The sequence below is a fragment of the Miscanthus floridulus genome, chromosome 6, assembly GCF_019320115.1.
Source record: "Miscanthus floridulus cultivar M001 chromosome 6, ASM1932011v1, whole genome shotgun sequence".
Taxonomy (NCBI): Eukaryota; Viridiplantae; Streptophyta; class Magnoliopsida; order Poales; family Poaceae; genus Miscanthus; species Miscanthus floridulus.
The window spans coordinates 117888761-117950392 of record NC_089585.1 but is presented as its reverse complement, the minus strand read 5'-3'; the positions used below and the strand labels follow the sequence as shown (position 1 = coordinate 117950392).

General features: G+C 47.8%; 5 protein-coding genes and 2 pseudogenes across 5 annotated transcripts in view; 5 read left to right on the top strand and 2 right to left on the bottom strand.

Annotated features, from left to right (window-relative positions):
- The first annotated feature begins 2534 nt into the window (after window positions 1-2534).
- On the top strand, window positions 2535-5556 carry LOC136459268 (protein GAMETE CELL DEFECTIVE 1, mitochondrial-like; annotated as a pseudogene).
- Window positions 5557-7122: 1566 nt separating this feature from the next.
- Window positions 7123-12947, top strand: LOC136459267 (probable glycerol-3-phosphate dehydrogenase [NAD(+)] 2, cytosolic). Its single transcript, XM_066459142.1, has 5 exons — window positions 7123-8256; window positions 8955-9176; window positions 9585-9832; window positions 12299-12438; window positions 12676-12947. The coding sequence occupies exons 1-5, from the start codon at window positions 7614-7616 to the stop codon at window positions 12812-12814; spliced, it is 1392 nt and encodes a 463-aa protein (XP_066315239.1). The 5' UTR covers window positions 7123-7613; the 3' UTR covers window positions 12815-12947.
- Window positions 12948-13921: 974 nt separating this feature from the next.
- LOC136459266 (putative glucan endo-1,3-beta-glucosidase GVI) lies at window positions 13922-16398 on the top strand (annotated as a pseudogene).
- Window positions 16399-27244: 10846 nt separating this feature from the next.
- Window positions 27245-30683, top strand: LOC136459265 (uncharacterized). Its single transcript, XM_066459140.1, has 2 exons — window positions 27245-27730; window positions 29249-30683. Exons 1-2 carry the CDS (start codon window positions 27667-27669, stop codon window positions 30211-30213), a joined length of 1029 nt encoding a protein of 342 aa, XP_066315237.1. The 5' UTR covers window positions 27245-27666; the 3' UTR covers window positions 30214-30683.
- Window positions 30684-35078: 4395 nt separating this feature from the next.
- LOC136461091 (jasmonate O-methyltransferase-like) lies at window positions 35079-35522 on the top strand. Its single transcript, XM_066460541.1, has 2 exons — window positions 35079-35204; window positions 35304-35522. The coding sequence occupies exons 1-2, from the start codon at window positions 35079-35081 to the stop codon at window positions 35520-35522; spliced, it is 345 nt and encodes a 114-aa protein (XP_066316638.1).
- A 1011-nt stretch (window positions 35523-36533) lies between these two features.
- LOC136461090 (DNA-(apurinic or apyrimidinic site) endonuclease, chloroplastic-like) lies at window positions 36534-43419 on the bottom strand. The gene is made up of 7 exons (XM_066460540.1): window positions 43278-43419; window positions 39218-39221; window positions 38870-39044; window positions 38724-38771; window positions 38449-38529; window positions 37222-37375; window positions 36534-36961 (listed from the first exon to the last, which is right to left on the bottom strand). The coding sequence occupies exons 1-7, from the start codon at window positions 43417-43419 to the stop codon at window positions 36840-36842; spliced, it is 726 nt and encodes a 241-aa protein (XP_066316637.1). The 3' UTR covers window positions 36534-36839.
- Window positions 43420-56043: 12624 nt separating this feature from the next.
- The window catches only part of LOC136456720 (DNA-(apurinic or apyrimidinic site) endonuclease, chloroplastic-like), a 15910-nt gene continuing 10321 nt past the window's right edge, over window positions 56044-61632 (bottom strand). Inside the window, exons 10-12 of the mRNA XM_066456663.1 lie at window positions 57503-57583; window positions 56723-56882; window positions 56044-56497 (exon numbers count right to left, since the gene is read on the bottom strand). Coding sequence (XP_066312760.1) covers window positions 56376-56497; window positions 56723-56882; window positions 57503-57583 — 363 coding nt within the window. The 3' untranslated portion in view covers window positions 56044-56375. The remainder of the gene's footprint in view (window positions 56498-56722; window positions 56883-57502; window positions 57584-61632) is intronic.

Genomic DNA, 61632 nt, shown 5'->3' with positions numbered 1-61632 from the left:
GTATGTAATGCGTATAGAAGGAGGCTATGAGAAACGATAGAGGCTATAAAATAAGCACATACAGTGAGGAAGTAGTGATCAGTATGAAGCCCCAAGAAACAATTATAGCAAGAAAAGTGAGAATCAATATATTAGAAAGTAGGATGGTCTGGTTTCTCTAGAGATAAGCTGCATGAGGAACATGTACGTAAAGTAAAAAAAGATCAGATGACAATGTCTGAGTATCAAGCAAAGTGGGCAATTATAGCAAAACTTTTTTAAGTTTGAAACATAAAGTCATCATGCAAAGTAGAAGGTGATAGTGGAGGCCAATTCTGTTTATGGCTGAGGTACGTGAGCATTCAGGTAAGAATGAGACAGATATAGTAAAGGATATTCATCTTCTTAGGCCTTGTTTAATTTCTTCTCCTAAAATTTAGTCCATATCCCATCGGATGTTTGACATATGTAGAATATTAAATATAGACTAAAAAATAATTAATTACACAGATTACGACTAATTTGCGTGATGAATTTTTTAAGCCTAATTAGTACATGATTTGGTAATGTGGTGTTACAGTAAAGCTACAGTACATGTGCTAATGATAGATTGATTAGGCTTAATAAATTCGTCTCGTGGAGTACTGAGAACTACTGTAATTTGTTTTATTGTAATTTGTTTTATTATTACTATTCGAACACTCCCATATGACACCCCGATGTGACACCCCTAAACTTTAGCCCATGAATTTAAACACCACCTTACTTGTGCAATATGCCTAGCGTAGTAGTGTATGCCTGTTATTTTAGCTCTGCATATGACAAATTTGGGAATAACACGGTACCAACAGGGGGCATGGGTTGAATGAATTGCAATGGAATTTCAAGTTCATTTGTAGTGATGGCGATAATGATGGTGGCATACCAGAGGCTTAGGTAGCTCAGAGATGGTGATCACCGCATTGAAAAGAAACTGAATCTTGACTATGAACTGGAGGCAACATTGAGGAATCGACACTGTGTTCATATTTAAGGCTGCGCACATATAGTTCTCAAAGACTTGGGATGCATAGAGTGCAAAAAAAAAATTAATTTCAGATCAGGTTATCATTTATATTTAGTACTATATATTTGGAAAGTAAAAATAACTTTTTAACACATTGTATGCACGTCTTGGCATATATGCTTTGGCATTTGGACTTGTAAAGGTGGATGATTCAGAGCATTCTATAATGGAAAAGGATCATTAACAACAAAAGCAATTTAGATCTAAGTAATTTAATATTGCAAGGGGCTAAATAAATTAGCAGCACAATTTTGCTGCGGGAAATTTTCAGTAAGGTTTTGTATTAAGATTTTCGTGGACAAAGTTTCCTTGTCAACATTAACATGAAATCTATTAAGCGAACAAAGGCAAAATTAAGAACCTCTATCTTGAAATTGTACGGACAAAAATGGAGGCATGACCATTACGTAGCGTTGTAGCGTGATTAGTAAATAGAACAGCCCAAGCTGAGAGCAAGTGCAAATATGCAATACTACATTCATTAGAACGTGAGGAAATCTTACCATTCCACGGGTATTCTAGGGGAGAATAAAATCCTCCGCTCACACCGCACTGGGACAAAATCTTTCATTCGCAAAGCTTGCTGTAAAAACTCTAGTCTGTCTTATCATACGGTTTTGTCAAAAGCTTCTTAAAAAAAAATCCTATGTTGCTTTTTACTATATGTAGTTTGTGTAAAGTGTCATGCAAAATGACAAGCGCCCTCCATAAAAATTCTCCCTGGCAGAAATGTTGTTTGGGACAGCTTAACAATGCGTCATGAAATTGTTAACAATTCGGTCAGTAGCTACTTTTGTAAAACCCAAATACTTCTTTCCGGCCGCGCACGCTCAAGCACACTAAATCTACGGTTGATTTCTTCAGAAACCTCCGTCGACCGTCCATCTACCATGAGCTCTTCGGTCTCCGTCCACACGGTGGGACCCGGCAGGTCTCCGTCCACACGGTGGGACCCGGCAGCCGCATGTGCGGCGGCGTCAGATGCCATAGGGATCATCGCTGCTCGCTGATGGCGTCATGTGCGGCGCGCGCGTACAGATACGAGCGGATGCTTGCGTTAGGACTTGGACGACCACAGGTTAATTAGGGGATGAGCAGTTAGCTTAATTGAGCTGCTTCTAGTTATGGTGTAACGGTAGCAACTTAGCTAAAAAAGGAAAGGAGCGGAAGCAGCTTACCAAAAAGGTAATGTGCAGTCAGGATCGTTCAAAACTGCACGCGCAGGCTGTAGTAAAATCCTTTGTAAAAAAAAATCTGAAACTAACGTTCGATAAACAAATTTACTACAGTCAGAGATAGGGACTTTAACATGAATTATTCCATAAATAGTGGGAGAAAGCATAGCTTGACTTTTCAGTTCTACAGCACCAAGCAATTTGATGTGGACCAAATTAACTGGGCCCCCCAGGCCAGGCCAGGCCAGGCCTCTGTATGATTCGCTCTGCCCAGGCAACTCGCCTACCATTGAAACCGGGATTACCCACTCGAGCCAGCGGAACCCCAAAATGCTCGTCCTCCGCAAAACCCTCCTCCATGGCCACCTCCCTGCGCCGCCGGCCGCCGCCGCGTCCGCGTCCTCTCGGATCTCCTCCCTCCTCCGCCTCCTCTCTTCGGCCTCCTTTTCCGGGGGCAGCGGAGGTGGGGACGAATGGGGCGCCTCCTCCTTCCCCGGAGGAGGCAGCGGCGAGGGCGGGGGCGGGGGTGGGGACGAATGGGGCTCCACCTGGTCCACCGGCCTCACCAAGGACCACTTCGACGGATCCTCGCCCTCCGTCGGCCGCCCAGTCCCTTCGCCCTCCGTCGGCCACCCGGTCCCTTCTCAGTCCGCGCCCGTCTCCCGTGAGCAGGCGGCCGTTCGCTCCATGGACGAGTGGGACGAGATGATCCGGGATCTGGAGCGTAGCAATGTCGAGGCGAAGGCGTTCGTGGATTCATGGGACGACCGGATGCGGGAGACCTGTGCGCTGCTGAAGCAGGTGCGAGAGCCGGGCGCTCGGGGCTCGTACCTCAAGGACTCGGAGAAGCAGGAGATGTACCGGCTGCACAAGGAGGACCCCGCGACTTACACCGTGGAGCGGCTCGCCAAGGACTTCCGCGTCATGCGACAGCGCGTGCACGCCATCCTCTGGCTCAAGGAGATGGAGGAGGAAGAGGAGAGGAAGAGGGGCCAGCCGCTCGACGACTCCATCGAAATCCTGCTCGACAGCTGCCCAGAGTACGTCAAATAGTTCGTTTGATTTGGTTTTCTGTTTTATATATATAGTCCAGTTCCTTATAGTTTAGGCCTGTTTAAGTAGGAACAACTGAAAGTGCTAAATAAGCTAGAAACATACATAACTAATGGGTATCGGTTAACGACACCAATTTGTTAGAAATGCAAAGAGAGTAAGGACACTGAGTTGTTGCACCATGCAAATTTCCATCGATGGAATTATCAACTGCTCCAAACCATAACCACACTTGCAATGCTTAGGTTAGAACTTAGAACTAAACGGTAAGGAAAACAAACCTGTAACTTCTTCAAAATGGACGCTGTAGTTTGGCACTCTGTCTTGAATATATGATTAGATGTGTAGTCAAAGAAATGAAGTGATTGACAATTCTTTTTCAGGGTATGAGGTGCACTCAGTTAGGTATTTGGCACATATAAAAACTTGATGCGTTCAATCTTGTCAAATTAATTTTTAAAATGTCTCTGTACAAACCTTACATATCTGATCATATTGTGGAGTTGTTAATGGAAGTATTGGATTTCTGCAGCGTTTCATTTGTCATGTGATGTGCATGTAAGTTTTGTCATTAGTGCTTGATAGACATTGTCATATCGACTTCTCCAATTTATTTATTCTTTGTATTTCTCTAATGAGAAGTGAAAGGCTATGTTGTTGTTGTTGTCTCTAATGAGAAGTGAAAGTCAATATATCATTGTGGAAGATAAATCTGTATTTTCTAACCGTAGTCATTTGAAATATTAAGATTGTGCAGAGGTAATTGCACGTGATTGATGTGCCACGAGTATCTTTCCTTGTATTTTTTATTCTAAATGATATCAACATATGCAATTAGGGTGCGTTTGGTTGCTGCCGTTCTGTGCCCTAAATTATCGGTTGGCTAGCCAAATTTAGGCGCCCGAATCATCGGCCCAGGAATTGGGTCCGCGTCGGCTGCAGAGTGAATTACACGTTGGCCATGCGGTGCTGAGCAAGCCAAAACGTGGCTGGGATCCAAACTCTTATCCAGCCTACGGTCAATGACCAATTTATGGCCAGGCATGCGAGGGCGTCTATCCACACGCGCCCTTAATGTGTACAGTATTGTTTGCCATACGTACAAATACATGTTTGACTTTGCACGATCTTCCATGGATATCTTTGACCGCTAATATCTTCTAGAATGTGTTCTTAAAATCCTCCAAATTTATGAGATTTTGGAAGTGTTTTTTCATACAAATATACACATATATCATGCATGTCTCCAAACTAAAAAAAATGAAGTTATTGGTGTTTGTTGTTTTTATGTTTAACTAAATCTTGTTCTAAACAACATATCTTTTGACCTGAGGAAGTAATAATTTTTCTGAATGTCAACAGTATGCAACATCTGAACCTTCTTTTCTTTTCTCCTGCAGGTTCTTCAATTCTCATGACAGGGAATTTCATGTAGCTACCCTTCCATATAAACCTGACTTCAAAGTGATGCCAGAGGGCTGGGATGGCACAACACGAGATCCTGATGAGGTTCTATATGAAATTTCAGTGAAGAAGATCAAATGTTGTATGAGGAATTTGTTCAGCGCTTGGAATTCAACAAGAAGAAGGTAAGCACTTTTTGATCTCCATCATGTATAGGACCAGCTTTACGTTTCTGATGAGCAATCTGATCTGTTATAGTTCAGTGCGAATGTGCGTTAAGTTACACACCTGGATCTTATTATTTATCTATGTCATGGCCACAAAAAACCATAGCTGAAACTGTCTCGACTGTTGTTGATTGCATATACGACTTCATAATTAAAATTTGAATGGTAAGATGAGACAAATCATATGTTGGACTGCAGGTGGCAGGGGAGGTTAAGTGCCACAAGTACAGCCGGCGCCGGCCAGACAATGGATGGAGCTACATGGTCGAAAAGCTTGGTTCTCAGGGAAAGCGTGGTGCAGGAGGGGGCTGGAAGTTCATCAGCTTGCCTGATGGATCAAGCCGGCCACTAAATGATATGGAGAAGATGTATGTTAAGCGGGAGACTCCAAAACGGCGAAGGAGGATAATTGCACCATACAAGTGACGTGGACAACCTCAGTTTGTCGAAATTCAAATTTTCTCAACTGTCTTTTGACATTCTCCAGGGAGGCTGAAGCTGAAACTGTGAAGTTGTTTGGAACCCCCAGAATTGGTCCTGTGTTTTCGCAGTACAGTAGATGGTTTGATGTTGCTGAGTATCGTATTTTGTAACATGGATGATTTTCCCACATTTAGGCAGCTGAATAATCATCTTTTGAACTGTTGGTGTTCCTCCCATCTGTATACATTGCCGAGCAACATTTCCAAGCCACGTGCTTCGTTGCCGGAGCTGCAAGGCAAAACACTTTGCATATAGACATTTTCTGATAAGCTGAAACTCGAGATTTATTTTCTCGTGCGCTCAGTGAATAGCTTGGTGTAAAATATTGTTCTGTGTCGTTTCAGCTTCACGGGCATACTCTCAGCTTAAATTTAATTTCATGTTTTTTTTGAAACATAAAATTAATTTCATGTTTGTTTAGAGTGGCAGATGCTCTTTGTAGTAATCAATTAAGCGGCAGGTGCTCTTTGTAGTAAACTGCTAACATGATTTAGTGAACGAAACTTTAACCGACTTGGGAAATTGGAAAATCTCTGGTTTTCTGAAACGGGTGAAACGGGACATCCAGTGTCTCTTGTGAGTAGTTGCAATGGAGTAAGTACAATCAGTATCAACCACTCTTGGAACTTGGTTCTTGGCTGTAGATTCACTCACATTGTCTTGACGAGCGAGGTTGGCGAGGGCTTCCCCAGCGTGGTGGCGGTGGCGGTGGCGGTGGCTCCAAAAGTAGCCCAAAATCCATGTAGTATCCGATGACATTTTGCACAAAAAAAGTAGGTGATGTAGAGTTATCATAGTTACTCGAGGTATGCTTAGGGAGAGAGAAGATGATCCATACAAGTAGAAGAGGGAGAGATAATAAAAACAACACATGATGGAAGAAGAATGCACTCTTGAGACCCTAAGAAATGATAGTTTGCATTGTGTAAATAATAGTCTCAATATTTCTTAGAGGACTACTTTATTTGTACTGAAACTATTAGGAGTGTTAACCTCCATTGCTCGTGCTCTAAATAGGCGTATGCCGCTCCTTGTATAAAAATTCAGCTTGTTCGGCGTAACTTATTTGCAGACAAAGAAACAGCCTGTCGTACAGTGCCAGCAGAGGGAAGCTACTGTTGCTGGTGCTGCAAATAAGCTGCAATGCTCGTACTGAAACTATTAGGAGTGTTTGGATCAAGTTCGTTCTGCATTTTTAATGCGGCTAATGGGCCCCGACCATATTGCCTCCAAATTCCTACTTGTACCTCTCCAGGGTGCAGTTGATTGAGTGTGGAAACAAACGCTGCCTGTTTTCGTGCAAGTTTCGCCTTTGTCTTTTTTTTTTTGGAAAAAGTTTCGCCTTTGTCGGATCGATGTTTACGCACAGCATTTCGTGGGGTTTTTTTTTATTTTTGGCGAGTGGATCGGTTTCTGTTTAGCTGACATGCAATTTCTTCACGAGAGAAAATCAGACTAGAATGACGTAAAAAAAACTGTTGCAGAAACATCATTTCCTGTGTCGTGATGGTCACACGCCACACGCCCGACGTGCCCGCGCCGAGCTGGGCAGCTGGCGGCGGTGCCTTGGCCTGGCAGAAGCTCCCAATCTGCCGCCGTCACCCACCATGGTGATGATCCATCATCATCATCAATCAATCAAAATTCAAAATCCTCGAACCGGTCTACCCCACCAACCCCCACCCGTGCCCCCGCCCCCTGCTCACCAATACCTTTGTACCTGCCACAATGACACCTCGCCCCCGTACCTCGCCGTAAAACCAACTCGCTTTCGCACGGCCGAGCCGTACCTCACTGTTCTCTGCCTCGTCCATCGTGGGCACTGGGCAGGCGCCGATCTGGCCGAGCCGAGAGCCCGAGGCGAAGGCGACGTGTACCGGCGCACGAACCCAACCGGCAACCGCGGCAGAGGCGGCCGAGCCGGCAGCAAAGCCCCGCCTCCCTCGGGCTCTCCGGCCGTCGCTTTGTTTCTGCCACCTCGCTGCGATTCGGCGGCCAAACCCACCCGAATTCGCGTCGATCCGAGCTCGTTTCTGCTAAAAGAAAAGCCGTCCGCTCCTTCCTCTCCCCGGATTTGTTGTTATAGCTCTGCTTTCGTCGCGTAATCCAGCCCTCCCCGTCTCTTCTGCCGAACGAGTCAGACCGGGCGGGTTAATGTAACCTGCCTTGCTTGCGGCGAGAGGCGAGACTGGAAGAGGCGGAGGAGGAGGTCAAGGGCTCAAGGCAATGGGCGGGGCGGAGGCGCTGGGCCAGCCGGACGGCCATGCGAACGGGGCCGTGGTGGAGGAGAAGCTGGACGCGCTGCGGCGGCAGCTGGGGAAGGCGGACGGCGACCCGCTCCGGATCGTCGGCGTCGGGGCGGGCGCCTGGGGCAGCGTCTTCTGCGCGCTGCTGCAGGACGCGTACGGCCACCTCCGCGACAAGGCGCAGGTCCGCATCTGGCGCCGCCCGGGCCGCGCCGTCGACCGCGCCACCGCCGAGCACCTCTTCGACGTCATCAACGCGCGCGAGGACGTCCTGCGCCGCCTGATCCGCCGCTGCGCCTACCTCAAGTATGTCGAGGCGCGCCTCGGCGACCGCACGCTCTACGCCGACGAGATACTCAGGGACGGCTTCTGCCTCAACATGATCGACACGCCGCTCTGCCCGCTCAAGGTCGTCACCAACCTGCAGGAGGCTGTCTGGGACGCCGACATTGTCGTCAACGGCGTGCCGTCCACCGACACCAGGGAGGTGTTCGGGGAGATTGGGAGGTACTGGAAGGAGAGGATCACTGCCCCCATCATCATCTCCCTCGCCAAGGGAATAGAGGCGTCGCTGGATCCACTGCCACGGATCATAACTCCCACGCAGATGATTAGCAATGCAAGTGAGGTTCCTCGACCTTTCGTCTAACTAACCATTAAACCGTGCTATTTCTTTATTGAATTCAAACCGGGCTCTGTTTTTATTTGTGACTCTCCTCGGTTATATCGAATTTGGATCTCTGCCCTTAGCTTCTTCAGTCTGGTACCTCAATATTCAATTGCGATTATAGGTCTTCGCTTCAAATTTCATTAGAACTAGTATTTCAGTTATGTTGTCAAAGACAACTCACATGTGAATGGAATTGTCTTCATTTGGTGTCTACCAGTAGAAAGTTGTAATTGCAACAATGGTTCCTGATAACCTCTACAGAGTGCTGTAGAATCATCATCTAGACATCTACATATTCATTTTATGGCTAGACTTCACATGATATTCTCGATAAGTTTCTTCAACAATTTGACAAAGACACTTGATTAACCATTTAACCTAATTGTTCATCCAATCATCCTGCATTGAGGTCCATTAAGTTTTCTATTGCGTTAGCGATCCTGTGAGCCAATTGATAGGGCTTCACCAGACGCTACCTGAATCATTTTCCAGTTTCCTGTTTTTGCATACAAAACATTGTAGTGTTTTCATACATATTTATCCATATCAAATCAGATACATATTTGTTTCATGCTTCCTTCTAATATCCAAGTATTTGTTTTCCCCTCTTTAACTTTGTCTGATTTATTATGGACTATTGGTATAATGCAGCTGGAGTTCCATTGGAGAACATTCTTTATCTTGGTGGACCTAATATTGCTTCTGAAATTTACAACAAAGAATATGCAAATGCACGTATTTGTGGAGCTGACAAATGGAGAAAACCTCTTGCAAAGTTTTTGAGGCAGCCTCATTTTATTGTGTGGGATAACAGTGATCTCATCACTCATGAAGTCATGGGTGGCTTAAAAAATGTCTATGCTATTGGTGCTGGTAATTTCTATTTGTCTTTTTCACTGTTTCCTTCTTTTCTCGAACACGGAGGAGAGCTGCGTATATCATTATATTAAGAAGAAAACGAGGGGTTAGAAACCCTTGCAACACCACACATGCCACCCCACCACATTCTTCATTGTTTCCTCCCAACTTGAATTAATGTTCTTGAATCAGTGCCTTGCTTCATAGAATTTTCTGATGCCCTGCTTCATATGAATGTGTTGTCTTAAAGGAAACTAAAAAAATGTTAGCCGTAGCATCTTATAAGAAAGATTCAGTAGACAATAAGTGATGAGAAATGCATGGTGCAGTGAACTTTATTCTATGCACATAGCACGGCGCTCAGTGACACCCCAAGTAGGCCTATGGTTTCATTAATTTGCTGAACATTCTTATATCTTGCAGGTATGGTAGCTGCACTAACAAACGAGAGTGCAACCAGCAAATCCGTTTACTTTGCACTTTGCACATCTGAGATGATCTACATCACACACCTTCTGGAAGAAGAACCTGAAAAACTTGCTGGACCCTTATTAGCTGACACTTATGTCACATTGTTGAAAGGTCGTAATGCATGGTATGGGCAGAAGTTAGCTAAAGGCGAATTGACATTAGAAATGGGTGACAGCATTAAAGGAAAAGGGACCATTCAGGTATGCCCTTTTAATTTGGGTTAATTGGATTAATGTCATTATAATTTTCGACGTTTGGAGAAACGCCATTACTATTCGTCTATTTTGAAGCATGCCATTACAATTCTTCGTTTGCCACAAAAATGCCACTGAATACGTATGGACGTAGCCTAGACCCAGCTGTAGCGTATACGAAGACGTATACTTTATCTCCTTGTCACTGACACGCGGGCCCCACCTTTCATCTTCTTCTTCCTCTCATCTCTCTCTCCTAATGGGCGCATCGAAGGGGTGTGGGCGAGAGCCGCCATTGGCAGTGTGCTCGACGGGAGGAGTGGAGGGATGGGGGCGACTGAAGGAGGAGGCTGCTGCTCACCCGCGTGGCCGCGTGGTCTCGGCGGTTGCTGCGCGCGTAGCCATGGCGTGCCGGAGCTTCTCCGCCTCGAGCCCCGGCGCGGCCATGGCGGGCGGAGCTGCTGCGCGGCCATGGTGGGTGGAGCTCGCGCGCAGCTATGGCGGGCCGAAGCTCCCGCGCCTCGAGCTCCGCTGGCGCCACCAGGAATGGGCAAGCAGCAGCAGCTCGTGGAGCCCCATGACGACTTGACAAGGCGGAGCTTCTTCTCGCGGTGGCCGGAGCTGGAGGCGGGCGCGCCATCATCCCCGTCCGTGGAGCCGACGCTCCGGCGGTTGGAGCTTCGCCCCTGGGGCTGCTGCTACTGCTGCTCTAGGCAGAGGAGCTCTGGCCCGCCAACTCCGCCTGCCGTGGCCGCGTGGGAGCTCCTCCACCATGGCAGCGCGGGAGCTCGAGGCGGAGGAGCTCCGGCCCGCCATGGCTGTGCGTGCTGCTGCCGGCGTGCTGCTGCTGCTGCTCGGCCGCGTGCTGCTGCTGCTGCTACTCGCCGTGGCCGTGGCCGCGTCGGGATGGAGAGAGAGGAGGAAGAAGAAGATGACATGTGGGGCCCGCGTGTCAGTGACAGGGGTGATGAAGTATACGTCTTCGTATACGCCTGCAGCTGGGCCCAGACTGTGTCCATACATATTCAGTGGCATTTTTGTGGGAAACGAAGAATTATAATGGCATGCTTCAAAATATACGAATAGTAATGGCGTTTCTCCGAACGTCGAAAATTATAATGGCATGAATCCAATTAACCTTTTTAATTTGGGTTAAGTCCAATTTACACCCTCCAACTTGCAGCAAAGTTCGGATTTCAACCTCGAACTTCAAAACCGGACAACTTTGACCCTCCAACTCTCGAAAAAGTTCAACTTTCAACCTTCTGGGCGGTTTTGCGGGTGAACACTAACTTTTGATATTTTCAGGAGCGTCAGAATTTTATATTATTTTTTCGAGCATCTTAACTTCCTCAAATGAAAAAACTCAAAACTACAAAGTTGTAGATCTCATCGAGGTCTACAATTTACATATAAAAATTATCTTTATCCGACATCGTATTGAAGGGTTTTCTATTTTTTGAAATTTGAGTCTCATCACGCGATAAAATATGGTGCTGAAATTTTATATTATTTTTTCGAACATCTTACTGTCCTCAAATGAAAAAACTCAAAACTATAAAGTTATAGATCTCATCGAGGTCTATAATTTACATATAAAAATTATCTTCATCCGACATCGTATTGAAGGGTTTTCTATTTTTTGAAATTTGAGTCTCATCACGTGTGAAACAATTTTGTCGCGTGATGAGACTCAAATTTCAAAAAATAGAAAACCCTTCAATACGATGTCGGATGAAGATAATTTTTATATGTAAATTGTATACCTCGATGAGATCTACAACTTTGTAGTTTTGAGTTTTTTCATTTGAGGACAGTAAGATGCTCGAAAAAATAATATAAAATTTCAGCACCATATTTTATCGCGTGATGAGACTCAAATTTTAAAAAATAGAAAACCCTTCAATACGATGTCGGATGAAGATAATTTTTATATGTAAATTGTAGACCTCGATGAGATTTACAACTTTGTGGTTTTGAGTTTTTTCATTTGAGGACAGTAAGATGCTCGAAAAAATAATATAAAATTTCAGCACCATATTTAATCACGTGATGAGACTCAAATTTCAAAAAATAGAAAACCCTTCAATACGATGTCGGATGAAGATAATTTTTATATGTAAATTGTAGACCTCGACGAGATCTACAACTTTGTAGTTTTGAGTTTTTTCATTTGAGGATGTTAAGATGCTTGAAAAAATAATATAAAATTTTGGTGCCACCCAAAAATATCAAAAGTTACTGTTCATCCACAAAACCGTCAAGGTTGAATGTTTAACTTTTTCGAGAGTTGGAGGGCCAAAGTTGTCCGGTTTTGAAGTTCGAGGTTGAAATCCGAACTTTGCTGCAAGTTGGAGGGTGTAAATTGGACTTAACCCTTTTAATTTTGATTGACATCTAAACTTCGAAGAACTGCATGAATATGCCTAAATGGTTCATGTAATGAATTATCCTATTGCCATTTGATTTCAGGGTGTCTCTGCAGTTGAAGCGTTTTATGAGCTTCTTAGTCAGGATAGCTTAAGTGTCATGCATCCAGAAGCCAACAGATCTGTTGCGCCGGTTGAGATGTGCCCGATCCTAAAAGCACTACATAGGATTTTGATCACGAGGTTAGGACCTAAGACCAACTCAACATACTCTACACCAGTTACATTTTGATTGGATTACCTATGTCAGTAACCTATATTACTAACCCATACATACTGATAACTTGATTGTCATGGTTCCTTCTGCCCCTGCCTTTGTGCGAGCTATTCTACTTTATGTTTCAATAGTTTGGAAATAATTCAGTGAACTAAGGTTTTCTGATATTTGACTGAGTTGGTCTGTTTACATATAATGCACAGGGACCGTCCTGCTGATTCGATTCTTCAGGCTATAAGAGATGAGACAATGTATGATCCGCGTGAAAGAATTGAGATGGCACAAGGCCATTCACTCTACCGACCATCTCTTCTTGGTCAACCAAAAGATGTCAAAACCTAGAAGTTATTTTCTTTCCCTTTCCCTTATTGGTTAGAACTCAGACGATCTTGTGAGTTGCTATATGTTTATGCACGGTGTAATTGTTGTTGTAACATTAGTTAAATCTGAGAAGGTATTTATTTAGCTTGGTAAATATTAGTAGCCTTGTATGATGCAGGGCATGATTTCAAGGAAGAAAATAAAATGATTTCATATTTTTTCTGAGTAAAAAAAATCTATGAATTTTCTTAGATTAAATCATATTTTAGTATTTTGAAATGCATATTTTCAGGAAAAAAAATATTTGCATATTTTTCGAAAAATTATTTCTACAACTTTTTTGGTAAAGTATAAATGACTCCTGAATTATTGCAAGGGTGGCTGACATGTGTAGGAAGGTTGACATGATTCTACGTCAGCCAACATCAAAACTGTTTTCCAATTAAAGAAGGTAAATTTGATTTTCGCAACTGTTTTCGTGGGGCAAAATGAAAGAGCGTCGGCCCATCTTTGTGGGCCGTTTTTTTTTCTGAATTTTGTGTCGTTTGTTTGCCAACAGAAGAGCTTTTTCTCCTTGATCACACGTGTTATGAAAATGGTAAAACGCCTGTTTTCATTTTTCTTCTGGAAGACACAGTTTTTGTGTAAATTTGCACTGATATTCACAGTTTAGTTGGCAAAATCGGACCATTCCGCGATCTGCGTGTCAAGTGGCTCTAGTCAATGTGTCGAGTGCTGTAACCATAGCAGACCACCTTTTAAAGTTTCTCCAAAATTCAAGATGTTCGTAAGTTTCACTTTAATATAAATCCTTATATGGTCCAAATAAGGCATACGCACGAAAGACGCGGGGAAATTTTCCTTTCAGCAGATTGCATCCCAAATGATTGTTGTTGTTGACCATAATGGAGAAGTAGAGTTTCCCGTCGAAGCACCGAACCTGCTGAATCTGGAGGCAGACCAAGCACGGAAAGTCCCGGCGGCGGACGTGCAGTTTCCATCAGGCATCAACCGCATTGCGACTCACATAGACGTTCAGGCCGTGCGTTTCGGTGCCCGCCTGACACACGGGCACGCGCGGGCCTATTGGGTCGTGGCCAATCGGTGGTTGCAGGGCCCGCCCATATATATAGCGAGCCGTGCGTGCCGGAGGTGGAAGGCTCACAAGGAAGCAGAGAAATTTTTGCAGAAAAAAAGAAACTGCCTGATGCTCCTCCAAGCCTGACGAGGAACCGCGATGAGGATGGCCGCCGCCGCTCTGTGGATCTCCGCCTGCAGCTGCAGCTTGCTGCTCTCGTTGTCCTTCTCAGGTGATGAGCGCATCGCTTCACAGCTGCTAGCTGGTGAATTTGGTTTACCTTCTTACCATGTGTCCATCTGTTCCAAGGTGTTGCGATATTGACTGTCTTGAGTATACACCTATACGGTGCCGTAGTTAGTACGTGCAATTGCTTCTTGTTAGGAACATGAGAACAGACCCAACGTTACATAGGCTGATTTTTTTTTTTCTTTCGACGAGTAATTGATTCTTGCAAATGTCAGATATTGTCGCTGTTTGGTTTCTGTTATTATCTTTCTTTCTCAACAGAAGCGGCAGGAGTTCTGCCGAGGCATTAAAAGATTAGTGTCTACTTTCACCTGTACCTTTCCGTTTCACGAGAGCTTTTATTCTTTGGATAACCTTTTAGCGTCGATTGTTAGCCATTACAGCCTGTTCTGGTTCTGGCTCTGTTGCTCTTACCTGTATACCTCTGTTTTGTACCCAAGTCGAGAAATCATTTACGCAGTAAACAGCATCCTTTATTTTGTTTGTTATAAGCTGCTGATGGAGGGTTTCTTTCACTGTTCTGTTCTGAACGACTTCACGTTAATGCATGGTCGGGCTCTCTCGTCTAACCCTCTTGACAGATGGTCTCCTTCCTCCATGGATCAGATAGCCATGGTTGGTTTAATTTCTGTACGGGTTCTTGTTGCCATGTTGGTTTGCCTGTCAATCTGAAGTTATGTGTTCAATTATGATAGTGAAACATCAACAGAGATACATAGCCCCTTATGAAGAGCAGTAGTAGTACTGCAATGCACGCCTTAATTGGCGATAGCTAAAAAGGAGCGATCCAAAGTACAATTTCTATTTCAACCTGTGCACTTTCCATTTCAAAGTTACTGCTCCTCCCTAGAGGAAATCAAGGAATTCAAAGGATCCATGTCCATACATACTAATAATAGTGATGAACATTTTCCCCAGCCTAGTACACAATTTGCAAGAAATCTCCCAACAAATTGATACGAGTTGTATTGTACTCCTACCATGTTAGGAGGTTAGATTCAACAGGATAAATTAGCATGAATTGCATTGCCTTTTTGTTAAGTTAGTTTTAACAGCTCGAAGTTTCATGCATGCTTTGATCAGTCGTTCTCTGCTTACTGTTCAAGAGTTATGTGTCGTTCAGGAGTCGAAGGCATCGGCGTGAACTATGGCATGATCGCCAACAACCTGCCGTCCCCCGACAAGGTGATCGCGCTGTGCAAGTCCAGGAGCATCACCGACGTCCGGCTGTTCCACCCGGACACCACCGTCCTCGCGGCGCTCCAAGGCTCAGGCCTCGGCGTCGTCCTCGGCACCCTGAACGAGGACCTCGCCCGCCTGGCCTCCGACCCCTCGTTCGCCGCGTCGTGGGTGCAAGCCTACGTGCAGCCCTTCGCCGGCGCCGTCCGCTTCCGCTACGTGGCCGCGGGCAACGAGGTCATTCCGGGGGACCTCGCCTCCTACGTCCTCCCGGCCATGCAGAACCTCGAGTCCGCGCGCTCTGCGCGGCGGGGCTCGGCGGAGACGGCGGCGTGCCGGTCACCACGGCCGTGTCGACGTCCGTGCTGGGGTCCTCGTACCCGCCGTCGCAGGGCGCCTTCTCGGAGGCGGCGCTGCCGTCGTTGGCGCCCATCGCGTCGTTCCTGACGTCCAGGTCCACGCCGCTGCTCGTCAACGTGTACCCGTACTTTGCCTACTCGGCCGACCCGTCGTCGGTGCCGCTCGACTACGCGCTGCTGCAGTCCGCGTCCGCCTCGGGCGGCGCGGGCGGGGCCGTGACCGTGACGGACGGCGGGGCGTCGTACGGCAACATGTTCGACGCCATCGTGGACGCCGTGTATGCGGCGCTGGAGAGGGCCGGCGCGCCGGCGGGCCTGGAGGTGGTGGTGTCGGAGACCGGGTGGCGGCGCGGGCGCCAGCGTGGGGAACGCGGCGGCGTACGTCAATAACGTGGTACGCCACGTCGGGAGCGGGCGCGGCACGCCGCGGCGGCCCGGGAAGGCCGTGGAGGCCTTCGTCTTCGCCATGTTCAACGAGAACAAGAAGCCCGAGGGCGTGGAGCAGCACTTCGGCCTGTTCCAGCCGGACATGACCGAGGTGTACCACGTCGATTTCACGGCGGCATCTTCCTCGTAGAGTCGTAGACGAACAACGAACTACGTACGCTGCATGGATTAAGGACGCATTGGCATTTTTAAAGAAAATTTATTTAGACCCGAGTGTGTTTTAGCTTTTCCGTTTATGTACTGTCGCATCGACATGATCTGCTTTATTATTATTATTATTATTATTATTAGGAGATGATTAGTCGCAGCTAGTACCAGTAGGGTTCATCGAACGGTTGGATCGTCGATGATTGGTGGCGTTTGCACATAGGACTATATGAGTAAGGATGGCAACGGGTATATACCCGTCGGGTATCGCCGGAACGTTCTCTTCCTGTCCCCATCCCCATTAACTGTCTCGGGTATAGATTCTTGCCCATCCCCGTACCCGTCGGGTATCGGTCGGGTAACAGATACCCGACGGGTACTGCATACCCGATAAACAAGGACACTTGGGGTCGCAGTTTTGCAATCGGAGACGTTTCTTCTTCACCCGGGTATAAGTGTCGAGTCTCGGAGATGCCGAGGAGAAGGAGCGAGGTTGCGAGGAGGACGAGCAAATATGGCAGAGAGACCGAACTGAGGAAGCGAGGGGCACGAGCGCTCGTGAGACAGGCGTGCTTGTGCTGCTGGCGGAGATGGTGAGGAAAAATTGAACGAGGGTTCCTAGAACACACAAATTATATATATGACTGTTCAGATTTGGACCAAAATATCTATGTTGAGCTTCTTTGGGCCTAATACTCGCATGACAGCTCAAATAGTCGGGTTCCCCAACGGGTAACGGGGACGGGTAAACAGGGAACGTTCCCGTACCCGTTATACCCGTCGGGTATGGATTCTCCCATTTAGATGCCCGTGGGTAAAGATATGATCCCATCCCCATTCCCTAATGGATCAAATACCCATCGGGTATCGGGTCCCCGTTGCCATCCTTATATATGAGTGCGTCTTAAAGCATGAATCAACGTCAGTAACTCTGCAATACTGCATATATTGTTAAGATAGTTTTTTATGCGCTGCTTGGAGAAAATTTCTGGATTTTCTTTGTATGTATAACTGCATATATATAGTGCCCGTTACAGAAATTTCGTGACAGCCGACAGTTGACGACTTCGCACCTGAAATGCTGAAACAGATCAACGTGTGTATTTGTGCTGTCTATGATACACGGGCGACACCATTTCGCTCTTACCCGTGCAACTGGGCCTCTTACCCTTGTAACTGGGCCCTACATTTACGGGCCTATTTATCCCACGAGCTGGGCGTCAATATGGGCCACGGCCTCACACATTTCATGAAGTGTGTAGAGTCAGACACGCCCACGCACACACAACCCCTGTAGCCGTGTGGGCGAACTCGTGCCAGCGTAGTGCTAACTTTAGTCGTTATCACTTCGAACGTTCGGTGGCTAATCAGACCGGCTAGACATGAGTTAATTATAAAATTAATTATAGAAACCCTGAACTAATTTACTATACGAATCTATTAAATCTAATTAATCTGTCGTTAGCAAATATTTACTGTAGCAACATATTGTCAAACTATGAACTAATTAGACTTAATAGATTCGTCTCGTAAATTAACAATATCTGTATAATTAGTCTATATTTAATACTCTTAATTAATATCAAAGATTGACATGGCTAAAGTATTTACATGTACTCACTCGGTCCTAAAATATTTATCATTTTTGCTTCTCCAAAATTTTGACAAAATATATATTGAAAATATTAATATTTATGGTATATAATTGATATTATTATAAAGATCTTTGAATCTTATTTTTTTAATAAATTTATTTAAAGATATAAACATTACAGACATTTCCTTCCAATTAAGTTAAACTTACTGTACAAAATGATAAATAATACGGGAGTGAGGGAGTACAGCAGAGCATGGCAAGTACCAAAAGTCCTCAGCGCTGTCGCCCAGTCGACATCGCCTGCTTTATCGGGTGGCGCGCACGCGAGTACTGTACCATGGCTTCTGCCTTTCCTCCTCTCAAGATTTTTGACTTTCAGGGGACTGCGTCTTGTTTCGTTTTTTTAATAAAAGAGGTTAGTTCATCACACTGTGCTGCATTAATTCTCTTGGACTATTGCGTGGACAAAGAAAAAAAGTCCCTATTTCCTTTGGCTTGAGCAGTTCTCATCATGTCAACAAATCTATCGTCCTCACAGAGAGTGTCATTTTCATCACTTTCTAAAAGAAGATAATTATTTCCAACTTTAACCAAAAATGAAAATATTAATATTTGTGATGTATAATTAATATTATTAGATACATCATTGAATATATTTTTATAATAAAATTATTTGAGATACTAATGTTGTTATTGTAAATCTTAGTCAAATTTAGAAAAGTTTGATCGATACAAACCTCGTAACGATATTTCTAGAGAGGGGGAAGTATTATAGTAGAAGCAGAGACAACACATGATGCAAAGTTGCGGACCTTCAATGTTTGCCCTGTTTCCTTGACTGATAAGCATGGCTGAAAGTATTATTGGCTGATTTGTTATGAGAGAAAAATATTATTCGTTAGCTGAAAAAGTACGGCTTATAAGTCAAGTGAACAGGACAGTTATCCGGTAGAAATATTAGTTGTAACAGACACATGGACCCACGTTGTTTATTAGGTACTTCCTCCATCCGGAAAAAAGAACGCAACTGTAATTTGCATGTAAGTTAAAATGGTTCTCGCTTCATCAAATTTCTAATAACTGATATTCACGTTTATGACTCTAAATTAATTTATTATAAAAATACATTTCGTAATTAATTTAATAATACTTATTGACATCATAAATATTCATAATTTTTATCTATAATTAATTAAATTAAGATAATAAAATATGACATTGTGCTAGAATTGTACTCTTTCTTGGATAACGGGAGTATCTGTTGGTTAGCTATATAGCAACTGTACATCCGTGGCACCTCTACCTGCTTTGATACTGACAAACATTGACGTGCCTGGACTATCGCGTAACATTTATTTTGTTTTGTTAAACGGTTCACCAAAACAACTTTAGTTCCACCAATAAATATGTCGGTGGAGTTGAAACTAAAAATGACTTCACCAGTGAAATAGAATTATGCCAAATAAGGCCTAATATTAGTTGCTCCTTTCATTCTAAACTATAACATTTTGATTTTTTTAGTATGTACCTTTTGCTATACATTTATCTACATTATGTCTAAATACACAGAAAAATGTAGGTAAAGCCAAAATTATTCTATCATTTGGATTGGAAGTAGTATGAGCTAACTGTCGGGGACCAATACTAGGGTACCCGAAGAGGAGGAGCTAATGACCATCAACATTGATTCATTCGAGCTGTCAAAAGCGCGACTACAGCTCCAACCGACCCCAGACATGCAAGCTCTGCCTCGTCCGACCTCTGGGTGAGGGCTCCGCCTCACCCGACCCCTGAGGGAGGGCTCCGCCTCGTCCGACCCCAAGGCCGCACACTCCACCTCGCTCGACGCTTGCGCTCTGCCTCACCCGGCCTCTAGAGGAGGGCTCCGTCTCGCCCGACCCTTCAGTTTGCCCTGCGCCACGCCTGACCCTTCGGTTTGTGCTCCGCCTCGCCCGACCCTAAGGCCGTAGGCTTCGCCTCGCCCGACCCTTAGGTTTGCGCTCCGCCTCGCTCGACCTCTGGGGGAGGACTCCGCCTCTCCCAACCCCAAAGCCGCGGACTCCGTCTCGCTCGACGGAGACCCATGTCGCCACCAACCACTTTAGGTCCAAGCATATGGGCCTAGGTCAAAGCTCTGACACCAGGAAAGAGACCAGCACGTGCCCGATGTAACATGTGGGCATGGGGGGCTATACCAGAGGGTTCACATCAAGAACAGCGTCAGATGTACCGGTGTTGTTTTACCTAACCCCCGTACGAACACTGGTAGACGCGTCAGCTCACCACGACGTTCGCTGCGACGGAATAGAACGTCATGATCGGTAGATGACGCTTGCGCGTGGCGCCAGTGGCGGACGGGGCCACGACGTGGAACTATCTCTGTTGACATCTACAGGGTCAGTGGGACCCACATAAAGGATAAGAAGGACCCGGCGGTCTTGAGGGTCATCCTCTCCCTCTCGTTTCTTCTCTTTTCCTCCGCTGTAACCCGTGTTTTCCCCTGGTCTATAAAAGAGAAAAGCAGGGCATCCCATGGAGGGGGACTAGCATCAGATCGATCTAGGCTAGACCCGATCGAACCATCACGAACCCATCGAACCTTAAACCGATCAGAACACAACACAAGCACACGACTGAGCATCAATCGAGCTCTCGGCACCCATTCACTCTTTCCACCAGAGACCTGGGGTATATCCCTCTCTCGCCCATTTGTAACCCCTACTATAAACTTTTGGTGCTAGTAACATGAGCAGCAGTGATGAAATGAATGTAGGGACATTCTGCCCGAACCAGTATAAACCTCGTATCCTCTAATCACATCATTTAAGCCAGACGCTCAATACTAGTAATTTACTCGTTGATGGTAACTCGAAACACCGACAGTTGGCGCGCAAGGTAGGGGCCTTTTACACGTTTTGACATCCACACCAAGCCTCAGATGGCTAGTCACAATGTCAGCTAGGTCTTGGGCGCGCACGTGCGCTTCGAGGACCTAGACTTCATCGTCACGACGAGGGAGAGTTGGTGCTGGCTCTCGCCACCATCCAACCTCTCTACTCCACTGGCCTCAATGCGATCGTCGAGGCACTTGAGGAGCATAGCTACACGCATCAGAGGTCTGTGCCCCTAGGAGTGACCAGCTCCTTGGCTTTGACTATAGGAGGTGCCTTTCTGGGACCCCGACCACCCTGAGAGGACCTATGCCACCTCATCTTCTCGTTTGCTAACATCATGGCACAGCTTGCTGGAGGAGAGCCACTTTCTCCAGAATACCTCATCCAGAGCGCCCCGACAGCGCTCCCATTTGGTCTCCGCAACACTGCAGAGATCGTTGGCCACCTTATGGCACAAACGCACCTTGACTATGGATCGTCAAGGGTTAGGGCGTATGACGAACAGGGAGCCGAGGCATCCCTCAAAGATGCCATGGACCAGTAAGATGAAGCATGTGATGTCGCCCTCCTTCGCTCGGCCAAGTATTAGCAAGTGTTGCGTCGGTACCACAACCGTCGAGTGCGGGGTCGGGCCTTCAACGTCGGGGACCTGGTGCTCCGCCTCGTCTAGAGCAACAAGAACCGCCATAAGCTCTCTCTGTCATAGGAGGGACCATACATTGTCGTGAAGGTGCTCCGACCAGGCGCCTATAAGCTTAAGACTATCGACGGCGAAGTCTTCGTTAATGCCTAGAACATCAAGCAGCTATGTCGCTTTTACCTTTAATAAACATACTTTCTCTTATCAGTTTCGCTTTCAAACTCTCAGATCTTTAGTGACATCTGACCCCAGCAACGGTGAGGGTCAGGCCTCGCTCGGGGGCTAATAAGAGCATATCTATCCGGTAGATAGTCTCTACGTTTCTCACATTACGACCTAGAAGCGATGGTCGTGAAAACAAACATAGAGTAAAACTGGTCAGACTATGAGAAACCTATGCCTCGGCGGCTACGACATCTTTGCTTACCAGAGTGATCAGAGTTTTTTCTACACCCCAGGCTTTTTGGCCTTAGCCACGGAAAGAGTCTGTACATGTTTAAGAGTCTATCCGCTTGGCAAACATTCTCTGTGCCCGACCCTCTCTCATGTTGAGACCTAGAAGCTAGGGTTGCAGAAATGAACGCTGAGTAAAACTAGTTGGACTATAAGAAACCTACGCCTCAGCGGCTACAACATTTTTACTCACTAGCGTGATTAGAGTTTGTTCACCCGCACCCTAGGCTTTATGGCCTTAACGATAGAAGGGGTCAAAACACACTAACCTTTTTTATACGAAAAGGGGAGAAGGGCTAAAAATCTGTTAGGCCATAATGAAATTTAAGAGCTTGTCCACTTATTACAAGTTCACCGCATGGCTCATCTACCTAACTAAATTCTTGGGGGGATGATCTTATCCTCTATCTCTACAGGAAAGCCCTATGTCAGTGGGTCACACAAGTCGATCGGACGGCTTGGCCGCTACCGAGAGATGAGTAAGGAGCAGTAGAATGCCCCATGTGGGTTATTCCTACTCCATCACGAACAACGGACCTGGATTTCACTCGAACATATCCGATAAGAGCTCCCAGAACCCATCACTCATGCCATCAAGGTAAGTCCTATGCCAGCGGATCACCCAAGTCAATTGGATGGTTCGGGCCTCTGCCGAGAGACGGTCACTCCTAATTTACGCATGTTCTCTCTTATTAATTTTGCTATCGAGCCCCCGACCCCAGCAACGGTAGGGGGTCGGGCCTCACTCTGGGCTTAGCAAGAGGGTCTATCCGATAGACATTCTCAATGTCCGACCCCTTTTCTCACACTAAAACCTAGAGGCAAGGTGTACGAAAACAAACTCTGAGTAAATCTGATTGGACCGCAAGAAACCTTCGCCCCAGCGGCTATGACATTTTTGCTCACCAGCGTGATCAGAGTTTTTATCCCCACACCCCGAGCTTTACCCTTCGCCTTCCTAGGAAGGGTTTAGATAGGCCCACCTATGGAATCTCCATCGAGGAGAGGCCAGCAGGTCACCCAAGTTGATCGGATGGGCTAGGCCGCTACCGAGAGATGGGTAAGGAGCAGTGGGATGCCCCATACAGGTTACGCCAACTCCATCACGAACGGTAGATCTATACACCATATGGACATATCCGGTAAGAGCTCCCTGAACCCATCACTCAAGCCATCAAGGTAACTTTACCAACCTCAAATTTTCTTTTTCAGTGCATGATCATTCATTCATCCATTCTCATGCATACATTCATACATACATTCATTCATTCATACATTCATTCATGCATTCATCCAAACATTCATCTCATAGATCCAAGCATTGCATATGCAATTATTGCATCACAACGCTTCACGTCGTGTCACGAAGCGGTAGTGTCTCATTCAATATGAGCGGCGACCGACCGAGGTTCAAAGGCCGGCCCACGAAGGGCTTGAGGCCGCCTCATGTCAAACAGAGCCAGGGGAGAAAAACATAGATGAGCCCCAGCGGCCCTTGCTCGACCCCACTTAGAAGTGGACAGGAAAATCATGACCTTTCTCGTTCGATCCTAACCTCGAGCCAAGCCCACAGAATCTCTATCGAGGAGAGGCCAGCGGGCCACCTGAGTCACTCTTTGGAGCGACATGGGCATCTATAGGGAAGCGGGTTAAGCAGCAGTGGAATGCCACATGTGGGCTATACCAACCCCGTCAGCGAACGACGGACCCAGATTCCACTCGGACATGTCCGTTAGCGAGCTCACTGAGCGCGACACTTGAGCCATCGAGGCAAGTGTCATTAGCTCAGTCCCTCTAGTTGTGGAAACCATAGACAGGGTGATGCATGAAACACGTCCAACCCCTATCAAGCCCAATGGGGCTCAGGGGTCAAGCCACCCAACCCTAACTCAGGAATCCAACTAACCAAGGTTCGAAGGCCGACCCACGAAGGGCTCGAGGCTACCTTGCGTCGAATAGAGCCAGGGGAGAAAAACATAGATGAGCCCCATCAGCCCTTGCCTGACCCCACTCAGAAGCGGATTGCGACATCTTGACCTTTTTCGTTCGATCCTCCATCAAGGAGAGGCCAGCGGGCCACCTGAGTGGCTCTCTGGAGCGACATAGGCATCTACTGAGAGGTGGGTTAAGGAGCAGTGGAATGCCATATGAGGGCTATGCCAGCCCCATCAACGAATGATAGACCCAGATTCCACTTAGACATGCCCATTAGTGAGCTCACCGAGCGTGACACTCGAGCCATCGAGACAAGTGCCATTAGCTCAGCCCCTTCGATTGCAGAAACCATGAATAGGGTGATGCATGAAACATGGCTAACCCCTACCGACCCCAACGGGGCTAGGGGGCTCAAGCCGCCTAACCCTAACTCAAGAATCGAACTAACCGGGGTTCGAAGGCTAGCCTACGAAGGGCTCGAGGCCGCCTCATGTGGAACAGAGCTAGGAGAGAAAATGTAGATGAGGCCTAGTGGCTTTCGCTTGACCCGCTTAGAAGCAGACAGGGTCATCTCAACCTTCTCGTTTGATCCTATCCTCGAGCCAATCCCACAGAATCTCCATTGACACGATAAAAGGTCCTTGTTTGGTTTTGGTAATTGAGTGACAACTTAGATGGACTAATTGTGTTTATATGAGATACACAGGTGATTAGTCCACAAGTACATGTGTGTGAGCAACATATGCCATGAAGGTGAAAATGGCTTGGAGATGTTGCAAAGCTCACACATGTGATGATGAAGGAGCTTATTGCACATGAGACATGACATTGAGTCGTGTGATCAAGGTGGAGCAGGCGTCAGCAGCATCGACCAGACGCTAAACAGTAAAGTGACCGAACGCACCGATGACACACTCGGTACTGACCGAATGTTGGCGGTAAATCGACTGAACGCAAGACTGTAGCGTCCGATCGAGTACAGAAAGGTTCTAGAGCGGCAAAATTGTGACCGGACGTGTCTAGTGGCATGCGACCGAATGCTACCAGTGTCTGATCAGTTGATCATGGCTCTAACGGTTGGGACGATCGGACACGTCTGATCAGGACGACCTAAGCGTCCGGTGAGTAGCAGAAAAGCGGAATTTCATCTCCAATAGCTACTTTTTTAGTAGGGCTTATAAATAGACCCCCAACCGGCCATTTGAGAAGTGTGGAGTTGAGGAAATATATCTAGGGTGTTGATACACCATTTTAGTGATCTCCTCTTGTATAGTGCTTAGTGATTCATTAGGTGATTAGCGTAGGTGCTTTTACGAAGTGCTTAGGTTGATTAGACCACCGCTTATGTGCTTGCTCTAGGTTTAGGCTTAGTGTTTAGTGAGGTTTGCATCCCCTTACCACTCGGTGCTTGCGCGTACCATTGTTGTAAATCGGAGGGGCTTGTAGTCTTACGAGATCACACCAACCACGTTTATGGTGTGGCCGCCACCGTGTACCGAAGAAAATAAGGCCCGTGGCAATTCGACTAGAAGCTTGATAGTGAAGACGGCGGGAAGCGGTCCGAGAGAGGCACACCGGAGACCCACTTACGCGTGGGGAAGGCCTAGGGCTATCCACGGAGTTACCCGACTGAGAGCTTGGCCCTTGCGAGGGATTCCTTGCAAGAGGCTCCAACAAGGACTAGGAGAAAACTTGCACGTTTCTCGATACCTCGGTAAAAATATCAAAGTCATCGACGGGAGTTTGCATATCTCTACCTTACTCTTTAGCTTTCGCATTTACATTGTTTGCGTAACTCTTTTTTGCGGTAGATATAGCAACACACTAGTACAACCGTAGTTACATATTTAGATAGTTTATCTTTTACATATGTTTTGCTAAAGTTAGAAAAAGAGGCCATAGTTTAGAGTTAGAATTTTAAGTTGCCTAATTTACCCCCCCCCTCTTAGGCGTCATAGTCACCTTCACCACCAAATCTCACGGCTATACCCCCGAGGGGTCCGATCTCGATGAAAGGGAGTCACCGTCCTCAGGTCGCGTCGTGGGTGACAAAAGAAGGCCAAGGCCCTTAGAGTCCTCCCGTTCAGAAAAGCCTTTGAAGGAGTATTCTACTCCTTCGTAGGCTCATGGGCTACTATCGGGGACCAATACTAGGGTACTCGAAGAGGAGCAGCTAATGACCATCAACATTGATTCATCCAAGCAGTCAAGAGCGCGATTACAGCTCCAACCGCCCCCTAGGCGTGCAAGCTTTGCCTCGTCCGACCTCTGGATGAGGGCTCCGCCTCGCCCGACCCTTGGGTTTGTGCTCCGCCTCGCCTGGCCTCTAGGGAAGGGCTCTGCCTCACCCGACCCCAAGGCCACGGGCTCCGCCTCGTCCAACCCTTGAGTTTGCACTCCACCTCATCCGACCCTTGGGTTTGCGCTCCTCTCGCCCTGCCCCAAGGCCATGGGCTCCGTCTCACCCGACTCTTAGGTTTGCACTCCGCTTCGTTCGACCCTTGGATTTGCGCTCCGCCTCGCCCGACCCTTGGGTTTACGCTCCGCCTCGCCCGACCCAAGGTCGCGGACTGCGTCTCGCCCGACGAAGACCCATGCTGCCACCAACCACTCTAGGTCTAAGCATATGGGCCTGGTTCAAAGTTCTGACACTAGGGAAGAGACCGGCACGCCCCGATGTAACCCGTGACCACGGAGGGCCATACCGGAGAGTTCACATCAAGAACAACGTCAGGCGTACTGGTGCTGTTCTGCCTAACCCCCGTATGAACACTAGCAGGCGCGTCAGCTCACAACGACGTCCGCTGCGACGGAATGGAATGCCATGACCGGTAGACGACGCCTACGCGTGGCGACAGTGGCGGACAGGGCCGCGACGTGGAGCTGTCCCTGTTGACATCTACAGGGTAGGCGGGACCCGCATGAAGGATAAGGACCCGGTGGTCCTGAGGGCCGTCCTCTCCCTCTTGTTTCTTCTTTTTTCCTCCGCTATAACCCGTGCTTTCCCTTGATCTATAAAAGGAAAAGCAGGACGTCCCATGGAGGATGAGTGTCATCGGAGGCCAGACCCGATCTAATCATCACGAACCCATCAAACCTCAAACTGATCAGAACACAACACAAGCATACGGCTGAGCAGCGACTGAGCTCTCAGCACCCGTTCACTTTTTTCACCAAAGATCTGGGACCTGTCTCTCTCTCGCCCGTTTGTAATCCCTACTATAAACTTTCGGTGCTAGTAACACGAGCAACAGCGACGAAATGGACGTAGGGATATTCTTATACCGAACTAGTATAAATCTTGTGTCCTTTAAACACATCATCCGAACCAGTCTGAGCCAAATGTGTAATAATAAAAATTTAATTGTTGATGGTAACTCGAAACGCCGACACTCACTATTAGCGGTTAATGGCTGAAACATGATCTAAAGAAGATGTCAAAACAGAACCGTCAAACGGAGGCGGACGGAAGCAGCACATGGAGCCAGCGCCAGAGCTATCGGCGGCGGTACACGCCCGCCTGCTGCGGCAAAAATGTGCGGACGCACAATAAAAATCCCAGCTTTTCCTGCTCTTTTAATAATCTCCCACTGCCCCTCGGCGTCGGCGCCGGCCGCGAGCGAAACCAACGACGCCACCCAAACCGGCAAACCGCCTCCTCCCCTCCCTCCCGCGGGCCTTTCGCCGCTCGCCTGAGGCCTGACTCGTTCGCGTTCCCACTCCACGCCGACTTAACCGGGCGCGCCGTATCCGGTGGGCGGCAGCCTGCGCCTTTCGGGTCGCGTCCGCGCACGCTGGGGGTGGAGGCTGGAGGGGAGGGTCCGGGCGCCTTTTCTCGCGTGTTCCGCCGAGGGTTGGGCTGAGGGAGGAGAGGAGAGGTCCGCAGCGGCCGTCCATGGCGGAGAGGCGGCCGATCTACACGGAGCCCGGCAAGCCCCGGCGGCCGCCGCGCTCTCAGGGTACGTTCCTCGATCGCTGCCCGTCCTGTTTACACAGTCTTAGCATGCGTTCCGGTTTGGACTGGGTTAGATTGGTTGCGCCCTTCCTCGGCTTCTGATTTTGTCGAGTGGTTTCTTCTGGATTTTCACGGTTCACATGTAAATTGTGTCCGGGGTTGGGTAGCGAATCCGAAATCCTCCTCTTCCTTCTGGTCCGAGTGTCCCTGCCGAAATGCCAATGATGGCGAGCAGCGACAGTCCGCGTACAATTAGCTCTCGTGTGACGGTGTCAGTATTTGATGCCGTTTCTGGTGATGCGTTCGTGTGGGTGGCACCGGCGGCTTGCTACCCTCTCTCTTGAAAATGACGTGCGAGGGTACCAACCGTCTTCAGGGAACTCACATCGAAACTCGAAAGAACCTAGTCATTCCATTTACGTGTGCCACCTGCACCGCCTTCAATCCAGAAAAACTAACCTGTATGTTTTTTCGCGTGGGAATGAAATATTTTCCTAATTCCATGGTAGTAATCTTGATCAGTTTATGCGCTTGATCACTACATGTTCTGTAAAGGAGAACCTATTCCATTTTAGCAAGAATGCTTATGACATAATAGCACCCTTTACTAGCGATTTTGGAGACCATTTGGTGAATGATATTGAAAGGGCTTGGTGAGTATTTAAACCGGACAATGGTCAACGGTCATCTGTACACCTACACCCCCTGCCAAAGCTTTAGGAAATACTTTTAAATATTAAACAATAAACAATAATTTTCTTGCCTGACATTGAAATTCAGGAAAGGTGTTAAGTTTGATGTGTTATGATTTTTGTACACATCTATGTTAGTTATTATTAAAAAAGGGCGTACCCAGTGCAGAGAGCTCCCGCTCTATGCGGGGTCTGGGGAAGGGTGTTAGTGGCAAGCCTTACCCTTGCCTGTGCAATGCGAGGAGACCGCGACTCGAACCCGGGACCTTCCGGTCACAGGCGGTAAGACTCTACCGCTTGCACCAGGCCCGCCCTTTAGTTATTATTCATGCTTAAATTCATGGAAGCTAACACTTCTGAGCCAAATTAATTGGTAAAAGTTTCTTAGCTTACTTTCATATCTATGACTGACCTAAGCTGAACCTGTACTCAGTTTTCCATATAACCCGTAATCCCTACTTGATACTTTACAATTAAGGACTACATAATTGTTGTGTTTTTTTTTTATCCTAAATTTGTCTTTTTCAATATTTTGCTAGCATTTAAACGAAGTATCCCTTGATTTTTCGTATTATGCAGACTAATTACTGCTAGCCCTTTCTCTGACAGCTACTTATTTTGTTCTTTATCTGCTGTTGCCCCATTACTATTGTAGTGTTTCTTTTTATCAATCTTCTTGTTGTAGTGTTTCTTCTGAATTCTAATTGGTATTCATACAGAGAAAACCACCAGTATTGTGGTGATATAAGTCTAGGAGCAAACAGAGGTTCTTTTTCTCCGCATAGATTAGTTTTATTTACTCACTAAATACAGTTTATGTGTTATTTCAGGCAGTGGAAATTTTTCAATTCCGTTGTGGGAAAAGAAATTTTGCACTGATGCTTGTGCTATCCCCTGGGCTAAACTGTGTGAGACCAAGAGATTGATGTCTCTGTACAAAAGTGTGGTTGATTGGGATGACTCAGCTGCATTAGAAGCCTTCAATGATGCAAAGGCGCGCTTCTGTGCTGTATATCATGGTCAACATTATGATATCCCTTTGCCTGACCCAAACATGTTTATCGATATAGTCAACCCAGATGAATATGTTGATCCTGAATTGGTGGCTGATCTGGAGAAATCACGTCGTCGTGTTCCCAGAAAAGATAATGGTGTTCCTGATGTCTGGGACTCTTTTATTTTCTCAGACAAGCCAGTTCCAGTTACAGGATGGGGTGACACGGAGACCAGCTTCACTCATGGCCAGCAGCTCTCTGCAAACTGGGACAATCAGTTAAAACACTCAGTTGAAGCAAATAAGCTGATGTTGGCAAATTGGGATTATTCTGTCAAGCAACCTGCTCAAACAATTGATCAGCAAAACTCAGGGAACTGGGAAGTGTATGAGGAACAGCAGGATCAAACCAGCAGCTGGGGGGAGCAGACGAATCCTTGCATTGCCAACTGGATCATGAGGGATGGCTCCCAAGATGCTTGGAAGCATGATTACAGCTGGGCTCCTGCTGCTATTCAGACTGATCCATGGGACAACCATCAAGGTAGCTATGAGGTGCCTGACAGCCAGGGTGTGTCATATGGACACTGGACTCACTGGAGAAGGCGAAACAATGACTTGGGTAGAAGAAACACCAGGAATAGAGGAGGCCCCATCAGCTCAAAGCCAATGAAATCAAAGTACCAAACGGATGAACACAATGGTGCAAACAATGGTTGGAGGAACTGCCGAGTAAGGAATGATATGCATTATTACTCCTATGAGCAAGCTGATTATACCAAGCAGTCACTAGCTATGTGAGTAAGAAGCTAGGGGGCTATGTGAGTAAGAAGCTAAGGGGCTTACGGCATTGAGAGAAGACGGCAAGTGCCCCTCTCTGCCGCCCACTACGCTTTGGAGGTGTCAGCAGTTTTACACCAACAATAGTAATGGTGGACATCTTCAGATGAGGTAGATTAGAGTTAGTACATCATCTGTAGGTTATGTTCCCCCTACCAGTAGATCATCTGTTGGTTATGTTCCCCCTCCCCCTAGTCCCCTTAAGCTGCTGTAGGTAGTACTAATTATCAGCCATTTGTTTGTATATATATCTGTCTCGATATCTGTAGTTTGCAGATGACCCGCCCACTACGCTTAGTTTTGGTTTATTGGCTACTTGCAGCTTCAGTGTTGCAGCAGTGAGAATAAGGATGGTGCTACTTTAATTTACATCTTCTGTGGTTATAAGAACAAATGTTTTGACTCATTTGTATGTTGATGTCGAATGTCACGACTAGAAGCTTATATCCTCTACATGGCTACATTGCTTTCTGGTATTGTGATTTTCTCCTTGTACCAATTTCCTGTGGCTCTGTGTTCTGAAGAAACGGCCATGTTCAACGCCTGCAGATTGTGTAGTTCAATTGAGAAGCTGCTAGTCGTATTTAAGTATATAAGATGCTGTGTCCCTTGGTTTGGCACATGCTATGCTTGCTTATAATGCCAACTACCAACCTTTTCCTATCGGTTTGAGTCTTTTTCTCGAACACCGATCGGTTTGAGTTGAATTAGTCGTTTGCAAGGTATTGGGAGAGCATTGTTTCGAGAGGCACGTGTAATGGTGTGTCTCTGTGAATAGTTGCTACACACAAGTTGGACGAAGACATGTTTTATGTCATGTTTGTAGAGATTGACGAGATTTACAACTTTGTAACTAACAAATTTGTTATCTGGAATTCGTGACAATCTATGGAATTGCTATCATTCAGATGCCAAATAAAAAACAGATGCAAGCTGGTCTTTTTTTTTTTTTTTTGAAAGTAAAGGTAGGAGCTCTGCCACTAAGGAAAAGTGGTTTATGTACAAGAGCGCACATGGTGTCAAACACACCAGTCATAGGACCAAACACAAATAGCCACCACTCACACACTTGTTGTTTTACCCCGCAATACACATGGCCCTACGCCTTTAAACAATATCTTCTTTGGCCAATGAGGCAACTTGTGCTGACGTTTTGTGCTCATTTTTGAAAATCCTCTTGTTCCTTTCATTCCACAGGTTTCACACAATGTAGATAAACACTCCATTAAATGTTCTGCATTCTTGCTTTGGCACCTTGGTCGCCGCATCCTCCCACCAATCGGCGGGGCACTGGGGATCTTGTTGGGGCAGCTGCACATCAAAAATTTTCCAGGATAACACCTGGCTCCGGACGGCTCTAGCAAAGGGACATAGCAGGGATAGATGCAGCCTTGTCTCCAAAGGTCCATTACACAAGACACAGTGTTCTTGATGTGGCTACACTCTCTTTTGCATGTTGTTGGCCGTGAGGATTTTGTCATTTATTAGTATCCATGCATGCACTTTGCATTTATTTTCAGCCCTTGCTCTTCAAATGAGATCAGCCTGGAACTTGTGATGCAAACCACGGAACTGTATCGTGTACGCTAAACGCGTGGACTAGTTTCCATCAGCTGTCCATCTCCAAACTATGGAGTCTTGCACTTCGGGCGTCAGCTGCACATCCTGAAGCCTGATCCAAAGGGCGACAACCGACAAATTCCTGTATCTGCACAGAAGTTGTGATTCGTGTCCTGAGGGATCGGATCCGGCTACCATTTTGTAGCTCCTGGCAAACCGCCTGTTCTTACAACGCACTAACTCGAAAAGGTGGGGCGCTAGGTATCTTGAAGCTTCAGCCTCTAGCCAATTATGGTGCCAGAAACGTGCCTTGTTACCATTCCCAATTGTTATCGTGGTTGAGGCATTGAAGAGCAGTCGGTCTCGGTCATTGCACGGCAGTTCTGTCCCCGTCCAAGGTTTTGAGTCATACACCCACTCCTGCCACAACCAACGTAGGCGCAAGGCTGTTCCTAATCTTTCCAAATCGGGCACCCCAACCCTCCCAATTCCTTTGGCCTGCAGACTGTCGACCAATTTACCAGGCAATGTCCTCCATTAGTGTTCTCCTCCCCTTTCCAAAGAAAAGATCTTATGAGTTTGTCAATTTTCTTTCTTGCCCATACCGCCAGTGGGAATACAGTGAGGTGATAGGTAGGCATTGAGGATAGCACCGAGGTGACCAAAGGAAGTCTGCCCGCTCTGTTGATCAATCTACCTTTCCAACCAGGTAGCCTCTGCCCAATGCGTTCGATGAGAGGTTGCACATGGACCTTTTGCAGGGATCTCGTGTGGAGCTACAATCCTAAGTAGCGGCACGGGAAGGATTCTCTTGTCCCTGCAAATGAGGCTAACACATGGTCTAGATCGATGTCCTGGCATCTGATCGGGTGGACTGAGCTCTTTTGTAGGTTTATGTGTAAGCCTGAGACCCTGCCGAATTCCTAGAGGATCGTCGTGATGGAGTCCAAGTCTTCCTTGATTGGGTTAGTGAATATAGCCGCATCATCAGCATACATGGAGGTTCTCCACCTAGCCGTAGGTAGAGGAAGAGCAGTAAGAACGCCTTGCTGTGTTGCCATGTCTAGTAGGCGTTGAAGGGGGTCCATACCGAGTATGAACAGCATGGGGGATAAAGGGTCACCCTGCCGAACCCATCTGATATGGTTGAAAGCTTGACCCTGGTGTCCATTTAGCAGCGCTCTCGATGGTGTCGTGCGGAAAAGGATCGAAACCCACTCCCGTCAGCGTGGTCCGAAACCTAAGGCCTGCAATACCTCGAGGCGGTAGTTCCAGCTCACCGTGTCAAAAGCCTTTTGTATGTCAAGTTTGAGGAACAGTGCCGACAGCTTCATCTTTTGCAATGTCCGCACTGTGTTATAGAAAGTTGTCACATCTATGATTAACATACAAAGGATGGTTAATTAGCACTGGTTTGTATGTACGACAGGCTTTGTTGTTAACCGTGTTATTTGATTGCTAATAACGTGTTGCCCTTGCAACTTGATTAGCTCTATATAATTGCTTGCAGCCGGCCGTTGACTAATGGCTTTTACAAGGACGTGGTTCAGGTTCTCTAGTTGAATGCTCTGCAGGTTGTTAACTCAATGCATGAATCTGCAGCTTCGGTCCACTACAATTGTGATAATGAAATAAAATTCATCCACAGGGTCAGATAAACTAATATGGCATCACTAAGTAATACATATAGTAGAGCAGTAGTTGACAAGAATGCGTATAAACTAGACTCCCACACATTGGTTCTTCAGCACAAAGTTCTTGGCAGCTGCGAGACTGTTCTTCGTTGGTGAAGAACTTGAACAGATGGATGCCCAACAAACTCTCCGTCGTCGGTCACCGTCCGCTGTAGCACACGTCTGGCGGCAAAGTGTGCCTCTCGGATCCTTAATGCCAACCTTCTAGCACAGAAGGTGCTTGTGTCCAAGTGGGAACTCACCGCCTCACAGCCGTCGGATAACCAGGCAGTGGCAGACTTCCAGTGGTCATTTCAGGGCCTGCTCGACTCCACAAAAAGGGCCGCATTTCGCGCGCTTATGAAATTCGACATGGCGGGGTTCGAGGAGGCTTGCCAGTCTCGTTGGCACCTGCCCAATTGGTTGCATAACTTTCATGTAATGTAATTTAAGTTAGGTTTATTCAGGTCATGTTGGCTTCCATCCTTCCACTGTAATCTATGGATTACTTGAGGATGTTGTAATCAGTTAAACTTTGCTTCTACTTAATGAAATACGTGTCACAAGGACACGCTCGGGAAAAAAAAGAATCCAGTAGAAGGAGAAACAAGCTATGCTCGTAACTCCACATTTCAGGTGCGTCTTAGTCGACAGAACTTGTTTGTTAATACAAAATCTTAAGGTTAGAGGTCAGTTAATATGGCATCACTAAGTAGAACTGGGTAAGATATTCTTCAACTTGATCGATTTCTTAAGGTTAGAGGTTAATTAGCTCATCTAGGTTCTCCCTTTTCAGAAGTCAGCGTTATTTCGAATTCCCTGGTTGATAACAAACAGTTTAACTTCGACCTGTTCGTAAACTGATTTAGACAGAACAAGCCATTAACTCGTTGATTTTGATAAGCAAAAGATGGAACAGAAAAACTTAACAACTCGTGTGCACAGAGTGCAGAGCAGATGAGATTGAAGCCACAGATAGAAGAGCCCATCATGAAACTGTGTGGCAACTCCACACCCCTTCCCAGAAGCGATGGTGATTGCGGACCTTGGCTGCTCTTGTGGCCCCAGCGCACTCACCTTGCTGTCGATGCCATTCATCGCCAGTGTCTTGAACTCCAACAGCCACGGCCTGAGCTGAGCCTGCTCCTCAACGATCTTCCCAGCAATGATTTAAACACTACAGTCAAGCACTTGGTAGCGTTCCAAGAAAGGAAAAACATTGACAAGGGTGAGCACGGTTTCTCACCATTTGTCATGACTAGTATTGTGCCTGGGTCCTTCTATAGTTCTATGGATGACTGTTCACTACTGGATCGGTGCATCTTGTCCTCTCATCAAATAGCTTGCACTGGCTTTCAAAGCTAGTATCCACATATTCTCTGTTCCGTTACGGTAGTATCAACTACTTTTATTTAAGCTTAATGTTTAAGACGCGGTAACTGGTAGGTACCTGTAGACCTACTGAAGAATGGCATTCCGATGTACCATAGCGACGAGCAACTATGGCGGAAAACACGGCCCGTTGTGCTTGATCCTTATGCCCAGCAATTTAGAAAGGACCTTCTTTTGTTCTTGGAGTGCAGGGCGTAGGAGATGGTTCCTGGAGGAAGGTTGATTGTTTCCTTGACTGGAACACAATCTCCGGCTTCTGCCAGCGATGGATCAGCTCAACAAATATGGGAGTTCATAGCCCGTATTTTAGACGACATGGCATCAAGGGTATGAATTTGCTGGTTTATATATCCTATAAAGGTTTTTTGGACCTCACTACAGGAAATTCAACTCAATGTTTTATTATTCCTGAGTTTCTTGCTGCAGGGTGTGCTTGATAAGCAAAAATTGAAGGCTTTCTACATACCAGTATATTCGCCGTCTGAGAAAGAAGTAAAGGAGATAATAAAAGAGCAGGGATCTTTCTCCATTAATGAACTTCAAGTGCATGACAGTATAGCTGGTGTGAACAAAGCAGTGATCAGCCCCAAGATGATGGCATATGCGCTTAGGGCTGGCATTGAGCCAATAATACTGAACCAATAATCCCTGTTCGCTTGAACTTATCAGCCGGCTTATCAGCTAGAATCTACAGTATTTTTCTCTCACAACAAAACAGCTTTAGCCGGCTTATCAACCGGCTTATCTATCAGTCGAACAGAGCCAATTTGTCAACACAGCAGAGAAGTTCAACCGTCAAGCTCTCTTACAAAATGAACTTACCAAGAATCCTAGGGTTTTCCTTGCTCTTTCTCTTGAAAGGCAGAGTTGATGACTAATTCAACAGTTTTCCATTTGTGTTGATTTCAAGATTTACTTATCTGGCTTCAAAAATTGAGGGGGTTATTATATATTTATTTCTGTTGTTTTCACATGTTAATAATAATGACTTCATTATACAAACAGGCTTTCAGTAAAAAATTGTGCGTTGTCGTGGCACAGAGAATTATGCCAGTTTTTTACTACTAGCTTAAAGTTTTGGGTTAAACTATTAATGGAACTAAGATACGCTTTGTTTGCAATGCCAAAGCTGTGCACTCGTTTGTCTTTATGATGTTATTATCTTATACAGCATGCAAAAAGCGTTAAATATGACAGTAAAAAACGTTAAATATGAACATGGGAAAAAACCTTGTGAAACTTCACAAACATGATAGGGAAGCGATGTAATCTATGTGCCCAGCAGTTACACAATAATTTTAATAGCAACTCCATGTGGAGCATAATGCAGCAGAGGATGTCGGGAAACAGGGATATGTCAATGTCGTAGTTTTTTTTTCTTTTTTAGTCATGTGTTCTCTTCTTTGTTGAAGTGTGAGCTAAGTGCTCTTGTATCCTTTTAGCTATCTATACCCTTCATGGGTATAGAGGCCATACTAATGAATCCATCATATTATATCTAAAAAAATGTGGACTAAGAGTAACGCCATGTGAAGCAAAATGCAGAGTTATCAGTTATGTGGACTAAGCTGACCCTTTGTCTGGTGGTCATGAATACGGGTAAATGCAAGTAGACATATATGCATAGAACAAATATAGTAGAACAAAGTTAGTTCCTTCGCAAAACACTCTAAATTCAAGATGCCAAATTGGGAATGTAAAACAGTGAAGTAATTCGGTGGGATGTATTCACGAGGTATAAGAACATCAGCTAATTGCTCTAGGCTATATTTTAACTTCACGAACACAACGTGAATAGGCGATCCACTACCTCCACAGACCACAAGAGACCACGCGAAGTACCACCACCTGAGTTTGAATAGTTTTCAGCCTACATAAAATCTTTCTACAAAGTCTTTTTATTTAGGACGATGCTTAAACTTCATGCTTCAGTTGTCAAGTAGCTGAGAGATGCATCGGTGCCTACAACTTCAGCACAAGGCCAATTGGACTGTGATCGCTGAGCGATACATCTGGCAGAGTGTAGGAATCATGGACCTTGTCGGCAATAGACTCTGACGCAAGAAAGTAATCCAGTCTCCAGCCTGTTAATATTTAGATCAAAAGGTGAAAACAGATCATTATATATTTCCAGCAAAGAACAAAAAAGCCTACGTAAAGAGGAGATAGTTCTATTACTACTACTAGTAGCCTGTTCAAAATAATAATAATTACGATTGATAGTGTCAACCAAAATAATGAGGCCAGGGGACTGCTCCGTCGTTGTAATTTAGTTGAAATGCAAAGACAACCAAATTTGAGAAATTAAGTTGCTGGATAATCACCCCAACACACTACACGATACCTTTGTTGGTAATGCGCTGGTTTTCACCCCAGAAAGTGTAGGCCACAGCATTCGGGTGTTGTTTACGGAATGTATCAATAAGGCCTTTGCTAGTGAAGTTCTCCTCAAATGACTCCCTCTCTTCAATTGTGAAACCTGCAGCCTCGGTTTTTGCCTGAAAAAACAGATTTGAAATGAGTTATCCACCTAAAGGCCATGGCAAGGGACTGGTACAACAAGAAAGAAAACTGGGAAGTAAATGGGAACTCAAATAGACTGTTTTATGCACAGATATTATCCTAGAGCAAACAGGTGACTTCCTTGTTTAACTTTTAGCAACAGTGTATATTCAATATCAAGCTATGGAGAACTGACAAGTTCAAGGCTATTTTTTGATGTCAGGTTCTGGATATGCCTGTTTTGTAGTATATCTTTTAGAGTTTTCTGTTATGTGTTTATTCTTTTATCTTTGCTGAAAAAGATTATAAGCTTTGTGTACCTATGATTCTATGGAACATGGTACTGGCATGCTCATGGACAGATCTCAAAGTATTTCCTAGCACCGATATAAAAAAAGTATTTCCTAGCACATTAGAAAAGTTATACTGTAACCCTGACAAGGGAAGATGCCAATAAACACAATTTGTATTTCTGCCGGGCCAGAGAAGGACGCTTGTAACATAAACTTCTGCTTCCTTCTTAATACAAATGATACGCAATGCTCTTGCGTATTCGAGAAAAAAAGTTTCTCCGAAATTTTCTCAGAATGAGGAACCATACATGTCAGAGGACAAAAAACAATTAAGAGAACAATACTCACAAGTCACAAGGATTTGAAAGGCAATTGTGTTTCATATCTAATTGTTCTTTTAGTAGATAACAATATTTAGACACGACACGCTAGAACATCCTAAACAAAAACTTGCTTCTAACTACAGCATGGTATACCTGCCTATCATGTTCTCTAGAGGATATAACAGCTCTTATGTGAAAGTATGTACTAAAAAACAGGAGGCATATCTCCTCAGAAAGGGGAAAAAAACATCTGCAATTCCCCTTAATTTTTTTTGTGACTTCCCCTTAAAAAAAAATGGCACCTATAACAATGTACATATATTATATAGATCCCCAAAAAAGTTCCATTGGTCTTTTATGGTATTCTGTCATTGAGAACCATGAAAAGAGAACAGTAGCATGTGCAAACGTTTGGACAATGTTTCTAAGGAAAGGGTGAGCAAGTACACTTACTTGAGGATTGTGAATGTCAATACTTTCACGAGCACAGTTTAGATCCCCAGCAACAATTACTGGTTTGGAACATTCCAGTTTCTGCAGACCAAAAGCTCATCTCAGTTGCACTTTGCAAAGTTATATCTCAAGGGACAAATTGAGAAGTTGGAGTACAAGCCATGGTGTAGAACAACACAGAATAAGAATAAAAAGCACAGTACAGCTCCTCAATTGACATAAAAATAACAATGGGTCATACTAAATAAGGACATTGGAAAGTTAAGTGGATGCACCTTTATGAAGTCGCTAAAGCATGGATCCCAATCATTGACCCTGTAATTCTGAAGACCAAGAGGCAACAAAACAAAATTAGATATGCTAAGCAATTGCAGCGCAACATAAATGAACACTAACAATATAAAGGAAAAATAGATTTTACCAGTCTACGTAAACCACGGCTAGAATTTGGGATATAGGCGTTGACCAAGTAAAAATCATCAAACTCCAAGGTACTAAGCCTGCCTTCCTGATCATGCTTGTTAGTCGCTGAATTCTCACTCTTGGAAGTAGCAGAATTCTTACTCTCATCGAGAGAGGATGACACTAGGAGTTGGGACAATTTTCTGGTTTACTTCTCAATGCCATGCCAACCCAAAGGGTTGGGGATACATATTTATAGGCTGCTAGCCAGCCAAGCATATGCCAAGATGCTAGTCTAAGATGCTGTCCTAGATGCTAAGATGCTAGTCTAAGATGCTGTCCTCTAGTCTAAGATGCTATCCTATACTGTCCTAAAAACACAAAGACCACAACAGCCCCACAAAAACCACAGCAGCCAGACTTATCCATCATTCTCTCCCTAAGTCCTGTGCGTCGTCTTGTGGGAAAGTTGAACCATCCCGGTCCTGGAGCAGATCTCAAGGAACTTGATCCTCCCAAGGGGCTTGGTGAGCAGGTCCGCAAGCTGGTCCTTGGTGTTGATGTAGTTCGCCTTGATGCTCCCTTCCTCAAGACAGCCTCGGATGAAGTGGTACCTCACCCGGATGTGCTTGCTGCGTTCATGGAAGACGGGGTTCTTTGCTAGGGCCATAGCGGACTTGCTGTCCACCCTGAGCTCCACCGCTCTAGTGTCTCTGCCGAGGAGATCACTAAGCAATCGAGCGAGCCAGAGCGCCTGAGTCGAAGCGGTGGAGGCCGCTATGTACTCGGCCTCGCAGCTGGACAGGGCCACCACCTGCTGCTTGACCGACTGCCAGCTAACGAGGCACTTGCCGAGGAAGAAGAGGATCCCGCTCGTGCTCTTGCTGGTGTCGATGTCGCCGGCGTGGTCGCTGTCGCTGTACCCGACGAAGTATGCCACCCTAGGGCACCTAGGGTAGTAGAGGCCGTGGTCGAGAGTCTCCGCAACGTAGCGGATGATCCTCTTCACAGCCTGCTGGTGCTCCGTTGTCGGTCGCTGCATGAACCGACTAACGTAGCCGACGGAGAATGTCAGGTCCGGCCGTGTGTGGGCGAGGTAGCGAAGGCTCCCCACAAGATGTCGGTATTGCGTAGCGTCCACCTCCTCCGTCGTGCTGTCGCGGCTCAGCTTCAGCCTCTCCTCCATTGGAGTGAGAGCTGGGTTGCAGTCGGTGAGCCCAGCTAGCTCAACGACGTGCTTGGCGTAGGCGGTCTGTCGAAGCGTGATCCCGGAGTCATCCTGGTGCACCTTGATTCCTAGGTAGAAGGAGAGAGGCCCCATGTCACTCATCTGGAAGGTGGCCTTCATCTCTTCCTTGAATGCCGCCACCTCCGCATCCTTGGTGCCGGTGATCACCAAGTCGTCGACGTAGACAACCACCAGCAGAGCATTACCTCCACTGCCCCGTCGGTAGATGGCCGCCTCGTACGGGCTTTGCTCGAAGCCCATCCCCTTTAGCGTGGAATCCAGCTTGGCATTCCACGCCCTCGGTGCCTGCCGCAAGCCATAGAGGGCCTTGCGCAGGCGGAGCACCTTGCCCTTCTTGTCGGGGATCGCAAATCCCGACGGCTGGTGCACATAGACTTCCTCCTTCAAGTCGCCGTTAAGGAACGCCGACTTGACGTCCATGTGATGAACACGCCAGCCCTCCTGGGCAGCTAGCGCAAGGAGGAGTCGCACGGACTCCATCCGTGCCACGGGAGCAAAGGCGTCGTCGAAGTCGACCCCCTCCTGCTGCACGAAACCTCGTGCCACCAAGCGAGCCTTGTGCTTGACGATGGCACCGGCTTCATCCCTCTTCAGCTTGTACACCCACTTAAGGGTGATCGCGCGATGACCACGAGGAAGGTCAGCAAGTTCCCAAGTGCGGTTCTTCTCAACCGCATCCATCTCCAACTGCGTCGCGGCGCGCCATGCCACGTGTCTCTCGGCCTCTGCAAACGACCGAGGCTCGCCGTCGTCACACGCAAGGTGCAACTGCGCCTCCAGGTCGTGAGGCACCGGTCCCGGCACCGGCTGGTCGCCGAGAAGGTTCTCCATCGTACGGTACCGCAACGGCTCGCCGTCGTGGTACGCGTCGACGCGCTCCTCGTCGTGAGAGAGCGGAGTAGCGAGCTCAACCGGGCCGTGCTCGACACGAGCTGGTGGTGGAGTAGACGTGCCCAGAGTGGTGCCTGTCGGTGCTGGAGTGCGTGGCGTTGCCGGCTGTGGTGGAGCCGGCGAAGAACTCATCGTAGTCGAGGTTCTGGCTGGAGAGCGTGGTGCTGTCGGAGTAGCAGGCGCCAGGGTCGGTGGAGGCTCGGGGACTGGGGTAGACGTGCTCGCCGAAGAAGAGCCGCCTACTCCCCCAGCTCCCTCGAAGTGGACGTACTCGACAGAGAAGTCGTCGTACGTCGGAGCCGAGCCATCGTTCACCGCCTTGTCCCACGCCCATCCTCGCCCTTCGTCAAACACAACGTCGCGCGCCGTGCGCACACGCTGTCTTCGGGTCGAGGATGCGGTAGGCCTTCGAGCCCTCCGCGTAGCCGATGAACACTCCCGGAGTGCTCCTGTCGTCGAGCTTGCAGATGTGGCCAAGCTCCTTGGCGAACGCGAGGCAGCCGAAGACCCGCAAGTGGGAGACCGCCGGCTTGCGCCCATGCCAAGCCTTGTACGGCGTCCTGCCGTCGAGCGCCTTGGTAGGCGAGCGGTTGAGGATGTAGACGGCCGTCACCACCGCCTCTCCCCAGAAGACAGCCGGCATCCCCCTCTGCTTGAGGAGGGCCCGAGCCATCCCCAGAACCGTCTGGTTGCACCGCTCGACGACGCCATTCTGCTGCGGGCTATACGACGCGGAGTAGTGGCGCTGAATGCCCTCGTCAGCGCAGTACGACGCGAATTCAGCCGCCGTGAATTCGCCGCCGTTGTCGGTGCGCAGCACGCGCAGCTTGCGGCCGCACTCCGCCTCCGCAGCAGCCTGCGCGCGCCTGATGGCGTCTGCAGCCTCTCCCTTGCTACCGAGGACCATCACCCACATGTAGCGGGAGAGATCGTCGACGAGCAGCAGGAAGTAGCGTCGTCCTCCCGGTGTGGCCGGTGTCACCGGGCCACACAAGTCCCCGCACACAAGCTCGAGCCTCTCCTTGGCTCGAAAGCTAGCCCGCTGTGGAAAGGGGAGTCGCCTCTGCTTCGTCAACACGTAGACGTCGCAGAGCTGCTCCACATGGTCGAGGCACGGCAGGCCTCACACCATCTCCGTGGCACTGAGCCGCTTCATGGCCTCAAAGTGAAGGTGGCTGAAACGCTCGTGCCACTGCCACGCCTCGTCGTCCCGACGAGCAGCGAGATAGAGGGGTTGTGCCACCTGCACGTTAAGGACGTAGAGTCGATTTGCGCTTCTGGATACCTTGGCAAGAAGGCGACGACGATGATCCCAAATCCTCATGACTCCGTCCTCAACCACCACGCGCGAACCGTTCTCATCCAGCTGTCCCAAGCTGATGATGGAGTTCCTCAACGCGGGGATGTAGTAGACTCTGGTGAGCAGCCTGTGCTCACCAGACATGGTGGTGAAGATGACGGAGCCGACGTCCTTGATCTCCACGCCGGAGGCATCCCCAAACTTGACGGAGCCTCGGACGCTAGAGTCAAGCTCGGAGAAGAACTCCCGTCGACCGATCATGTGATGGGTGGCGCCGGTGTCGAGGCACCACCCGTCAGTCTTGTCGTTGCCGGAGCTATCGCCGAGGAGGGCGTGTGCTTTTGGCTCGTCGAGGTGGAGGAGAGCCGCTGCGGCCGGTGCCGCTGGAGGTAGCTCAATGCTTGCATGTGCCATGAACAAAGCCGGCTCCTCCTCCGCCTGTGCGACGTGGGCCTGGCCGCGTCGTGGCTGTCGGTAGTCCTTGGCCCAATGGCCGAGCTGGCCGCAGTTGCGGCATGCGTCGTCTCGTGCCGGCTTGTGCCTACCGGCAGCGCCGCCCTGGGCGCCTCCGCGGGCATCACCCTCGGCACGTCCTCGCGCCCCGGCCTGGGCGTCTCTGCGCGCCTTGCGTGGCTTGCCACGCTTGCGGCCGCCTGTCGCGGAAGAAGGCTCCCCCTTCTTCCTATCACCTTGGCTGGCAAGCCACTGCTCCCAAGTGAGAAGGAGCTTCTCGCCAGTGGTGATGGGCCCCGAGAGAGACAGTGGCTCATCGCTGTCGACGACCTTGAGGCGACCTATCGCCTCCTCGATCGACATCGTGGAGAGATCCAGCAGGGACTCGATCGAGTGAGCCATCTGCTTGTACTTCTCGGGGACGCAGCGAAAAAGCTTTTCGATAGCTCTCTCCTCGCCGTAGGTGTCATCGCCGAACTGCACCATCTTCTGCAACAGTGTTGAGACGGAGAGCAAAGTCATCAACGTCCTCACCTGGCTTGAAGACCAGGTTCTCCCACTCCTTGCGAAGTGCCTGCAGTGTGGACTTGCGGGCACGGTCGCTGCCAATGCGTGCCGCAGCGATGGCGTCCCAAGCCTCCTTGGCAGTCCGCTTGTTGGTAAGCGAGAACTGCATCTCGAGCGGGACTGCAGCGATGAGGGCATCCAGCGCCCGTCGATCTAGGTCGTAGTCGACGTCGCCGTATCGGACTGCCTCCCACATGTGCCGCACCTGGAGCTTTACCCTCATCACCGCAGCCCACTCGACGTAGTTGGTCTTGGTGAGGGTAGGCCACCCACCGCCGGGACCGACGTCCCTGACAACAGCCTGGAGCCCGTGATAACCGCGGTACCGATCCAGGGAGAGAGAGCCACGCTGCCTGTGAAGGCCGCGCTCTCCATCGACCCGTCGGTACCGATCCGGGGAGAGAGAGCCACGCTGCCTGTGAAGGCCGCGCTCTCCATCGACCCGTCCGCCACCGTTGCCGTGCGCGCCTCCTCCAGGAGCGCCGACGCCGTGCGCGCCCCCTCCAGGAGCGCCGCCAGAGCGTCCGCGCCTGTCTGGGCTGCCGCCGCGCTCGTGGGGCGTGCGCGGCTGCCCCAGGAGCGCCACCGCCGTGTGCGCCTCCTCCAGGAGCGCCGCCAGCGCGTCCGCGCCTGTCTGGGCTGCCGCCACGCTCGTGGGCGTGCGCGGCTGCCCACTGCGCCGCCCGCGCTCGCGCTGCCTCCCTCTCTAGCAGCTCGAGGTCCGCGTCGGCAGTGTCATCAGCGGAAATGGAGCTGCCGATGCTGCCGCGCAGAGCCTCGACCTCCGCTGCCGCCGCACGCGCTGCATTCGCCTCCGCCGCTGCTTCCGCCTCCGCTCTGGCTGCTGCCAGCCTCGACGCCCTTGCCGCCGCTGCAGCGGTCTCTGCCGCCGCTCGCTCGCGTTCCTCTGCCGCGGCAAGTTCGGCCTCCTGCCGACGCCGCGTGCTCGAGGCGACCGAGCGCTGAGACTGCCCTATGGACATGACGCGCTACCGGAGGGCTGCTGCGTGGGGAGAGGGCTGCTTCAGACGAGCTGCTGCGCGGGGGAGGAGTGAGCAAGAGCGGCCGGAGCTGCTGCTCGCAGCTGGGGCTGTTGTGTGGTTGGGAGAGGAGATGAGCAGGAGATGCTCAGGCTATAGGATAATACGGCTCTGATACCACTTGTTAGTCGCTGAATTCTCACTCTTGGAAGTAGCAGAATTCTTAAAGTAGCAGAATTCTTACTCTCATCGAGAGAGGATGACACTAGGAGTTGGGACAATTTTATGGTTTACTTCTCAATGCCATGCCAACCCAAGGGGTTGGGGATACATATTTATAGGCTGCTAGCCAGCCAAGCATATGCTAAGATGCTAGTCTAAGATGCTAATCTAAGATGCTGTCCTAGATGATAAGATGCTGTCCTCTAGATGCTAGTCTAAGATGCTGTCCTAGATGCTGTCCTCTCGTCTAAGATGCTGTCCTATGTTGTTCTAAAAACACAAAGACCACAACAGCCCCACAAAGACCATAGCAGCCAGACTTATCCATCAATGCTCTGGTATGCCAAGCCCGTATTGGACTGAGATTGGTTGTACCTGTTAATGCATAGGGAAGAACACGGAAAGTGAGGTTAGATATACTATGTATCAACTGAAGGTATTCGGATCAAAAGATTTATTGCATTGCTGCTTGCCACTGACTTTTTAGTCAGTACAAAAGGGAGGTGCTGCGCATTAACCACAGCAAGAAGAGAACATACCCGTGATATCACAGCAGTTCCTGAATAACCAAGCCTTGCAACACTGCATGACCAATAGGTGTAATCATATTCAGGTACCAGGTTCTTAAAAAGGTCAACATTGCGCTCCTGAAAAGAGAATGAAAACCCCATTGGATATATTGGATTATGGAGGAACCCCATGTATTTAAATCAAAGCAACCCACTGCCCAGGATGAAGCTGTACATAAGAGGGAGTAGTAATGGAAACACCAAAACAACTTACCTCCAAGTGTGTCTCTTGAAGGCATAAGACGTCAAAGTTCTCTCTGCCAACCAATTCATCTGCAGAAAACCCTGACTGTACCATAGTTTGCAGTCCATTAACGTTCCAGGACAGAATCTTCATAGAATTGGTATCAGTGCTAAGTGGCGGAGGCCTCATTGTCCTTGGATTATAAGCAACCTATTGCGGTCGTCTCTCTTGGTGGGTAAGGCGAGTCCAGGGCTCAGACTTCCGGCCTTCCGGGCAGGGTAACCACGCTGAGAAGATGTGGAGCTCATGTTCGCCCCAGACCTCTGGGCTGGGTAACCACCACGCTGAGAAGATGTGGTGCTCATGTTCGCCGCAGACCCCCTCCGGGCAGGGTAACCACGCTGAGAAGATGTGGAGCTCATGTTCGCCGCAATGCGCTTGATTCCAGGAACCAGGTAGACACGACTGCAGAAACAGGAGTTCAGGACCTTGGAATTAACAAGGCACACAGATAAAAACAAGAATGTAGGTGACAGTTGATCAGGAAACATTGTAAATCTGACATCAAGCGATTCAATCTAAGCAGAAGAATCCCGAAGCAAAAAGCAAACTTCATATACAGAACAAAGGTGTGCATCTGCTACCCAGTACCCAATCCCCATTGACCAAATACAACCCCATAGATAGAATCCCAACCGTCCATAGGCGCCAGTGGTGAGGCCGCGGGCAAAGGCGGCGGCGCTGCCCAGACGTTGCAGACAGGGCAGCGCGGCGAGATGGCTGCCACGGAACATGCGCAAGCCTGCGGCGTGCATGTGGCCATGGTCATGGTTGAGGGCACAGGCGCGAGTCCTACTGCGGGCGTCTGCGCGAGAGAGTCCCGCGGCGGGTGTTCGCGCGCGCAGGGTCGCGAGCGGCTGGAGTGGCGGGCGGCGGAGCAGGCGGTGGCGGTCCCGGGCCGGAGGGAGAGGAAGGCACGGGCACGGGCACGGCCGCAGGGAGGCAGGGTGACCCGGGACGGGCGAGGCAAGTAGCACAGCCGATCAGGCTCTATATAGGTACCAGGCTACAAAGAAAATCCATCGCCATCGTTTCCCATCTAGAATTCACAGAACTTGGGAAGGAAGCAAGCAATCTCATAGAAATTAGAGAGAGAGAGAGGAGAGACGCACAGGAAAAGATTGGTACCCGTCTTGCCGATGATGCCGTCGAGCAGGTGATTTCTCTGAGACTTTAGCCTACGAGCTGTTATAAAAGTTTCTAATTCCTTCTCTGCCACAGAAATTTTAGCTACCCTTCCTTACCCTCGTGTAAAGTTTTCTGGTCCTGTGTGCCACTTCCGTCAGTCTAGAGCATGACGGCCGGTAACGGAGAGATACAATGACTCTTTTGCCCCTGTGTCCACTTAAGTCCCATGAAAGACACCACAGTCTCCAACTCCTCATTTCTCGTCTCTCTCGAGCTCCTCTTTCTCAAAAGCCTAGCCGAAGGAACCAAGGCGGCGATGAGAAGAGGCGGCGGTGACCAAGCAGATCTGCACACGTGAGGAGGGGTCTCATGGGGTAGGGATCAAGAGGTTGACACACTGGATTCAAGGCCACGTGCAGTAGGGGCCTTGGTTAAGGGTGACCGCGAGATCTAGGGAGTCGCCATGGTGGAGCCAGATGTGCGCCTGGCGTGGCTTTCAGACGGGTAAGCTGTTGTCTTCTTCTTCTCTTGTTGCCCTCTACTGTCATGCACTTAGCCTAATTGTATATGCTTAGTTTGTTGCCGTAGATCTGCCTTAATCGATGAGTGTTCGTATGTAGGATGGACTCCAAAATGAGCTACAGATTAGAAATAAGGATCATTGCGACAAATTCTCGATGTCGTTGGTTTAGCATAAGCATAGTTGTTGATGCTGACACAAGAAATTTTAAGAATTTGGTCGAAGACATTGTGGATAAGTACCCTTGTGGTTATGGTGACATTGTTGACATGTTCTACTGCTGTGGTGAAACCAAGTCCAACATTAAAGTCAACAGTGATCATGATTTAGTTGCTATGTTTTCTAAAAATGCTAGTGCCAAGACCTGCTTGTTGACCTTTGTTTACCATCCTATGGGTACTGATACACCAGTCATTCTACTATGGCATGATTTAGCTGAAATGTCTAACTCCTTTATGCAAGCCTGTAACCTAGCTGAGCCTACACCAGCACCAGCCTAAACACAAGCTTGCACTGAAACACAAGCTTCCTCTCAAACGGCAACAACCACTGATGATGACAACTACCTAAACAATCCTGAGCCACAGAATAAGCACGTGGGTGTGGATGAGGAGGGCATGTACCTAGAATTAGAGCCACGTAAATGTAACTCTTGCCATCTTTCTTTTTTTGGTTGATTTACTTATAATTGGTGTGACATATTTGCAGGAGAAGAAGAACCCATATCCTCATGAGTGTCAGAGCACAAGAAGAGGTGGTAAAGTGAAGTGTGCAACCTAGTTTTGGGTTTGTGAAAATGTGAAGGACTGGGTATTTAAGGATCCCAGGGTGTCAGCTATGGAGCTATAGAAGAGGATCAATGATAAATTCAAGGTGGTTGTGCCTTACAAGAGAGTATATAATGGTAAGGAACTAGCTCACAACCAATTATTTGGAGATTGGAAGTTCAGTTTTGACAATCTGTATAGGTTAAAGTTGCAAATTGAGGAATCTTGTCTAGGTAGCTTTGTAGTTATTGATCATCATGCCATTAATAACAAGATTATGTTCAATAGACTATTCTTTGCCATGAAGTCATGTATTGATGGGTTTCTTCAAGGCTGTAGGCCATACTTATGAGTTGATAGTACATTTCTCACGGGCAAGTTTAGAGGTCAACTATGTGTAGCCTGTGCAGTAGATGGGCACAATTGGATGTATCCAGTTGAAGTCATAGATTCAGAAACAAATGAGAATTGGATATGGTTCATGGAGAGACTGAGAGATGCTATAGGGAGTCCACCAGGTCTGACCTTCTGTACTGATTGTGGTCAAGCAGTGATGGTCGGTGTGAGTGAGGCATTTCCTAATGCAGAGAACAAAGAGTATATGTGGCATCTTGTTCAAAATTTTAAGAAAAGGTTCCATGGACAGGTGTTTGATTATCATTTGTGGACATCATCTTATAGTTGGAACTCATACCTTTTTGATAAACACTGGTCAGCAATGGCAGCAGCTAAGCCAGCAACTATGGTTTATCTATAGCAGAACCATAAGAAGCTATGGACCAGAAATCAATTTGGAGTCACATGTAAGATAGACTATGTCACAAATAATTTAGCTAAGAGCTTCAACAACTGGATCAAAGGTGAAAAAGGCCGGCATTTGGATGACTTGCTTGATACAATCAGACAGAAGTTATTAATCAAATGGAACCACAGAAGGAAGATTGCAAGGCAGATGCAGGGCAAGATACTTCCACACATTGTGAACAAGCTGAAGGAGCAAAGCAGGAACCTATATATTGATGTCATAACTAGCGGCGATGGCATTGCATAGTTGTGTGCAAGAGGAGGATCAAGCTTCAGATTTGTTATGAATTTGGACCAAAGGACTTGCACTTGTAGGGCTTGGCAGGTTTCAGGCCTACCATGTAAGCATGCATTGGCCTACATCACTAGCATAAGAGGAGAGAAAATTGAAGACCATGTGGAGAACTACTACTCAGTGCAGAAGTTTAGGTCAGCTTATGAGGGTATCATCCCTGCCATTCCTAATAAGTCCATGTGGCCCAAATCTGATCATGGCTTCTTCATGCATCCACCTCTTCTCAAATCAATTGTTGGTAGAAGGAGGCAGGCAAGGTTCAGAGTTGGTGCTGAAGGTGGCAACTAAGGCAATAAAGGCAGGCACTAGTGCCCTTTTTGCCATGAATATGAGCATCACTGGTACACTTGTAAATATGGAGATCCTGTAGACATTGCAGCAATGCTTGCTGATAGGTGAGATTCTTCGTTTCAAATTTTTGTGTTGGGTTGTATGTGACATACTTAGCAGCTATGATAGTTTGTATTTATCTATTGCAGGGGACCACCTATGGTGAGAAGCTTCGGTCCCACTCCCAGCAGCAGCGACAGGGAAAGCAGCAGCACAGGCATCACAACGCTGCGCGCGTCACGCGAGTGAAGCTGCTCAAGCCCCGCGACACGCTGGTGCTCGGCCAGGTGTACCGCCTCATCACCGTCGCCGAGGTCACCAAAGGCGCTGCAGGCCAAGGAGGAGAAGACCCAGAGGGCGCAGCAGCAGCAGCTCCAGCAGGTAGTTCATACGAAGCACGCCAGCGGGAGGACAAGCTCCGGTGACGACTCGTAGCCACAGCAGGTGGCTGATGGCAGCCTTGATCAGGTACTGCTTTTACTCCTAAGCAAACCAAGGCACTAACTAATTTATGATGCCATAGGGTTAGACACTACATTAAGCTTTCCATGTCACTAAAGAAAACCAATACGGAGGCTCATGTTCTTGACATTTTCTTGTACTACAGGTTTATAAGTCAACTAACCTAATACTTTTTTTTGCTTTAGAAGATCTGGAACAGGCTCCAACCAGTTAGAAACTAGAAGCCTGCAGCCTGTGCCTTTGAGCATTGTGTTCTCTGCTAGCCTAGAGCCAGAACCTGAGCATATCAACACTGCTGACAATATCAACACAACTGAGAACAAAAGGAGACCTAAGACAGTAGTGAATAAGAAAAGGAAGCTTGACAGTCCTGCTATGAATACAAGAGCCAAGGTATCTATAACTCCAGATAGTCCTGCTATGGGTACCAGAAGCAAAAGGAAGTTTGACATTTAGTTGTTGTCTGTGGGATGACTCAAAACTCCAGATATTTTGTAACTCATGTGGTCTGTCTATTGACCATAACCTGCATTTTGTAAGACTAAAACAGTGGCCTGTGCATAACCAAAACAATGGTCTGGTCTATGTCATGACTGGTTTGTGAAATATTGTTATGGTTTGTCAAATTTTCGTAACTGGTTTGTCAAATTTGTTGTTCTGGCTTCTGAATCTGTATAACTGGTTTATCAAATTTGTGGCGTCAAGGGCAAGTGGAAAATTCCGCTCCTGACGCCTAGACATAGGGACAAAAGGTCTTTCTATCCCTCCATTACTGGCCAGTCATGCTCTAACCTAACGGAAGTGGCACACAGGACCAGAAAAGTTTGCGCAAAGGACTGAGGAGGGGTAGCCAAAATTTCTTTGGCAGAGAAGAAATTAGAAACTTTTATAATGGCTTGTAGGGAAAAGTCTCAATTTCTTTCTGGTTTTGCAAAACCCGCAGGGCTTAACGCCTTCTTAACCTACTAGGTTTGTGGCCGTGAGATGCTACGGGACAATTAAATTTTTGTACTTAAAACACACGGTTCGCATGATAACAACACTGTGAAATTAAATACCAATGTAAAAGTGATATTTAATCAAAAAGTAAAGTTCGTGAAATTAACACAGTCATGGAGGGCGCGGCGTCGTAGGCTCACAAACTCTACTATATAGACCTTCCGTAATGCGCCTAAGATAATATTTTATATCGGATGGAAAAAATCTTTGATATCTATTTTTTATGCGTCAATAAATCCACGAATAAGTTTCGTCGTATCTCCATACTATCCTGTACACAGGTTCGAGTATATATATGTAAATATCAGTACATGTCACATGGGGTAATACTGCGTGTCTTGAAAAAATCTCTCATAAAACCTTAAAACAAAGTATGTTATACTCACCATATAAATATATGTGGCTTTTGAATTATTCCACGCAGACATATACTGTATAATAAGGTATCCACTTGAGTGTCTGTGACAAGATTCGCCATCAACAATATATAGAAATAGTCAAATCATAGATATTTAGCCTGTTCGTTTGGTCGTGTTTGGCTTATAAGCCATGGCTGAAAGTATTGTTGGCTGATTTGGTGTGAGAGAAAAATACTATTCGTTTGCTGAAAATAAGCCAAACAAGCTCAAACGAACATGGCGATTATTATTGCAAGCGACCGATGGCTCTAAGTTAGTTACCCATCTATGTGATCTGCAATGTTTTTTCCACGGATGAATTTCCATTTGAAGGTATCCTCGTTCCATCACTGCGGCCATATCCTCCAAGTTAAATCCAAGAGCTTGCCTAGGATACATCAGCACTGATGCGTCTTTACACCACTTTTCAACATGTCTAGAGTCAACCATGATAAGCGTCTTCTTCTGCTGGTCGAAAACATAAAGCATATATTTTCGAATGTGTAGCCACGATAAAAGAAAATGCAAACATGGCAACGGTTAGAATAATATATAAGAAATAAGTAATAAAAACCCATGCGTTGCAACAGGATAAAATAACACGTGTTGTACTGTTACCAAAATATTTTTTCCTTTTTGGCTTACGCGAACACTTTTTTAGCTTACGTGAGATCACATTCTTATTTCCTTTCGGCACTCTCTGTTATCAACGGTTGTCTTCCTGAGGCCAATTTTTCAGGAAAAGAAGAAAAACAGATACATCAAGCGTATCTGTGCCTATGCATCCCTACGAGGAAAACAAAATATAATCATGATTCTTCGTCGTAGCAAATATTTTGTATGGACATGAAGCAGTGGAGACACTTTGCCTTCAACATTAGTAGAAATGGTTTTCAGACAGAGACTGTGTACTGGGCAATTTGGACGCCTACCACCTCATTTCCCAAAGGATCCGAGTAACAAATAGTGCAACTTCATCGTGGTCTGTACACAAAAAATAGGTGCTTGGTAAATCCAAACAGGAAGAGAAGTGCAGTATCTGACCTTATCTACTACTCCGTATGCAACATTCTCAGATCACCCTGCACGGCTGCTGGCTAAACCTTGCCGCGAAAGCGTTCTCCGGGAAAATTCAGCTAGAGCTCATGAATCAATCGATGCTTTGCAGTCCAAACCTCATGAGCCCAACAAATTGCAGTTCATCCCATCAAATTGACTCATATTTCTCGAGATAAGATCCACACAAATACCAAAATAACATAAGAGATCAATGGAGTATGCGCTGCCTGTGCTTCCTTCTCCACTTCAACCACTCGCTAATCATCCTGTAGTGGCGACGGTGGTGACCAATTGCGGTGAGCTCGACGGAGCTATTGAAGCAACTGCATATAATTTGATTTGTTGTTAATAGTGTAGCAGCATATCCCAGCATTACACGCCTAATTTCTAGGTGCCAAGAGTATGAAAGCAGAGTGAGAACACCATGGCAGCCTCCTAAAGCCCTAGTATAATACTAATATAGTACATATATGAGCTTTACCTCTTTCAAATGCTCTAGTCTCTCCAGCACAGGAAGGAGCTCATCAGCAAATGAAGAAATACCTTTTGCAGAAGCACTGGAATAGTATCAATGCCGAGCTGCAAAAGGGGCAAAAACATAAGTTTGCAGGCATTACTTTTCATAAAAGAAAATAGCATGTCCCTTCCTTTACAAGGTGAAAATCACCAACTTATATAAGAAAAAGAGCATTGCAAGGGATCCTATCATATAGCTATTATGTGACAAGCACCATAGTTCTATGTGGATCAGTAGCCGATTTCTGTGAATCTGTAGATATATAAAATCAGTAGCGGCCGCGGCAGCATCCATAGTTATATAAATCAGCAGGCTGATGTGCTTTGACCTACGACTAATGCTACTGGGTAGAAAGCAGTAGCTATTGAAAAAAGAAAGAAAGGTGTAGATCCAATTACCACTCAAACATCACAAAATTAGGTAGTATTAGATTACCTGGAATGAAGCAAAGTAGCCTTGATTTCAGATCTGCACATAGCATAGAAAATTAGAACTCCAATTTATTAAAGAATAGCAAGAATAGAGTGGTTCCTCTGTGTCATACCTAAAATTTTCATTCGATTGCTCCTGGCCAAGCAGGGTCTAGTGGTGTGCCATTGATTTTGTTTGCCCCAAGCCGAGGGAGTGGGTCTCGGGGATGAGGATGGACTTGCACGTGAACTCCTTGCCGTTGGCCTGCTCCACGCAGAGGTACGTAGTGCCGAACTGGCCCTGCCCGAGCAGCACAGACTCTGGGACCACTGCCGCCTTCGCCTCCGCCGACGACATCTGCGCAGAAAGGCAAACATCAACAACTCAGATCTGCGCTGAGGGAGACGGAGTCCGCCACGAACGCCGCCTCCTGCTCCCTTGGCAGCCCCTCATCCTCTGCCTCTTCCGTGGCAGAGATATGCTGGCCGTCCGCCGCTACCACAGCTATGAGGGGGCGCGGACCCGCTGGCCGGCAGCCCGCCGCCGCGGCCGCCCTAGCAAGCGAGCGCGCAGGCGTGGGCCCACTGGCAGACAGGCCGCCGTCACCCCAACCGGCGAGCGCGCAGGCGTAGGCGCGAGGCCCGGCAGGCGGAATAGCAGCGATCGGCAAGAGGGGCGGCGGGGAGAAGATTTGGAGTCCGCGGCTCCAAGCGGCCTGGTAGATCGGCAGCAGCACATCCAGCGTAGGGGGAAGGAGGGAGAGGGGTGGCAGACAGCCACAAGACTCACCGGGATCACAGAGCACGTGCAGCGGACGAGGGCAACGGTGATGGCATGGGTGCGATGTCCAGCGATGCCGGCGGGCGAGGGCGAGGGCAATGTCGGAGGCAGGCCAAATCCACCGCGAGAATTGAATGCAGGTGCGACCGATTAGGCGAGGGCGAAGTAGGATTGTAGGAGAGACTTTTCCTGTGTGCCATTATAAAAGACCGTAATCCCTTGTGTGCCTCTGAAAAAATTCAGCGGTCTTCAGCGCCACTACTCTAACTTTTTCATGTCATCCATGCCACTTCCGTCAGTTTGGGCTCTAGCGCCGTTAAACTGCAGGTGTGAAAAGACAAAAATGCCCTTAAGTTCAAATATGTTATTAATTTTTTTTTACCATCTTAACGACTTCAAATGAAAAAACTCAAAACTAGAAAGTTGTAGATCTCGTCGAGATCTATAATTTTCATATAATTTTTTTTATTTAATTTCACAAAAAAAATATATGATTTTTCTAAGATATATTAATCATATCAAATCATATTTTTTTGCGAAATTAAATGAAAAAAAATTTATATGAAAATTATAGATCTCGACGAGATCTACAACTTTCTAGTTTTGAGTTTTTTCATTTGAAGTCGTTAAGATGCTAAAAAAAATTAATAACATATTTGAACTTAAGGGCATTTTTGTCTTTTCACACCTGCAGTTTAACGGCGTTAGAGCCCAGACTGACGGAAGTGGCATGGATGACACGAAAAAGTTGGAGTAGTGGCGCTGAAGACCGCTGAATTTTTTCAGGGGCACACAGAGGATTACAATCTTTTATAATGGCACACAAGAAAAAGTCTCATTGTAGGAAGGCAAAATTCCTTGCGGTGATTGTGTTGGCTTTCCATTTTACCTCGTGTGTCGTGGTTGTGGGCGAGCGGCAACAAGGATCGCAGGGGAAGGCAGACCGACGACTCCAAATTTTGTCGCACGATTCGGTTGTGTTAGCGGCTTTGGTGTCGCACACGCAGACAGAATAGTTATGAATATTATATGCCCTGTTCACTGATAAGCTATGGCTAAAAATATTGTTTGCTGATTTCTTGTGAAAGAAAAATACTATTTATTGACTGAAAAAGACGGTTCTGGACCCTCTCTGCTCTTAACAGATTTTGGGGGAAAAAAGATGAAATATTTGGGACATAAAGTTGAAAGACTATTGCAACATGTGCAACATCCCGATCTACTTTTGAAATATCCAGATATAACACTTGCAATGCAACATACAAAAGAATACAGATGAAACACTTGAGACATGCGTCTGAAATACTTGCAACATACGTGTACAAAAAAATGAAACATTGGAGATAGAGACTTGTAACGTATGTGTACAACAACTACAAACTACAGCATATGCAACATCCGAATCTATTTTTCAACATCCACATGAAACAATTGAAACATACATCTAATCCAACTAAAGCACTTGAAACATAACCTTACAACATGTCTGAAAAACATCTAGAAACACTTAAAACACAGCACCACGCCATGCGGGCGTGACCTACCTGGTGGGGAACTGTGGTGGCGTAGGCCTCCCCTTCTTGCTGACGGCGCGAGGAGGATGGGGGCCCAGGCATAGGCCCCTCGGCTTCCCCTTTCACGACGGGCGAGGTGGATCAGCGCGACACTGGATGGTGGCGCTCCCGATCTCTGGCACGAGCTGTCGCCGCTCCGGTGAAGAAGGTCGTGGCGGGTCCGGCGCAAGCTATCGCCGCTCCGGTGGAGAAGGCCATGGTGGGTCTGGCACGAGCTATCGCTGCTCCGATAGAAAAGACGGCCAACGAGCTGGAGAAGGCCATGGCGGGCCAGAGGCGCGGTGGAAAGGGGGAAGGCGGGCAGCCAGTAGGCGCAATCTAGAGAGGGATCAAGGCGGACGTCCGCGCTCGGGCATGGTGGAGATGCTAGCCGTCGGCCCCCCGGCTACTGTAGGGAACGCCGAGGCGGCGCAGCAGAGCGCGTCCACTCGAGCTACGGTGATTTTTTTCTGAAGAACAGAGACGAAATGCTACAGTTAAGGACTCGTGGAAGAAAGGCTACGACTATTAGGTCATTGGGCTGGTGTTACGGCCAGACAGGAGCGTCCGGAGGATCAGACGTCTCACAGTAGCATTTCCGTTTGGGGTATGCGTGATACTGCACGACACAGTTTTTCTAACGCCATCAGCGGCACAACACATGACACGATAGCTTAATGAGCTCAACAGGTTAAGGTCAGTGTAGTAATTTCATAACCAGACAATAAGCTTTCCCTGCTGCTTATACTGAGCTGCACAACTGCAGCACAAGATATGATCCATTGATCGGGCCGCATATTTACATTACAAAGGTGCAGCATCACTAACAGTATCCGTCCCTTCTGATGGATATTCCAATCTGCTCAGTGCATTACAAAGCCTCATTGTTTCACTAATAGTCTGATACAAAAATCGCTGATCCTGCCACGGATCTGCACAAACCAAAAACCCTCAGGAATAAGCATCGCTGTCTGAGAATTATGGCACAGGCTTCAGATTGAATGTTTGGCATAGCCTGTGATACAGCCTACAGCTTCAGTACGAGGCCAAGGGGACTGTGATCACTGGCAGAGATGTCCGGAAGAATATATGAATCGTGGACTTTTTCAGCGATTGACTCCGACACAAGAAAGTAATCCAAGCGCCAACCTTCAATCCAATGAACAAATCAAAACAGCAAGCGAAATGGTGACCGTGATCTTCAGTTATGTTGGAACAACAAATGAATATACCAATTTTGACAAAGTGCATGTGCATGATAGATGTAAGATTGCTCAGAAACCATGCTAAGTGGCACATAATCTCAAGGATGTGAAACAGCACATAAAGTCATAAACACACAATACCAGGTGGCAATGGCCATATCATACATACCTTTGTTTGTCTTCCGGGCATTATGCCTGTACCCCCAGTAACTATAGGCAACAACACTAGGATGCTGTTTCCGAAACGTATCAACAAACCCTTTGGACAAAAAATTGGTCTCAAATGATTCTCTTTCCTCGTTTGTGAAGCCTGCACTTTTACGATTTCCCTGGAAAAAAAAGGTATTAAAAATGGGTTTAAGACCATGTACAAAAGATAGGTGAAGCAGCTAAAGCAAAACTGGTAAGTGGTAACATTTGTTACATATTCCAATCCGATGGAGCGCATCAAGCATATACATACATAGATATGAGCAACAGGGAGTATAGGTTGCTCAAAAAACAGCACCATGACAATGCAATTTAAGGTATCTGTTTCTCACAACTTGGGCAATAATTTGCTTCACTCTTCAAGCTTTCTAATTAAACCGGATAAGAACTCTCAGCTCTAACAACAAGGGTCTAAAACCAAGGCTAAATTTCTCTGTAATTCTACTTTATTACAAGGATCATGATGTTTGTAGCATAAAACAAATAGCCAAATATAGGACAATTAAGTGTAAGACTACAAATTTACAATACATTCACAACAACAACAACAACAAAGCCTTTAAGTCCCAAACAAGTTGGGGTAGACTAGAGTTGAAACCCAGCATAAGCAATCAAGGTTCAGGCACGTGAATAGCTATCTTCCAAGCACTCCTATCTAAGGCTAAGTCTTTGGGTATATTCCATCCTTTCAAGTCTCCTTTGGATCAGCATAAAAGAATTTAAACAGATGATTACTCACAGCAGGGTCATGTATATCAATCTCCTGGTGCGCACAATTAAGGTCACCGGTTAGTATGACAGGCTTCGATTTCTCCAATTCCTGCACAATCATAAGAGAAGTGTATGGTCATATCAGAACATAGCAGCATGAGATCTAAAAAAATAATTCGTTAGCGGTGCAACGATCACTACTGAAGCCTGTAAATGAAGGAGGTGAATTTGTGTTCGAAAAATCATGCATACCTGAGTAGGTTTTTTTTTTTAGCACAGGACAACAGCTGTGAAGAATGTAAAAGAATACTAGGGTTTAGAACTTTAGATGGTCATTACTTTGGTAAGTAGGAAAACACAAGAATTTGATGGCCATTACTATGAAAAAGTACACTTAGGGTTTTTGAAAATCCCCTTGATTTGAAAGGGAACCTTTTAATGATTGGTAAAGGGCAAAGAAAAATAAAAGGATATTGATGATAGACAATAAAGGAACGAGGATGTGCCCTAATAGACCCAAAATTAATGCATTAAAAATATTTAAAACTGATAGAATTGTAATTCCTATTTCTTGGGCTAACCCTGGAAGGGTAGCTATATGGGAGTCATACATGGGCCATATATGGGCCTTAATACACACATACTCCAACACCCCCCGCAGTTTGAACTACCGTCACAGCGGAGTTGTAGACTGGACATGAAAAGAAGAACACACACGAGCCCCCCCACAGACGCAACTAGCCACCGGTGATGTTGAGGCTGGAGCGAAACTCGGAGAATGTGGAGGACGGGAGGCCCTTGGTGAAGATGTCGGCAAACTGGGAGGCGGTCGGGACGTGGAGGACCCGAACATCGCCGATGGCGACCCGATCGCGGACAAAGTGAAGGTCGATCTCCACATGCTTGGTCCGCTGGTGCTGAACAGGGTTGGTGGAGAGGTACACCGCACTGACGTTGTCGCAGTAAACAAGCGTGCTCCGGGAGAGGGGACTGTGGAGCTCGGCAAGAAGTTGGCGGAGCCAGGAGGCCTCCGCCACGCCGTTAGCGACAGCGCGGTACTCCGCCTCGGCACTGGAACGGGAGACCACCGGCTGGCGCTTGGACGACCAGGACACCAGGTTGCCGCCCAGAAAAACAGCATAGCCGGAAGTGGAGCGTCGAGTGTCTGGACACCCGGCCCAGTCGGCGTCAGTGTAGACGACGAGATCGGTGGAGTGAGACCGGTGGAGTAGCAGGCCGTAGTCGACAGTGCCTCGGAGGTAGCGGAGGAGGCGCTTGAGAGCAGTGAGGTGGGGCTCTCGGGGATCATGCATGTGGAGGCATATCTGCTGAACTGCATAGGTGATGTCTGGCTTGGTGAAGGTGAGGTACTGAAGTGCTCCTGCAAGGCTCCGGTACGCAGTGGGGTCTGGTACTGGGTTGCCCGCTGCCTCTGACAGCTTGGCCTGAGTGTCAACTGGAGTGGAGCAGGGCTTACAGTCAGTCATCCCAGCTCGCTCCAGGATATCAAGAGTGTACTGTCGCTGGTGAAGAAGGAGACCGGTGGGACGAGGCTGAACTGTGACGCCGAGGAAGTGATGGAGCACACCAAGATCCTTCATAGCGAACTCCTGTTGAAGAGAGGTGATGATACGCCGGAGGAGTGACGGACTGGAGGCTGTGAGCACAATGTCATCAACATAGAGCAGCAGATAGGCAGTCTCAGCGCCGTGGTGATAGATAAACAGAGAAGTATCTGACTTTGCCTCCACGAATCCCAATGTCAGCAGGTAAGCAGCAAACCGAGAGTACCAAGCCCGAGGGGCCTGCTTGAGGCCGTAGAGGGACTTGTTGAGCCGGCAGACCATATCAGGACGAGAAGAGTCAACGAAGCCCGCAGGCTGGCTGCAGTAGACTGTCTCAGTCAGAGTACCGTGCAGAAAGGCATTCTTGACGTCGAGCTGGTGCACGTGCCAGGAGCGAGAGAGAGCCAGTGAGAGAACCGTGCGGACGGTAGCCGGCTTCACCACTGGACTGAACGTCTCATCGTAGTCGACGCCAGGGCGTTGAGTGAAACCCCGGAGAACCCAGCGAGCCTTGTACCGATCAAGGGAACCATCAGCCCGCCGCTTGTGTGTCCAGATCCACTTGCCAGTAACAACGTTGGAGCCAGGCGGACGGGGCACCAGATCCCATGTCTGGTTGGCGAGGAGTGCCGCGTACTCCTCCTCCATCGCGCGACGCCAGTGCGGATCTAACAAGGCGGCGCGAACGGAAGAGGGTACAGGAGAGACCTGCGGCTCGCCTGGCATCGCTGCGAGAGCTAGGGGCCGCAGGGTACCAGCCGCGTGCCGCGTCACCATAGGGTGAACATGACGCGGGTGTCGGTGCAGGAGAGGCGGGTGGTACACCGACTGCGCGACACGGGCAACCGGGGGCGGAGGTGGCGGCGTAGGTGTCGACGGCGGAGAAGAGGCCACCAGTGGTGACCGAGGCGACGACGGTGGTGGCGGGGCTGGCTCCGGATGCAGCGGAGCCGGACGCACTCGGCGGTGGTAAACACGCACCGACTGTGCGAAACGCGCAGCAGGTGTTGAAGCCGAGGTCTCCGGACCCGCGCAGGGCGTAGGGCCAGGAGCAGCACCGGAGTCCAGCGCCGCCGGACCCGCGCTGGGCGCAGGGTCAGGGGCCGCACCAGAGGGCGTCGAGCCGGAGCACGGAGCCGGCGAAGGGCACGGTGGAGTAGTACCTGCAGGACACAACGGCAATGGTGGCTGGTCCACCGTGTCAGTGGGAAATAGGGAGAAGAGGTCAAGGTCGGTGGTGGAGGGGGGGTGGGGAGGTGGTGGAGAAAGGGAAGACGGACTCGTCAAACACCACGTGGCGAGAGATGAGGATCCGACGAGAGGTGAGGTCAAAGCAACGGTACCCCTTGTGATCCGGGGAGTACCCGAGGAAGACACACTGAGTCGAACGGGGAGCCAGCTTGTGGGGAGCAGTGGCAGTGGTGTTAGGGTAACACGCACACCCGAAGGCATGAAGGTGATCGTAACGAGGGAGGGTACCGAAGAGAGCGTGGTGTGGAGTGGGAGCCGGACAGGCAACGGAAGGTAGGCGGTTAAGGAGGTAGGTGGAGGTGTGCAAACTCTCAGCCCAGAAGTGAGCAGGAAGCGAAGCCTGGAACAGAAGGGTGCGCATGGTGTCGTTCGTGGTGCGAATCATGCGCTCAGCCTTACCGTTCTGGGAGGAGGTGTAGGGACATGACATGCGTAACTGCACACCGTGAGAGAGGAAGAAAGCACGAGAGTTGGAGTTATCGAACTCACGCCCATTGTCACACTGAACGGCCCTGATGGTGAGGCCGAACTGAGTAGACACCCAGGCGAAAAAGTGGAGAAGCGTGGGGAATGCATCAGACTTAGCACGCAAGGGAAAAGTCCAAGAATAATGAGAGAAATCATCAAGCACGACAAGATAGTATTTATAGCCAGAAATGCTCATAACAGGTGACGTCCATAGGTCGCAATGTACAAGATCAAAAATATGGGTCGCATGGGAAGAGGAGGTAGGGAAAGGAAGACGAACATGACGGCCCAGTTGGCATGCCTGACACAAGTGCTCATCGTGAGCCCGAGTACATGGTATGTCGGAACTACGACTAAGCTGGGTCAAAGCATTACGGCCAGGATGCCCAAGACGCCGGTGCCATGTAGTGGATGAAGTGGTGGCGGCAAAAGCAGCTGACGAAGCGGAGGGCGAAGCGGAGGAAGCAGACGCAGGAAACCGAAGGGTGTAAAGGGGCCCCGTGCTGTCACATCGGAGAAGAGGACGCCGGGAAGCCAAATCCTTCACAGTAAGACCAGATGAGTCAAATTCAACAGAACATGAATTGTCAGCTGTAAAACGACGAATAGAAAGGAGGTTGTGAACCATAGAGGGAGCAACAAGGACATCCGGAAGACGAAAAGAGCCATGAGTGTGAGCGGCACCCACGGAAGTGACAGGAAGACACGAACCATTGGCGACCATGATGGACGAAGGGTGGGAGGAAGGAGGATGAACAGAAGAGAGTATACCAGGGTTGGGGGTGGTGTGGAAGGTAGCACCCGAGTCGGCGATCCAGTCTGGGCCGACTGGAGGAGTCAGGGTCATGGTGCCGAAAGAGCGGGCCAAAGCCGT

Coding starts and splice junctions, on each gene's coding strand:
- LOC136459267 (XM_066459142.1), top strand. CDS start 7,614: ATGGGCGGGGCGGAGGCGCTGGGCCAGCCGGACGGCCATGCGAACGGG. Junction 9,177..9,584: donor TGTCTATGCTATTGGTGCTG/GTAATTTCTATT, acceptor TATATCTTGCAG/GTATGGTAGCTGCACTAACA. Junction 12,439..12,675: donor CATAGGATTTTGATCACGAG/GTTAGGACCTAA, acceptor TATAATGCACAG/GGACCGTCCTGCTGATTCGA.
- LOC136459265 (XM_066459140.1), top strand. CDS start 27,667: ATGGCGGAGAGGCGGCCGATCTACACGGAGCCCGGCAAGCCCCGGCGG. Junction 27,731..29,248: donor GCGGCCGCCGCGCTCTCAGG/GTACGTTCCTCG, acceptor GTGTTATTTCAG/GCAGTGGAAATTTTTCAATT.
- LOC136461091 (XM_066460541.1), top strand. CDS start 35,079: ATGGTTCCTGGAGGAAGGTTGATTGTTTCCTTGACTGGAACACAATCT. Junction 35,205..35,303: donor TAGACGACATGGCATCAAGG/GTATGAATTTGC, acceptor TTCTTGCTGCAG/GGTGTGCTTGATAAGCAAAA.
- LOC136461090 (XM_066460540.1), bottom strand. CDS start 43,419: ATGCAGTTCTCGCTTACCAACAAGCGGACTGCCAAGGAGGCTTGGGAC. Junction 38,772..38,869: donor GCCGTGGTTTACGTAGACTG/GTAAAATCTATT, acceptor CTTGGTCTTCAG/AATTACAGGGTCAATGATTG. Junction 38,530..38,723: donor GCTTTAGCGACTTCATAAAG/GTGCATCCACTT, acceptor TTTGGTCTGCAG/AAACTGGAATGTTCCAAACC.